General features: G+C 37.8%; 2 protein-coding genes, 1 long non-coding RNA gene and 1 other non-coding gene across 4 annotated transcripts; 3 read left to right on the top strand and 1 right to left on the bottom strand.

Annotated features, from left to right (window-relative positions):
* Positions 1 to 556: 556 nt before the first annotated feature.
* On the top strand, positions 557 to 6,761 carry LOC104246236 (uncharacterized). The gene is made up of 2 exons (XR_715914.2): positions 557 to 3,963; positions 6,497 to 6,761. It is a non-coding gene; the product is annotated as an uncharacterized lncRNA (long non-coding RNA).
* Positions 6,762 to 31,742: 24,981 nt separating this feature from the next.
* LOC104246235 (serine/threonine-protein kinase RIPK) lies at positions 31,743 to 34,747 on the top strand. Its single transcript, XM_009802004.2, has 5 exons — positions 31,743 to 32,233; positions 32,573 to 32,708; positions 33,263 to 33,399; positions 33,531 to 33,654; positions 33,777 to 34,747. The coding sequence occupies exons 1-5, from the start codon at positions 31,859 to 31,861 to the stop codon at positions 34,322 to 34,324; spliced, it is 1,320 nt and encodes a 439-aa protein (XP_009800306.1). The 5' UTR covers positions 31,743 to 31,858; the 3' UTR covers positions 34,325 to 34,747.
* Positions 34,748 to 65,757: 31,010 nt separating this feature from the next.
* TRNAS-GCU (transfer RNA serine (anticodon GCU)) lies at positions 65,758 to 65,839 on the bottom strand. The gene has a single exon. It is a non-coding gene; the product is annotated as a tRNA-Ser (tRNA).
* Positions 65,840 to 65,929: 90 nt separating this feature from the next.
* Positions 65,930 to 70,951, top strand: LOC104246233 (G-protein coupled receptor 1). The gene is made up of 9 exons (XM_009802003.2): positions 65,930 to 66,225; positions 67,769 to 67,800; positions 67,906 to 68,075; positions 68,187 to 68,290; positions 68,788 to 68,889; positions 69,011 to 69,067; positions 69,200 to 69,343; positions 69,816 to 69,886; positions 70,270 to 70,951. Exons 1-9 carry the CDS (start codon positions 66,043 to 66,045, stop codon positions 70,370 to 70,372), a joined length of 966 nt encoding a protein of 321 aa, XP_009800305.1. The 5' UTR covers positions 65,930 to 66,042; the 3' UTR covers positions 70,373 to 70,951.
* Positions 70,952 to 72,089: the final 1,138 nt, after the last annotated feature.

Genomic DNA, 72,089 nt, shown 5'->3' on the forward strand with positions numbered 1-72,089 from the left:
TCCTCCTAAGTTTGTTTTACCCATAGGAGAGGCATTTCCTCCTAAGTTTATTTTACCCATAGGAGATGCATTTCCTCCTAAGTTTCTTTTAGTTTCACCCCATAGGAGATGCATTTCCTCCTAAGTTTAGTCTTACCCATAGGAGAGGCATTTCCTCCTAAGTTTATTTTACCCATAGGAGAGGCATTTCCTCCTAAGTTGTTGTTGAAATCAGGAGTCCGCCTGGAGAAGTTTTTACCCATAGGAGATGCATTTCCTCCTAAGTTTGTTTTAGTTTTACCCATAGGAGATGCATTTCCTCCTAAGTTTAGTTTCACCCATAGGAGATGCATTTCCTCCTAAGTTTAGTTTCACCCATAGGAGAGGCATTTCCTCCTTAGTTTAGTTTCACCCATAGGAGATGCATTTCCTCCTAAATTTGTTTTTACCCATAGGAGATGCATTTTCTCCTAAGTTTATTTTAGTTTCACCCATAGGAGATGCATTTCCTCCTAAGTTTAGTTTCACCCATAGGAGAGGCATTTCCTCCTAAGTTTAGTTTTTATCCATAGAGAGGCATTTCCTCCTAAGTTTAGTTTCACCCATAGGAGATGCATTTCCTCCTAAAGTTTATTTTACCTATAGGAGAGACATTTCCTCCTAAAGTTTATTTTACCAATAGGAGATACATTTCCTCCTAAGTTTAGTTTCACCCATAGGAGAGGCATTTCCTCCTAAGTTTACTTTTACCCATAGGAGAGACATTTCCTCCTAAGTTTACTTTTACCCATAGGGGAGGCATTTCCTCTTAAGTTTACTTTTACCCCTAGGAGACGCATTTCCTCCTAAGTTGTTAAAGTCAGGAGTCCGCCTGGAGAACAGAGACATACTTTTCAAGTTTGACGTCAGGAGTCCGCCTGAAGAACGGAGACATACAGTTTAAATTTTAAAAATCAGGAGTCCGCCTGGAGAATAGAGACATTCAATTTCAAATTTAGCAATCAGGAGTCCGCCTGGAGAACAGAGACATACTTTTCAAGTTTAACGTCAGGAGTCCACCTGAAGAATGGAGACATACAGTTTAAATTTCAAAAAGTCAAGAGTCCGCCTGGAGAATAGAGACATTCAATTTTAAATTTAGCAATCAGGAGTCCGCCTGGAGAACAGAGACATACTTTTCAAGTCTGTTGTCAGGAGTCCGCCTGAAGAACGGAGACACACAGTTCAAGTATTGGTTGAAGTCAGGAGCCCCCCTGAATAACAGAATGACGATTTATTGGTTGAAATCAGGAGTCCGCCTGGAGAACAGAGTCATACTTTTCAAGTCTGATGTCAGGAGTCCGCTTGAAGAACGGAGACACACAGTTCAAGTATTGGTTGAAGTCAGGAGCCCCCCTGAATAACAGAATGTCGATTTATTGGTTGAAGTCAGGAGCCCGCCTGAAGAGAGGAATGACGTTTATTTTTAAAAGTTGTTGTTGAAGTTGGGAGCCCACCCATATAACAGAGGCATACTTTTCAGTCTTTTCGTTTCAAATGTTGAAGTTGGGAGCCCGCCCATAGAACAGAGGCATACATTTCAGTCTTTTCATTTCAAGTGTTGAAGTTGGGAGCCCGCCCATAGAACAGAGGCATACATCTCAGTCTTTTCATTTCAAGTGTTGAAGTTGGGAGCCCGCCCAGATAACAGAGGCATACATTTCAGTCTTTTTATTCCAAGTGTTGAAGTTGGGAGCCCGCCCATAGAACAGAGGCATACATTTCAGTCTTTACATTTCAAGCGTTGAAGTTGGGAGCCCGCCCATAGAACAGAGGCATACATTTCAGTCTTTTCATTTCAAGTGTTGAAGTTGGGAGCCCGCCCATAGAACAGAGGCATACATTTCAGTCTTTACATTTCAAGCATTAAAGTTGGGAGCCCGCCCAGATAACAGAGGCATACATTTCAGTCTTTTCATTTCAAGTGTTGAAGTTGGGAGCCCGCCCATAGAACAGAGGCATACATTTCAGTCTTTTCATTTCAAGTGTTGAAGTTGGGAGCCCGCCCATAGAACAGAGGCATACATTTCAGTCTTTTCATTTCAAGTGTTGAAGTTGGGAGCCCGCCCATAGAACAGAGGCATACATTTCAGTCTTTTCATTTCAAGCGTTGAAGTTGGGAGCCCGCCCATAGAACAGAGGCATACATTTCAGTTTTTACATTTCAAGCGTTGAAGTTGGGAGCCCGCCCAGATAACAGAGGCATACATTTCAGTCTTTTCATTTCAAGTGTTGAAGTTGGGAGCCCGCCCATATAACAGAGGAATACATTCAGCATTAATTTTCAAGTATTAAAGTTGGGAGCCCGCCCATACAACAGAGGCATACATTTCAAGATCAAGTCAGAGGACAATAAAATAGAGGGTTACAATAGGAATCCCCAGCAGGAAACAATAAAATTCCCCGGCACCGGGAAGCAGAAGGTTGCAACAAGAGGTCCCAGCACAAACTCAAGTGCATGTGTCAAAAAGAAGAAAAGCACCGGAAAAAATGCAAGAAGACAAGAAAGCAAGACAACAAAAGAAATTGCAGTCTAGCCTAGCTTCTTATTTTCTTTTAAGCACGGTGTAACAAGGAGATCGGTAAGCAGTGGTAATAGCATGCAACAACAGTAACATTGCAGTCCTACGGTAGTCCCAGCTACCAAAATTTCCCGAACTACATTGACCTGATTCCTGTTTAGCCCAGGATATGTAGGAAACCTTTGAAGCAAAGGTTCGGTTAAATCTTTTTCAAAAAATGCTTCACACGGAGTACTCGGATAGGCAAAAATCGCTCGCTTCATCTTTGCACGAAAACCCTTCGTATTTTCGGGCAAAGAGGGGCAGCTGTAGACGTGTGATTTTTGACCCTCCCCGAGAATTTTTGCATATTTAGCCTAAATATTTAATTTAGGTCTAATATAGCTATTTCAACTATTTTTGACTTCTTTACTTTATTTTCGTCACAAAAATGAAAAAAAATTACAAAAAAAGATATATAAATTTTAGTTCATGTATTTCTCATAAACTCTAAAAATACAAAAATAGTACTTTATATTTTTATCTTTATATAAAAACAAAAATTACAAAAAAAAAAATAAATAGTTTCATTAATGTTTTGTAGTCATTTTTATCTTGAAAAATATCCAAAAATAGTTTTGTTTTAATTATCACTCTCTGTTTAATAGTTATTTTGCTTGCGTAGGATTAATTAAATAAGGTCGTGTTTTTATTCTCGGTTACGGGGAAGGAATAATATTTGGGTTCAAACGACCTATTTTTAGGCCCAATACCTACTAACTTACCCTAAAACCTAGACTTATAAATACATCGACTCTTCAGACATTAGAAGAGTCACGACTCTTCGGACACAATAAGAGACACGGACAAGGGGACCTCTTCAGACTTTGGAGATAAAAAGAGAATACAGGAACGAAGAAGGAGCGGAGGAAAAGGCAGCAAAGCTGCGCATGAAGAAGCAAAGCTTCTTGGTTTAAAGAAGCTGAAAAAAAAGCAGCGAAAAGCTGCGCATGAATAATGAACAGAAAAAACGACCCCTATATTCTCGTTTTCTTCACGCCATCCATCATCGTCCACCTCTATTTTTCGTCGGCAAACAAAACTCCATTTCAGCCGAAGAAATACCTTCCCCTACTGTGAGAACGGAAGTCGTTTGAGGGGTCAGTAATCATCTAAAACTCGAAGGCGCCGTCGAGTTCGTTGTTGAGAAACTCCCTTCGTTTGAGGTTGTCAGAGCTCAGGTCGTGGTCCCTTTTCAGGCCAAAATTTGTTGCCGATTTCTAAGCTGTTATCCATCGGCCGAGTTCTAATTGGAAGTTTGCGTGCTATTTGAGCTGTAGAATCGCTGCTGTTGTTTGTTCCTCTCGTTGTTGTCCTGTTGATTCACCCGTTCCTCTGTTACTATTCCGTCATTTAATCTTCTACTATTGTGCTGCCATTGTAGGTGAGTCTGACGTTTCTCTATTGTCCTCTATTTAGTTGAAGAATGTTTGAGTGATAATGCTATAGACATGTGAAATCTGGTGGAATTCTAATGTTTTTGAATATCAAAATACCATGTTTTATTCCAATGGTAATTGTGAAGCATTTGTTGAATTCACTTCGGATTGGGGTTCTGTTGATTGGTTCCAATTCATGAAAGTTACAAATGTTAGAAATCATTTTGTTAGTGATATCACTGCTCCAAAGTTAAAATCACTGTCGTTGGCTGCGGAAGTTGCACTTGCTTTGCTGAGTTCTATATCATTTAACATCTATTGTATTCTGCTTCTCCTCTCATTCTTAAAGGTACTGTCCCACAAAATTTTGCTCAAAGTTTGAATATGTTAGAGATTTAATGTATGCATTTGATTTTATTGTGATGAGTAGTTGATTGTTTGGTTTAAAGTTCTGAACAAAATAATGTTTTGTTTCATATTAATCCATAAATAAATCCTTTGCTGTTTTTGGCCAATTTCCTTAAAACGATTTGGTTATCCTTAGTGGTTTAGTTCCATAGGAAATGTATTCCATGTATAGTTTAGTGTTTGGACCCATATTGAAATAAGCTTGAGTAATCTGCAATTGGAGGAGCAATTACAGTAGAAGCAAGTAGAGCAAATGAGTTGGTCTGAGAGTTTGGCTTTATTTGTAATCCAAGTAGTCTAGTCGTTCGCCATAATAATCGTTTGCGAATCTGTTTGAGGAGGTGCGACTCGGCTTTATCTTTTCTTTTTTCATAATAATCATTCGTGAATCTCTTAACTTCAGGAACAATCTCAATGGTAGTTTAGGAAAGATATAGTTTATGACCTCGAAAACTTAGTTTGAATTTCCTTTAGAATTGGAACTGAGGTGCACCGCGCCAAATAAAATCTCAAATGCGTAGCCCTCATTTAACTATTTCTTTTAAATCCGTAGAATTCGAGGCGCGCCATTTAACAAATTTCCATAGCCCTCGCAAAGTTAAAACGCGTTAGTTGCTTTAGGTCCGCTATTTAAATAATTTTACCTTCCTAAATACGGGTGCACATTTATGTGACCCAAATCCAAATCTCGACGAAGTCGAAATACGTTGATAACCACGGGTGCATTGATTGCGACGTGGTTCGAAACGCGTTTTCACGACGTCGCAATTCTTTTAAAATAAATAATGATAATAAGCGGTTTCACAAGTAAAAGGCACATAAGCTAGCATGTATTAAAATCAGATAAAATAAAATACAACGGTTAAGCGACTGTGCTAGAACCACGGAACCCGGGAATGCCTAACACCTTCTCCCGGGTTAACAGAATTCCTTACTCGGATTTATGGTACGCGGACTGTTAATAGAGTCGTAAATTTCCTCGGTTCGGGATTCAACCGGTGACTTGGGACACCATTAATCTCTCAAGTGGCGACTCTGAATATTAATAATTAAATCCCGTTCCGATTGTCCTTTAAATGGAAAAACTCATTTACGCCTCTTCCGGGTGTGTAGTAAAAAGGAGGTGTGACATGTACTATTGGGGATTATGACTTGGTCCGTCACGATTGATGATTTTACCGCGTATTTGACTAAAAACTAATTGTTATCATCATTATTTGGGTTGAATGCCATATTTGGGCCTAGTGCCAGCTATTTGAACCCTTCGGGGATTGTTGTTGATATTTCCTTACTGTTTTGATTTTATATTTGAACTCAGCCATGTTATTTTCAAAACTCAGCCAAGTTTATTTTGCTTTAACACTTGAAATGATATTTCAAATAACATTTTGGGCTGAGCATCATGTTTTACTGTTGCCTGAGTGGCTTATGTGATTTTTGACTAAGTAAGGCCGAGGGCCTGTATTGTGAGGATACTTTTGGATCGAGCTGCACGTCGCAGCAGTGAGATACTGATTTGATTAATAGGCCGAATGCATGAGATATGTACACCACGAGGTGGCTTGTTGATTGATATGAGGCCGAGGGCCTAGATTTGATGCCACGAGATGGCTTGATATTGTTCTTGGGCCGTAAAGGGCCCCTCCAGAGTCTGTACATTCCCAGTGAGCGCGGGTACCCATTGTGATGTGAGATTGAGCCCAAGGGGCTGGTATTATTCTGAGATTGAGCCCGAGGGGCTGGTAATATTTTGAGACATTGCCCGAGGGGCGGATTTGATGACATTATGCCCCAGGGGCGAACCTTATGTGCTTATCTTTTCTTATTTGCCTGCCATTTACCTATTTAAATTGTGTATTTGTGCTCGAGGGGCAGATTTATGTGCTTATCTGCACTAATTATTTTGCATTCATTTGCATAACTGTTGAAAAAGTCATTTTCAAAGAAGTTTCAAACTGAGCTAAGATGTTTTAAGAGATTTTACAGCTTCACTGCTTTTTTACTGGATTTGAACTGCTTCTATACAGTATCCTGATATGCTTTACGTGATTTCTTACCATTCAGACTTTAGTTATGATTATTACTCACTGAGTTGGAGTATTCACTTTAATCCCTACACCTTGTATGCAGATTCAGGTATTTCTGAACTCGGTAGCGGGTATTGGCTGGTCGGATGCAGAATCATCGGAATTTAGCAAGGTAGTTGCCGGCGTTCGCAGCACCACTTTTCTCTCTCTTCATTTCATTAGTTTGTATTTGTACACTTCAGACTTTCAGTTGTATTTATACCCTAGTAGATGCTCGTGACTTGTGACACCCCGATTAGGGCTGCGTTGGGTTGTATTTTTGCTATCTATTATCACTAAATCATGTTTAGACTGCTTTTATATTGTTAAACTATTTTAAAAAGTGAGTTGGGTTTAATTGGCTGGCCTTGTCTTCGCGAGAGGCGCCATCACGATCGGGTTCGGGGTTAGGGTCGTAAATAAGTTGGTATCAGAGCCTAGGTTACATAGGTCTCACGAGTCATGAGCAGGTTTAGTAGAGTCTTGCGGATCTAAGAGGTCTGCATTTATCCTCGAGAGGCTACAAAACCTTTATTAAAACTTCACATTCTTCAATTCTAATCGTGCGCCCTTGATTTAGCTTTAAAAGTAACTCTTGAATTCTTTCCACGCATTCGTATGCACGCATGAGCACTCAATATCAGATGTGCCTCGATGGCTTGTGATTCCCTGATCAAGGGGCGAGATGTGATCTCTGTAAGTTGATGTTGGGCCAGTCTGGAGGATTTGAGGCCGGAACTTTGCCTATAGCTTGAGCACCGAGGTGCTGATTGTGTGAACTAGTATTTTTGAACTCATATGTTTGGTAATGTCCCTACTAGTGGGAGTGACGGTTGGATAACTATGTGATGAGTATGCTAGTACTGCAAGATATATCCATATGATTTGGAGGAGACGAGAAGGGTCTACTAGAGGATAGAAGAACTATTAGGTGCTTGAATTCCATCTTAATTCGAGGTATAGCCCCGAGTTATGGGCGTGTGAAGGATCTTTTCATGATTCCCAGTTATGAGTGAAGTAAATTTCATGTTGCGGTATGAGTTTAGACTCAGGAAGACTAAGTGACTGCGTACAGTTTATGACGGTGGAAGGTATACATAAATGTTAGTTAGAGGCAAAGCATGTGGGTTGTCTCCTACGAAGTGTTCTGAGGTTGTGCGTTCCTTATGTGTCTGTTAGAAGATCTCATTTGCGAGTGAAAGATATGTGTTGCAATTTAATTGGGTCGCTTAGAGAATGGGTGTAACTGTTGCGAGGGTGGAATGCGAGATTTGCAGAAGAGTTAAAATTCTAGATGATCTATGTTTTCATAAGCTTATAAAAGATTTGAGTTTAATCTCACTATGGTATCATGGCATCAATAAAGTATAATCGTTATGAGTTATTGAGTGTGTGTTGATCTATGGCTTCGATCCAAGTGGGGGAGTCCGCTATTGATTAGGGGATTGCACGGTTAGGTGTTATGGTGAATCAGTTATGGCTTGTGGAAATTGTGACCGAGGATGGCTCGAGTAAAGGAAAATTTTGACAGAGGTTATATTATGCTACATAGGGTATGAGAATCATGGAATGTCTTGAGTTGTTGGTAATGGATGCTCGGTGCATAGAGCAGGAAGTGGCTTGGTTGTTCTAGGATGAGGTTACACTCAGCGGTGTTGAAGTACTATTGAGGCACGGGTGGTTCTGTTCGTTTGGTCAGGCTAATTGCAATTTGAATAGAGTGAATGACTCTCGAGAATGGTTCTAATGTGTTCAAGATTCTACATGTAAAATGGGGAATTTTAAGGTTGTATATGTGGTTAGAAACTGGGTTTTCATTGGAAAATGTCAAGACTTGTGGTATTTTCTATATTAATTATGGGATTCTATGTATCAGTATCAGGAAGGTAAAGGTAACGGATTTAGATTCGCAGGAAGTTTTCTCAGAGTAAAGTATTTTGAATGTGGTGTTTTTAGGAATATTTAAGAGAGTATTCAACTGCTTATGAGTCTTGGACGGTGTGGTTTTGTGCTTGGGTATCGCGTGGTGAGTCTGGGTTGAGGAATTGTGGCGTTGTAACAAGAAGACGTGTTACGCTAATGGTAGATCAGAGGGAAACTCGGATAGATGGGATAGCGTGGTAGTAGGCCAGATCGGTATGGTAAGGATATGATTAGTTCCTTGGATGTTTATGAGGTAATGAGTCTCTGCAGGTGTTTCGCGGCAATTCTTTTGGGTTTTAGTGACATGCGTAGCTCAGTTGAGTTAGAAGGATTCAGTCCTGATGAGTTAATGTTGTGCAAAAGGAATTCGGGGAGTTCTAGATGGTTTCCACCACAGTTAGAGAGGTATATTTTTCCTATTGGCGTGAGGAGCATGGGATGTATAGTGGTTCTCTTCTAGATGGGACCAATGGGAAGTTCTTGGCTAGTGGAATGCATAGTTGATTGTGGTTCGGAAGGGATATGAAGTCTCATGGTTATCCTAGGATGGTTCGGGTTATGCGGTATGTTGTGAAGGAGTGAGAATCGCGTGTGTAAGGTTGCGGTTAAATTCTAAAAAAAAGGTCACAAACTCTTAGGCGGCGGGCAATTTTAGACAATTAGAGGAACGAGCTTCAGATAATTAGAGAAAGGGTCTTCGGATGATTAAGGAAATGGTATTGATAATTTGGGGTGATTTGACGAGGGCATATGTTTCAGAAAGGTCAATGTAATTAAGTTGATGATACTTCGGTAGTATTGCGGTATTTTCTTGTTATCGACTGTTGATATTCGAGTTTGCTTGGTGGCGCAGAGGAATTCTAGATTATCTCTCATGGAATGATTGGGTATTTGAGGTGTGGTATGCATTTGGAAAGCGGGATTGGGACCAGATATGTTGATTCATAGACCATATGGAGTTGGAGACAGAAAGTTCTCATATTCAGGCTATGTGGTGGTTGTGAGTCGTATGTATCGGCACTGTTTAGTGACTATCGGGATTTGGAGACCCGAGCGAATCTTTTGTTGCTTGGTATGTTAGATTTTGGATGTGATATTGGGTTCAGATTGTTTGTCTCTGTGTGGTGTCATTCTGGACTATTGCGCTAAGGCGACGCTGTTGGCTATGCCGGAAATGTCACAGATTGAGTGGCGAGGTTCGACGGATTATGTCCTAGTAGAGTGGTTTTATATTTCGAAGACCCAGCAGACGGCTGGGAAGGATTATTTTTCTTAGTTGGGTTTTTCGTGATAGATGTTAGTGCAGAGGCTCCTACCATTGATTTAGTTCCGATGGTGAGGGACTTTTCGGATATGTTTCTTGTGGTCGGGCATGTCGTCGGGCAAGGTTGTTGATTTTGGTATTGATTTGATGTCGGGCACCGTATCGTATGGCACCGGCAGAGTTAAAGGAGTTAAAGAGCAACTCCAAGATTTTCGTGATAAGGAGTTCGTTGGCAGGCCAATGTGGATGCGTGTTCTAATTTGAGCCGGCTTGGTTGGCTTCGAATTGTACTATTGAGGGATATGTTGATTCGATTGTTATTGAGCTTATTAGTAATCTGGAGAGATCCATGAATTACCTTTCTGTGTAGCGAGATGTTATGATTTGTTGGCTATGGGCACATATTATGCGGTTCTATTGGGGTTTCATGGTGGAAGTCGAGCGGGAAGAGTGACTGGTGTTGCTCGGCGAATGGTGTATCGGTTATGTCCTTTCGGGTTAGTGTGGTGTATGTTATTTGCTTCACCATGGGTATGATGATTTGCTTTGGTTCCAGACATCGAATTGTGCATGGTCGTTGATTTCGAGCATAGTGACTTAAGGTGGTTCATGTGGAGCAGTGTTGGTTAGGATCGCACATCGCAACGAAGTTATATGGAGGTATGACCTTGTGGGTTAGATTCGTGTGTTCTGTTCCTATGATGTGAGACGGGTTCTCAGCCTTGTGTTGTGGTGGTACTGGTGAACCTGAGGTACAACTCTTTCATCTGAGTCATTTTCATGATTTGAGTATGTTTGGACTGTTGCGTATTGGTGCGTGTATTGTGCAAGTTGTGGCTTAGGCCTGTATGGATGTGTCATGTCACCAGAGTAATGTGTTGGATTAGAGGAGATCATTGGGGATCATTAATAAATATGAACGGATGCGATTTCAGCATGTTGGAATGATAGTATCGAGCTTCGATTCAGAAATTTGCTATGGTATTTGCCAAGGAAGAAGTGGCTTCATGAATGGTTGATCTGGGAAATGGTTATGGCTTACCGCGTGTCTTAGTGATCATTGGTAGTATATAAAAGTGTTGGTATGAGACTTTAGTTGATAAGAGTTTTTCTATCGGTATGCGGATGTTGTGTGCAACTGCTGTGGTTAGAAGTTATCACTACAAGTCTTGAGTTATGTGGTATATCATGTGATCGCACCGAAGATAGCATATATGGTTTGTTATAGCTTGTTCGTACTTATTCACAGTATAAATGTGAGATTCTGATCGTGTTGATGATTTTAGAAGTGGAAATGCGGTTCTATTGTTTATGGACTAGGATGGATTGTGAAATTTTAGTTATATTGTGTTATCAAACCTATGTGAATAGGGTGACGTGGGGTCACCCCCGGGTATGTGCATGGTGAGGTTATTTAGCAATTGGTTGGCTTTTGGAACAACTCTGGGCACATTCGAGGACGAACGTATGTTTAAGTGGGGGAGGATGTAACGACCCGACCGGTCATTCTGAGCTTTTGCATTTCGCTCGCCAGTTCTCAGGCATGACTTGCCCCGTGTAATGTAATATGACTTATGTAAATAGTTTGTTTTGGTTTTAAGGATAATCGAAATAAACTTGGAAAAATAGTTCCCAGTTTGAAGCTTGAGATTTGAAAGGATTGACCAATATTTGACTTGTTTGTATATGATCTCGGATTAGAATTTTATGATTTGGTTAGCTCCGTAGATGATTTGGGACTTAGGAGCGTGATCGAAATGCATTTTATAAGTCCGTGGAAGATTTAAGCTTGAATTGGCAAAATTGAGATTTCGGCATTTTCCGGTTGATAGGTGAGATTTTGATATAGAGGTCGGAATGGAATTTCGACAGTTGCACTAGCTTCGTTGTGTCATTTGGGATGTGTGTGTAAAATTCCAGGTCATTCGGACGTGGTTGGGTTGGGTTTTTGATCTAAAGCGTAATCTAGAAGATTTTGGGATTCTTAGGCTTGAATCCGATGCAAATTTGGCATCTTAATGTTGTTTGGTGTGTAGCGAAGGTTGGAACAAGTTTGAATGATATTATGGGATATGTTGGCATGTTTGGTTGAGGTCCCGAGGGCCTCGGGGTGATTTTGGATGATTAGCGGAGAAATTTGGAATTGTGTTGCAGCAGCTGATATTGCTACTTCTGGTATTTTTGTCGTTGGAATGGCTGCAAAAGCGGACGAGGAGGAATTTGGCAGGGACCGCAGAAGCGGTCAGGATAGCCGCATCTGCGACTGCAGATGCAGAGTTTGTATCGCAGATGCTGATTATAGTCCCTTAAGTGATTTCCGCATATGCGGAGGGTAGACTGCAAATGCGGTACCGCAGATGTGGTTAAAATGCCGCAGATGCATAAAGGCTTGGGCAGAACATATAAGTCATTTTATTTCGCGAGTTTGAGTTATTCCACCATTTTTAACTTCGTCTTGAGAGCTTTTGGACGATTTGGAAGAGGGATTTCAAGGGAACCTCTTTAAGGTAAGGATTTTGGACCTAAAACACATTTCTATGGTAGTATTTCATATATTAAGTCTGAAATTAAATGAATTAAAAGGCTAAAAATGGAGGATTAGGGCTTGAGTTAGGAGGCCTTAAATTGAGGATTTGAGGGGTCATTTGAACTCCGATTTTGGTATTCTTGATATGCATAGACTCGCGGGAAGATGAGGAATCTATTGATGTAAAAATTTCTGAGTTTCAAGAAGTGGGACCAGGGCTCGGATTTTGGTAATTTCGGGATTTGTGCCCTTTGTTGATTGTTTTCGCTTGGGCATTGTTCCCTTAGCATATTTTGACGTACTCGTTCTGATTTTAGATAGATTTGACGCGCGTTGAGGCCGATTCAAGGGGAAAAGGCATCGCGAGCTAGAGATTTAGCCAGTTCGAGGTGAGTAATGATTGTAAATGATGCTCTGAGGGTTTGAAACCCCGGATTGCACATCGTAGTGCTATATTGAGGTGAGACACACGATTGACGATGAGTGTGTGGTCGTGTACTATTGGGGATTGTGATTTGGTCCGTCCTGATTGATGATTTTACCGCGTATTTGACTGAAAACTAATTGTTATCATCATTATTTGTGCTGAATGCCATATTTGGGCCTAGTGCCAGATATTTGAACCCTTTGGGGATTGTTGTTGATATTTCCTCACTATTTTGATTTTATACTTGAACTCAGTCATGTTATTTTTCCACTGTTTTCAAAACTCAACCAAGTTTATTTTGCTTTAACACTTGAAATGATATTTCAAATAACATTTTGGGCTGAGCATCATGTTTTACTGTTGCCCGAGTGGCTTATGTGATTTTTGATTGAGTAAGGCCGAGGGCCTGTATTATAAGGATACTTTTGGATCGGGTTGTATGTCGCAGCAGTGAGATACTAATTTGATTATGAGGCCGAGGGCCTAAGATATGTACGCCACGAGGTGGCTTGTTGATTGATATGAGGCCGAGGGCCTAGATTTGATGCCACGAGATGGCTTGATATTGCGCTTGGGTCGTAAGGGGCCCCTCTGGAGTCTGTACATCCCCAGTGAGCGCGGGTACCCATTGTGATGTGAGATTGAGCCCGAGGGGCTGGTACTGTTCTGAGACATTGCCCGAGGGGCGGATTTGATGACATTGTGCCTAAGGGGCGAACCTTATGTGCTTATCTTTTCTTATTTGCCTGTCATTTACCTGTTTAAATTGTGTATTTGTGCCCGAGGGGTGAATTTCTGTGCTTATCTGCACTAATTGTTTTTCATTCATTTGCATAACTATTGAAAAAGTCATTTTCAAAGAAGTTTCAAACTGAGCTAAGATGTTTTAAGAGATTTTACAGCTTCACTGCTTTCTTACTGGATTTGAACTGCTTCTATACAGCATCCTGATATGATTTACGTGATTTCTTACCATTCAGACTTTAGTTATGATTATTACTCACTGAGTTGGAGTACTCACTTTACTACCTGCACCTTGTGTGCAGATTTAGGTATTTCTGAACCCAGTAGCGGGTATTAGCTAGTCGGATGCAGAATCATCGGAGTTTAGCAGGGTAGTTGCTGACGTTCGCAACACCACTTTTCTCTCTCTTCATTTCATTAGTCTGTATTTGTACACTTTAGACTTTCAGTTATATTTATACCCTAGTAGATGCTCGTGACTTGTGACACACCGGTTAGGGCTGTGTTGGGTTGTATTTCCGCTATCTATTATCACTAAATCATGTTTAGACTGCTTTTATATTGTTAAACTGTTTTAAAAAGTGAGTCGGGTTTAATTGGCTGGCCTTGTCTTTGCGAGAGGCGTCATCACGACCGGGTTCAGGGTTAGGGTCGTGACAAAGACTCAAGGACAAGCTCGATAGGCTGGAGAGGATTGTACGATATGGGGGTAATGGTGGCAGTATAGACGATAGTTCCTTTGACTCTGACGATATGGATGATTAGTTTTTTATTTTATGCTCTTTTTTGGTGTTTTTGTGGCGGTAGTCTATGTTTTTGTGGAAGTATTTGGAATCTGGAAGATGGCTATGTAATTTTATTTTATATTAATATAATATCTTTTTGTTTAAGTCTTTATCTGCCTTACTTTTGATAATAATTCCTCTTCAAATTCAAGAAAAAGCTTAATAATGACTAAACTTTTATGGTTAGATATGTGAAAAAATCAAACAACTCCACATATAGTATTAGAAGCTATATAACCCAATATATAATAATGGAGAGAAGTCTAAAATAGTGCAAAATTGGTATCTAGAACAAGTTAGTGGAATTAAATAATTTAAAATTTTGTTTCTTGTCTGGATGTATATATTGCGAAACCATAATGTCCCTACAAAAGATGTGCACAATTCAGATTTTTTACCCTAAGTTTGACCAATTTATTAATTGAAATAAAGTTGTAAGGATTGAATATTATAATTTTGATGGTGTGTTTTTAAGTATAATATGTTAAATTTAATAATTTTTGTCGATGCAACTTTTGTTGGAGTTCTTATTTTGCTTGTTTTCTGTAATTATGCTGGAAAAACTACTTATTAAGCCATATGGGCCAGTATATTATTATGGAGATGTGGAAAATAGTGGAAAATTTCCTCTTGAAATTCAAGAAATAACTGAATAATGACTAAACTTTTATGGTTAGATATGTGAAAAAACCACACAATCCCGCATATAGTACTGGAAACTATATAACCCAGTATATTATAATGGAGAGAAGTGTAAAATAGTGCAAAATTGGTATCTAGAACAACTTACTGGAATTAAATAATTTAAAATTTTATTTCCTATATGTTTTGCTGGAGGTATATATTGCAAAATTATAATTTCCAGTATTTTATACTGGATGTTCAGAATCCAGATTTTTAACCTAAGTTTGTTGATGCAATTATTGTTGGAGTTCTTATTTTAGTTGTTTCGTGTAAATTATGCTGGAAAATCTAGTTATTAAGCTATAGAGGCCAGTATATTATAATGGAGATGGGTAAGACAGTGGAAAATTTGTATCTACTATAATTTGCTCGAATTAAATAATTTAAAAGTTTGTTTCCTGCATATTACTTTGGAGGTATATCGTTTGAAAGTATTATCTCTCGTATTTTCTACTGAATGTGTACAATGCAGTTTTTTTAGCAGCAAATCAAGAAACAAAAAAAATAGACAGTAATAATATTTTGAAAAACAAGAATACCGAATAAATTATTCGGGGTTACAATCACTTTTTCACATGAGCCAATGCAACCTTATTGTATATAATCAATCATTTTTTTCCTGTATTTTCTTGCATAAGGATGAACTACAGTAGAATTTGTGCAAATTTGTTTTGTTATGCCCATATTTTTTGCAACGACCACATCTTGGCTCCTTCTTGAATTTTGTACCGGAAACATGTCGATTCTTCTGTCTTCTTCCTAGCATTACTTTTGCATCTGGAAGCTTAGTGATTTCTGATTTAACATTGTCTGGTATAACCCATGTTGTTGAATCACCTACAGAATTTACTTGTCCTTCATATGTTTTCAACCAAAAGTCCTTTGAATAATAGGCCAAGCAAAAGGTCGATTTCTTTTGATATATACTTTCAATTGCAGCAATTGCATGTTCACAAGGTATCACATCTAGCTGAAATTCAGAACAATCTCATGTTCTTTTGTCTATATCAACAATAAACTCCATACCCCCTTCTTTGACATTGAATTTGAGTCGATCAATGGGTAATACTCTAAATGTAAAGGCTGGTTTAATTTTTTCTTCCAATGTTGCTTCTGCCCAATTTGATATCTCACGGAATATTCCTTCTACAGTTGTCCTTCTTTCATAGAACCAGCTTTGCAATTTTTCTTGTATGAAATCCATCATTGTTAAAAGTGGCAATTCTCTTGCACGTCTCAAAACATTATTCATTGACTCAACAATATTTGTTGTTAACGTATCATATCGTCATCTTGGACAATGTGAACGAGCCCATCTTCCTGGTGGTTCCTCCATCAAATAATTGAATGTTTTCTTATCAACAGCAGCTATTTGGGACATGAAGTCATCAAATTCTAATTGAAGGTATACTCTTGCAGCACTTTGAAAGAGGTTTATTACAGTGTTTCTCACTCTTCTTTGCTTTAGATTCTTTTCTAAATGATATATATAAATGGTAGCACTCAGGGAAAACTTTTGCAATTCCATTTGCAATGGCCTTGTGTCGATCTGACAAAAACATTAAATCTTTACGAATCCCAATTGCTTTTCTTAATTCTCTAAAATACCATTCATATGATTCGTTATTTTCTGAATCCGCTACACCAAATGCTATAGGGAAAATCTGGTTATTTGCATCTATTGTAACAGCCACTAACATAACACCTCTATATTTATTTTTTAGAAATGTTCCATCAACAGCAATAAGTGGTCTACAATACTTCCACCCAGAAATTGACGCCCCATACATAAAAAACATGTAAACAAACCTGTTAGATTCAAAAGTAAATAACATTCAATTATACCATATGACAAGCTGAATACTAATAACATAGTGGACAACAAGCTTAAAGACGACAGATTTCCATTAAAATATACTGAAATCAAATAACACTCAAGTATTATATACTGCATTAAAGATCATAATAAAAAAATAAGACAAATAATCACTCAAAAAAAAGTAATGACAAATAAAACAAAGTTCTAGGTTAAACAGAAATCATCCAGAATAATATGCTGGAGAGAAAGCTTACACATGGCAGACGTCCCGTAAAATATACTGGAATCAAACAAAACTCAACTATGTTAAAATATTCATCCAGTATAACATACTGGAGGACCTACATTTACACGAGATTTCAGTATAATATACTGGAAAAAATTTATTATTAAATTCAATAAACAAAAAACATTAGCATAAACCATACTCAAAAGACAGATTTCCCGTAAAAAATATTACACCATATTTATATATGAAGGCCACTATATTACAATCAAACATAAGAAATTTACCTGTTTTCTGAATCTCTCTGAATATTAGTATATGATCCTGGATTTTTTTGTTCGATCATATACAAATATGATGGCAGCTGCTCATAATTCTGTTCAGTTGTTCCTCTTAATAAAGATAACCCTTTTTGAATAGCATGTCATGCTTTTCCATAACCAACATCTATTCCATGTGCTCTTTTCATTTCTGAAAGGACAAACTTAGGCTTTACTTCAATAGCTATGTCCCTTAAGTTGTCAATCATGTAATCTCTAATCACATTTGAAGTTGCTTGTCTTTTATGTGACTTTCTAATATCAACTGAGCACTCATGTGTTCTCTGAAATTTAACTATTTTAAAAAGTGTTGATTCCTTAATTCTTTAACCTTGAACAGTCCAACCACACTTTTCATCAGTACATACCAAAGAGTATCTCGTGTTACTTGACCTGTCAACATAGAACTCAAAGTGCTTCTTTATAGGTGCTAAGCAAAAACATCTAATCATAGCATTTTTGTCTTGAAAAACAGATCCGAGTTTTACATCATCCAATGATGCATTTTCCTTTAGTATTATTGATGGGGATTCTTTTGCCTTTCCTTTTGCTTTCCTTTTTCTTCCTTCAATAGTGTCTAGTGATTCAATGTGTTGATCTTCCATAGGAATTACAATTTCATTTTCCATTGTAATATCATAAATTGGCATCTCCTGCTCTTCTGCTATTTGAGATATAAGCATCACTTGCTCTTCCGGAACATATATGGTTCTGTGCAATAATTGTTGATTGTTAATTTCCATTATTGCATTACCTTCTAGTTGTTGATTTTGCATTTTTGATATAATTTGGAACCTTTATAGTATGGATCGTTTTCTAAAAGCATCATACACAAGGTGAGATCTTCATCTTTTGTCACGTGTATTCCCTTAGCAGTACTTAGGTTGATATTAAGCTATACTTTTGCTTCAAACTTGTTGTTGTCGAACTCTATAACTTGAAAATTTTACTCATGAATTCTTCAAATGAAGTCCCATCATTTATAAGGAGAAGCTTCGTTTTATGATCTAAGTACTTGTAATCTACTGTCCATTTGCCATCGAATGCGATAAGCAAGAAATTTGTATGCATCCTGTATTTAATGAACCCAAATAATTAGATATTTTGAAGTATATTGGTTAAAAATATAACGCCAATATAATAAGCAGGAATTATTTGAGATATTCATATTAATTAAGCAAATTCCAGCTTATTATACTATGTTACTAGAGTCACACATACTTCCAGTATAATATGCTGGAAGTGTCTAAGTTTTACATATTAAATTAACAAATGTCCAGTATTCTATACTGGTGTTTTGTTCTATACCATTTTATTTATAATTTTTATAGTAGTTTGTATGAAAGATACTTCCAGTGTAATACATTGGAGTTTTTTGAGTTTTGCAGATTAATACAAAAAGCTCCGGCGTATTATACTTCCGTTTTGTTCATTTTTGGAATCAAGCACTGTAAAAACATTTTATGAGATATTTTCAGTTTAATAAGCTGGAAGTATCTCAGCTTTAGATATGTCATGACCCGGATTTTCCACCCTCGGGAGTCGTGATGGCGTCTATTAATGGGAGCTAGGCAAGACAAACCTTAACTACTTGCTATACTTTCATTTTTTTTTGCTTATGTTTAACAAACACAAGGCGACAACATAATAAAAGCGGAAGTCAACAATTATATAACTTATGGCTACATCTATTTCAACTTTTAAAACCTCAATACCCCAAAATATGGTGTCACAGTGTCACAGACTGTCTAAGAGTTACTACATACAAGGTCTGAAGAAATTTAATACACTATTTCTGAACAAAAGGAAATGAAACAGGAAATAGAGATAGAGGGAAACGTCAGGGCCTGCGGACACCTGCAGGTCTACCTTGGGTCTCCGAGTGGATTGAAGGAAGCCCTCCAACTACTATCCGAAAGCTGCTCCTGGATCTGCACACAGTGTAGAGTGTAGTATCAGCACAACAGACCTCGTGTGCTGGTAATTGTCCAGCCTAACCTCGGCGAAGTAGTGACGAGGCTAGGACCAGACTACCAAATAAACCTGTGCAGTTCATATATATATATATATATATATATAAAAGAAATACAGAAATAACCAGTCAATGTGGGAGGGGGAAACATGCTGTGGGGAAGATAATAGTTCCAAATAGAAAGGCATCAAGTAATGAGAGAAACGACATAACTAGAATATCAACAAGGAAGCAGAAATCAACAATTGCACGGCATCACCCTTCGTGCTTTTACTCTCAGCCTCACTAAAGCAGTTATATAATAAAATGTGCACGACATCATCCTTCGTGCTTTTATCTCGTCCTCACCAAAACAATCATATAATCAAAATGTGCACGGCACACCCTTCGTGCTTTTACTCTCTTTCCTCACCATATAATCAATAGAATCGGCACGGAATGGTACATTGTGCGGCACGGCATCACCCTTCGTGCTTTATACTCTTTCCTCACAATAAAAAACAATGCACGACATCATTCTTCGTGCTTTAACACTCTTCTTCACCCAAACAACAATCACAAGCAAAGGGCCAACGAAATAAACAAAATAGTAATAGAGATCCCGGTAAGGGAACAACAGTTAAACAATTAAATCCCGGCAAGAGAACAACAAATAAATCAACAATAGCCCGGCAAGGGTGTCAACATAATGATCTCTTATCTTTCTCAATTTTACTTCACAACTCGAGCCAATGCTCTAGAGGTTCGATTATCATTTATACTTTCACAACTCGAGCCAATGCTCTAAAATTTTAATTATCACTTATACTTTCACAATTTCGCTATACAACTTCAGTCAACGCTCCTCAATGTTCATAGATCACAATTCTTTCCACAAACTTTATACAACAATTAAAAATCTTCACCAAGGCATGGATAATACCACGAAATCATGTAAATCATAATATAAGACCCACGGTCATGCTTGACACCAACGTATAGATACTCGTCACCATGCCTATACATCGTACTCGACAAGAAGCAAATAGCAAATAGGACACAACTCCTAATCCCTCAAGCTAAGGTTAGACCAAACACTTACCTCGATGCCTCGAACACAACTCAAGTTTTAATTATAGCTTTACCCCTAAATTCCACCGCCAATTCGCTCGTATCTAGTCACAAGTTACTTAATTACATCAATAAATGCTAAATGAATCAATTTGAATGCATGAAAATGAGTTTTCTAAAGTTTTACCCAAAAAGTCAAAAATTGCCCCCGGGCCCACAAGGTCAAAACCCAAGGTTTAAACCAAAACCCGATTACCCATTCCCTCACGAGCTCAAATACGTAATTTGTTTTGAAATCGGACCTCAAATCGAGGTCCAAATCCCCAATTTTTGAAAAATCTAGGTTCTACCCAAAACACCCAATTCCCCCATGAAAATAATTGACTTACATGTTAAAAGATGTTAATGATTGAAGAAAACAAGTTAAAAATGACTTACAATTGATTTGAAGAAGAAATGTTGTTTGAAAAATCGACTCTTATGTTTTAGGGTTTTTGAAAAGTGGAAAATAACTGAAAGGTCCGTTTAAATATACTCCTCTCAGACCCTCTCCACGGACCGCAAGAAATCGAGCGCGGTCACGAAGGCTTGGCCTTGCTCACCACGGACTTCACGAATCCCACCGCGATCGCGGAATCCCCACCGCGGCCGCGAAGTTTCCACCGTGGACCGCAAAGTCCCCACCACGGCTGCGAAGTTTCCACCGTAGACCGCGAGACCTGGCTTCAAAAACCTGCAACTTCTCTGAATCTGCAACATTTTCCTAAGTTCAAAACTTTCCGAAACACACTCGAGCCCTTGGGGCTCCTAACCAAACATACGTACTAACTCAACAACATCATACTTATCTGTGCGATCAAATCGCCGAAATAACCTCAATAATAATGAATCAAACCTCAAAATCAAGAACTTTTTCTCAAACTTCATCAAGTATCAAATTTAGTAATTTAGGTCCGAATCATGTCAAACGGCGTCCGTTTTCAACCAAACTTTATAGAAATGACTTAAACCATATATAAGACCTGTACCGGGCACCGAAACCAAAATACGGGCCCGATACCATTGCTTTCTAATCAGACTTCATTTCAAATTTCCTTAAAAAATTTCAGAAAACAATTTCCTTTAAAAATTTATTTCTCAGGCTCGGGACCTTGGAATTCGATTCTGGGCATACGTCCAAGTCCCATATTTTCCTACGGACCCTCCGGGACCATCAAATTGCGGATCCGGGTCCGTTTACCCAAAATATTGACTGAAGTAAAATTTATTCATTTTACAGTCAAAACTTATCATTTTTCACAAAATTTCATATTTAAGCTTTCCGACTACGCACCTAGACTGCCCACGCAAATCGAAAGTGACTGTAAATGAGGTTTTCAAGGCCTCGGAGACACATAATTCAATTAAAAGAAAGTGATGACATTTTGGGTCATCATAAGATATTAATTTAGAAAGGTCCAGGAAATTATACTGGCGTTATGTTCTGCGAGATTTTATATTATTTTTTGTGGTTTTGAATAATGTAGATTTTATTAGTTACGTTCTAAATTACAGAAAATGTGACACCCGACCAGTCGTCTCATGAGTTACCGCTCCGTTTCTCCCTTTTCAACTTCTTTATGCTTCGTTATCCGTGTTTTATGGTATCGGGTTGGTTGGATCGAATCCGGAATGATTTTGGTAAAGTTTGAGACACTTAGTCTCTTTTAAGGGAGTTTGAGTTAGAAAAGTCAACCGGTTGTTGACTTATGTGTTAGAGGACTCGGATGTGAGTTCCGATGGTTCGGTTAGCTTCGGGACGTGATTCGTGACTTAGGAGTGTGATCAGAACAGGTTTTGGAGGTTCGGAGTAGAATTAGGCTTGAATTGGCGAAGTTGATATTTTGGCGATTTTCGGTTGATAGGCAAGATTTTGATATAGGGGTCGGAATGGAATTCGGAGAGTTGTAGTAGCTTCGTTGTGTCATTTGAGATGTGTGTATAAAATTTCAGGTCATTCATACGTGGTTTGGTTGGGTTTTAGATCAAAAGAGTATTTCGGAAGATTTTAGAAACTTAGGCTTGAATCCGATGTGATTTGGTAGATTTGATGTTGTTTGATGCGTTTTGATAATTGAAACAAGTTTGAATAAGGTATTGGGTTATGTTTTGCTTTTGGTTGAGGTCCTGGGGGCCTCGGGATGATTTTGGGTGGTTAACGGAGAAGTTGAGATGTCATTGCAGCTGCTGAAGTTTTGCTGCTTCTGGTGTTTTCGCACCTACGGTTTGGGGACCGTAGGTGCGGTGCTGCACGTGTGGAAGGAGAGCCGCAAAAGCGGATTCTAGAGGAAATTCTGGAACCGCAGATGCGATAGTTGGACCGCACCTGCGTAGTCGTAGATGCGGAGAGTGGAACGCAGAGGCAGAATTGGCCTTTAAGTGATTTCCGCAGAAGCGGTGGATAGACCGCATATGCGGTATCGCAGAAGCGGCAAAAGTTTCCGCAGATATGGAACAACTGGGCAGATGAATTAAAAGAGTCCTTCGCGAATATTTGGGTTATTTCACCATTTTTGGCTTCGGCTGGAGAGCTTTTGGACGATTTGGAAGAGGGATTTCAGGGGAACTTTGTTAAGGTAAAGATTTTGGATCTAAAACACATTTCAATGGTAGTATTTCATGGATTAAGGTTGTAATTAAAGGAATTAAAGGGCTAAAAATGGGGGATTAGGGCTTGAGTTTAAGAGGCCTTAAAATGAGGATTTGAGGGGTCATTTGAACTCCGATTTTGGTATTCTTGATATGCATAGACTCGTGGGGAGATGAGGAATATATTAATGTAAAAATTTCTGATTTTCGAGACGTGGGCCCAGGGGTCGGGTTTTGGTAATTTCGGGATTGTGCTCTTTGTTGATTGTTTTCGCTTGGGTTTTGTTCCCTTAGCATATGTTAACGTACTTGTTCTGATTTTGGATAGATTCGACGCGCGTGGAGGCCAATTTGAGGGGCAAAGGCATCACGAGCTAGAGATTTAGCCAGTTCAAGGTGAGTAATGATTGTAAATGATGTTCTGAGGGTTTGAAACCCCATATTTGCACATCGTAGTGCTATATTGAGGTGAGGCATACGCTTGATGACGAGCGTGGGGTCATGTACTATTGGGGATTGTGACTTAGTCCGTCCCGAATGACTATTTTACCGCGTATTTGACTGAAATCTATTTGCTATCATCATGATTTGGGTTGAATGTCATATTTAGGCCTAGTGCCAACTATTTAAACCCTCTGGGGCTTTTTATTGATATTTCCTCACAGTTTTGACTTACTTGAACTTAGTCATGTTATTTTTCATACTCATCCATGTTTTACTCAGTTTTAAGACTTAAATGATGTTTGTGCTGAGAAACACTGTTTTACTATTGCCCGAAGGGCTTGTGAGTATTTTTTTAACTGAGTAAGGCCGAGGGCCTAGTTGTGAGGAAACACTGATACTGATTTGAGGCCGGGGGCCTAAGATATATACGCCATGAGGTGTCTTGATTGATATGAGGCCGAGGGCCTAGATTTGATGCCACGAGATGGCTTGTTATTGCGCTTGGGCCGTAAGGGGCCCCTCCAGGAGTCTACATACCTCCAGTGAGCGTGGGTACCCATTGTGATGCGAGATTGAGCTCGAGGGCTGATATTGTTCTGAGATATTGCCCGAGGGGCGGATTTGCTGATACAGTGCCCGAGGGGCAAACTTCTATTCGTTTACTTTACCTTAATTACCTGTCAATTACTTGTTTGCTTGTTGAAAGAAGTTTTACTTGATTTTTCACTGGTTTACTGCTTTTAAATGATTTTTATTGCTTCATTATAGAATGTTGTGTGCCTTACGTGTTTTCTTACTTTCGATCGTTATTTACATTTGTTACTCACTGAGTTGGAGTACTCAATTTACTCCCTGCACCCCGTGTGCAGATTCAGGCGTAGCTGGTCCCGCTCTCAAGTGCTGATTCATTCCAGCTTCAGGCGGATCTTCGAGGAGTCTTTAAGTAGTTATTGTGGTTCACAGCCTAGAGCTCTTCCCTATCTCTTTCCTTTATGTCCTTATTTCAGTATTTAAACTCTGTAGTTATGTCACGACCCCAACCCTCGGTCGTGATGGCGCCCAACACACTGTAGGCAAGCCTGACCAATAAACAACCTTAACCCATTTCTCATGCAGTTCATTACTAGCCATCACAGTTAGTTTACAAAATCATCATATTAGAAGTCTGAAGTAAGAGTTAAACATGCGGAATTTCAAATAATAATCCTACTACATAGCCCATATAGATCTGGTGTCACAAGTCTGAGCCTCAATACAAGTTTACCAATCTAATACATATCAATCTAGGGAATGCGGATAAAACAAAAGGATAAAAGGGAGAGATCAGAGCTACGGACGTCATGCAGCTACCTCGATGCTCCCGGATATACGCTGCTCAACTGAAGAATCCTCACTCAGCCTCAGATGCACCTGGATCTGCACGCAAGGTACAGGGAGTAATGTGAGTACTCTGACCCAGTGAGTAATAAACATAAATAATAGCTGAGAATAAGAAATCATGGAAGAACACAAAGTAATCTATAATCCGGTAGTTTAAAACAAGTAATATGAAAGCGATAGACCAATGTAATCGAAATATGAAAGATACTACAACAAATAAGCAGATAAGTGATAGTCAAATAAAGAAATGCAACACATAGTACGGTACCCTACAGTACCCGCTGCGGCGCACAGCCTGATCCATTTATTTATCATCGACGGCGCTCACTGGAGGTGTGCAGACTCCGGGAGGGTCCCCTTACGGCCCAAGCGCAATATCAAGTCATCTCGTAGCATCAAATCTAGGCCCTCGGTCTCATATCAATATCAGTATAACACTGCTGCGGCGCGCAGCCCGATCCCATGGTATCCTCACATCTGGCCCTTGGCCGTACTCAGTCCAGAAATCATATAATCCCCTCGGGCATTAGTAAAACATTAGTTCTCAACCCAAAACATCATTTAATATATCATTTTAGTTTCAAAACCGAGTAAAAAGTGGCTGATTTGTAAAATAGCGGAAAAACGATACGATTGAGTTCAAGTAGTAAGTCAAAAACAGTGAGGAAATAATGATAAAACTCCCCAGAGGGTTCAAATAGTTGGCACGAAGCCCAAATACGGCAATCAGTCCAAATAATGATGATAACAAATAAGCTTCAATCAAATACGCGGTAAAAGCATCACTCGGGACGGACCAAGTCACAATCCCCAATAATAAACGACCCCATGCTCATCATTAAGCTCGTGTCTCACCTCAATAAAGCACTACGATGTGCAAATCCGGGGTTCCAAACCCTCAGGACATCATTTACATTCATTACTCACCTCGAACCGGCAAAAACTCTAGCTCGCGACACCTTTGCCTCTCAAATCGGCCTCCTCGCGCGTCGAACTGACCAAAACCAGAACGAATACGTCACAATATGCTAAGGGAATATAACCCAAGCGAAAACAATCGAAAAATATCAAAAATCTTGAAATTAGCAAAACCCGAGCCCCGGGCCCACTTCTCAAAACTTAGAAATTTTCACATCATTAGACTCCTTATCTCCCCACGAGTTCATACATATCAAAATCACAAGAATCGGAGTTCAATTGGCCCTTCAAATCCTTAATTTATGCTCTCTTAAGTTCAAGCCTTAAACCACCATTTTTTGTCCGTTAATTCCTTAAATTTTCAGTCCTAATTCATGAAGTAACACCATAGAATCGTGTTTGAGGTCCAAGAATCCTTCCCTTATCGAAGCTCCTTGAAATCCCTCTTTAAAATCGCCCACAATTCTCCAAGTCCGAAGTGAAAATGACGAACCCTTCAAAAATTCGCGAAGAAGAACTTAAATACCTTCTGCCCAGACATAATCGCTTCCGTGGTACCGCTTCTGCGGTCAAAACTCCATATCCGTGAAATTTACTTAGCCTCCCTGGAATCGCTTCTGCGGTCGAAATCCCGCATCTGCGGAAACAGCTGACCAGGACAACCCTCACTTCTGCGGCCTCCTCTTCGCATGGGCGACACCGCTTCTGCAGTCCCAATTCCGCAGAAGCGGAAATACCAGAAGCAGCAGCAAATTTTGAGTTGCACAAGTCCAAAACTTCCCGTTAGCCATCCGAAATCACCCCGAGGCCCCCGGAACCTCAACCAAAAATACCAACACATGCTAAAACACCATCCAAACTTGTTCCAATCATCAAAACACCTCAAACAACACCAAAACCATAAAATTACATCGAATTCAAGCCTAAGTTCTTCTAAAACTTCCGAAACACGCATTCGATCAAAAATCCAATCAAATCACCTCCGAATGGCCTGAAATTTTACACACACATCCCAAATCACATAACGAAACTATAGCAACTCTCGGAATTCCATTCTGACCCTCGGATCAAAATCTCACCTATCAATCGGAATTCGCCAAAATACTAACTTCGCCAATTCAAGCCTATTTCTACACCGGACCTCCAAAACCACTTCCGATCACACTCCTAAGTCACAAATCATCCCCCGAAGCTAACCGAACCACCGAAAATCACATCTGAGCCCTCTAACTCATAAGTCAATATCCGGTTGACTTTTCCAATTTAAGCCTTCTTAAAAGAGACTAAGTGTCTCATTTCTTACCAAAACCACGCCAAACGCAAATCAACCAACTCGACCACATAAAACACGGATAACGAAGCATAAAGAAGCAGAAATGGGGAAAACAGAGTGGTAACTCATGAGACGACTGGTCGGGTCGTCACAAGTTACATTTGAGGACTTAGTGTTGTTAGATGCTCGTGACTTGTGACACCCCGGTTTGGGCTATGTTGGGTTGTACTTCCGCATTTTATTGATATTATCTGCTACTTCGTATTATTAATCATGGTTTAGGCTATTTTATTGTTGATTAACTGTTTAACGTCGAATTGAGAATAGTTGGTTGGCCTTGTCTTCACGAGAGGCGCCATCACGACCGGGTCCGGGTTAGGGTCGTGACAGAAAAGAAGATATATAATACAATTAAGCACAGATTAACGCACTGAGAAAATTAGACATTAACACAGATTAAAGCATTAAAAACAAACCAGAAAATTTGAAGAATCAAAAAATTTACTGATACTTTGAATTTTCTGGTTTGAATTACAAAGAGAAGAATCATACATTATCACAATTAAATATGTGATTGTAGAAGAAATTCAAACTAGTTAAATTCAAATAATCAAACAAATAATTGAGAGAGCTTACTTCGATTTGCAGATTGACGCCGCAAGATTGTGCTAAAGAAGAATATGAGGTCAAGTCGCGTAAATTTAATAAACATAGTAGGGGTATTTTAGTCAATAAATTATTAGCATGCTAACTTCGCGGCTAAATATCGTTGACCTTTGATTTTGTGGCTAAATTTGATTGACCAAGCGTAAAACTGGCCATTTATAAATTTTTCGCAAAAAATTGCCAACTCCTGTTATGTGTTGTTTTAGTAAGTGTGTCCTAAATTTCAGTTCTTCAGTTTAATTTTTCAGGACACAAAGTCCTGAAATTAAGATTTTTAGTTCAATTTTTCAGGACAAAATAAGTATTAGTTAATCCCTAAATAGCAGCCCTAAAAATAGTTATTTGTGTACTTCCCCTTTATAATGACGGGAGATTTGCAAAAATGGGATCATTTTACACTGCGATTTAACTTTTTCTTCTCATTTAAGTATACTAGCATGAACTTTGATTTGAACTCGTACTCCTTGAACCTTGATTTGTTTTTCGTTCTTGAGCTTGAGCTTGATTGCTTGAACTTGAACTTGATTTGTTCTTCATTCTTGAGCTTGAACTTGATTTCTTGAACTTGATTGCTTGAAGCTTGAAGCTTGAAACTTGTAGAGAAATTTGCGGTGTTTGATTAAGTATATTTAATAAGAGTTGGTTAGGGGCATAACTTACTCGAAGTTATGCAGTAGAGAAGCATAACTTGTTCAAAATTGTGGTTTTATTTTTATTTTTTAGTGCACTTTGTCTAGGATAGAGGGGATATCAATTATCAATTAACAAATGACAAATTTACAATGGGAAGTTGATCGACAAATTTGTCTTCTTTGATTTTGATCGAATTAAATATTTCTATGGCCATAACTCATGGTGTCAATATTAAAATGATCTTCATGAGTTCCTCTATACGTAAGAGAGGAACGTGTGAGATTTGTTGGTTATATTGTAACGGTGCCTACTTTGTTATATTCAAATGAAGCCCCTATTGCTTAATTTACTAGATTCAAAATACCTTAGCCGACAAATTAATTAATTAGGGTGAATGCTAGAAATTTTGTTTAGAGAGCTTCAAGGATTTCCCTTGGAGTTTTTGATAATGACATTTAAACTTTATAACTTAATTAATATTTTAATCAGTCTGGGAACTTCCTTCTACTTCTAAAATATTATTGATATTTTCATAATTTATAAGAGTAAAAAACGACTAGTTTTCAACAAATAGGAAAAAGAGATGAGGAAAAAAAACAAATAGAAAATAGAGAAGAACTTTGCTGTTTTTCATTTCCTTACTCAACATATTTAAATTGATTGAAAAGTGTTATTTTCTCTTTCCCTTCTCTTACTTGTCTTTGTTATTTAGAAGAACAACTTTTATGATCTTACCCTTTACCTTCTTTTTTTATATTTACTGAGTAACAACATAAAATACCTTTGGTTTCACTAATTAAAGAAGATCTTGCAGTGTAAAGAAAAATTTCAAAATCACGTGTTTATTTGTCATTCTTTTCGTGTATTTACTTTTTATATATTGATACCCCTTAGTCAAAATTCTACCTCTATGTATGACGACTGCAAAATAATTATCTATTTATTAATTTCTGTCAAATTTCTCAAACTCCATCCCCACAGGAAAAGCTTTCTACAACAAAACAATCAGTCATTTTCTATTCTTTTGTGAAAGCAACAAGTTGTATAAATCAGTATTTGGTGAATTTGCATGTGGGGAAACAAGGTGGTTGTGAAGATTATAGCTGTTTACCTCTTAATTTTTGACAATTTGGCACTTGTTAGCTGGTCACTTTAATTTACTTGTTTAATTTTTGACAACTTGGTCCTAAATTTCACCATAGTTTAAAGTTGACATGTGTAAACAATGAACTAGTATTTCAAGATTAGACTATCGTTTCGCCATAAATAATTGTAATTACTGAAGTTAAATATTTGAAATTATTAATTTGACTGTGTTTGCAAATACCAAAATTTCAATATTTTGATTTTCTTTTGAATTATTTATAGTGGTTTTCATCTCCGATGAAATGAGATCTCATGGTTATTTTCCCACTGCATTTCAATATTCAGAATATGAAAAAACCAGTTCGAGAGGTATTTCAAGTGAAATAGTAATTTTTACATATTTCAAGTGAAATGGTAATTTTTACATACTTTTTGACTTTTTTCAAGTGAAGTTCCTCACATCCAAATATGACTGAACTTCCACAAATTTTTTCACAATTCAAATACCTTTATTTAATATGCAACTAATTATTGTTCAATGATCTAACGACAATGCAAAACCTGCATTTTGCAAATTCAAACAAATTGAAAATTGCGCAAAAATTCCAAATTAACACAATGACATGCACAAAACAAGAATGGCACAAATAAGGGAATGAAAAAAAGAGAAAAATATAATAGAAAAATAAGAAGGCGGAAAGTTCCTATGAATTGCCCTATCATTAGATTTGCAGCCTAAGGATAGAGATTTGTTTTGTGCACATTTTCTTATTTTGGTTAATGCATCTAGAATTTAATTGGTAGCATGCAGAGCTTTTGGAGGCATCATTAATCTAATGATTAGAAGCAATCAGAAATTGTAGTACCATAATAGAGTTGACATTTAACTAAAAAAACATTTTTAAGAAGCAACCAAAAGATTTGGTAAGGTGATTTTGATATTTTGGTAGGGGTTTTATTCTTCAATTACAACTAAGAAAGGTAGCTTTTAGGTTTTTAGTTCAGCCAACAAATGGGGTCAGGTTCTAGAAGTACTAATTTCCTATCATTTTTATTTTCTAAATACGTTATTAACATACATCTTTGAAAACTAGTACAAAGTTATATCATATGTCAAAGAATGTTGTTATCAGCGTGAGGTAAGATATATTTTTTTTTAATCTACTTTTTTCTCTTCCTTCTAAGGGATTTTTCAAAAATAGTTAAAGATTGCCAACAAAGTCTTAAATGAAAAGACAAAAATGGGAAATAAACAAAATAGAAAGATTAGAATAATATATTAGGAGCCTGCTCTTAGAAGCAAGAAAAACACTTGTCAAAATGGTAAAGATTAAAAATTGTATCTTAATGTTCATATGGTATATTTGTTTGAAAGTTTTTTTTTTCCATGCAAGTAAAACACCTGTGAGGGCTCTCTTCAAGTCTTCGTATTTGCCATCTTTTTCCCATTTGGTCATTAATAAAGATCCAAATCCATTTTCGGAATTCAAGGTAATTCCTAAAATCAAATGATTAATGTGCCAAGCATGAGAAGAGTTAAATTTTAATTGCTCCAATTGCCAGAAGAACTTCATGTAACCTATGCCTCTGTTTGAAAAGCCTCGGTTAACTTACGCAAAAATGTAAATTTACCATGCTGTTTGAATGAAAAAGGACAGTCCGGTGCACAAAACATCTCACGTTCATGCATGATATGGGGAAGGGTCGCACTCCAAGAAGTGTGATGTAGGCAATCCACCATGATGCAAGCACCAGTGACTGATTCTACGGCTCGAACCCGTAACATATAGGTCGTACTGAAACAACTTTACTGTTGCTCTAAGGCTCCCCTTCGCTGTCTGAACGAATGAACATAAAATATACAATAACATAAAATAGCCATAATGCATGGAGAGATTGCAAGAATAACCAAACCCAAGAATCGTAAGTATATCTTAATTTCAAGTTTCGAAATGCATGCGTTCGCTTATTAATTACTCCTACATGTACATTTTATGTCAAACTCGTACAATTTCCCTTTTAGGAATATCAAATGTTTAAGTTCGCTTTATATTAATTTTTCGAAAAGCGGAAAACGAGAGAAATATTATTATAGAAAAAAGAAGGGGCAGTTGAGAGGACAAAATCTGCCTTTGGAAGATATCCAGGAGATTTAGAAAATAAAATAATTCAAGTAAGCACCTTGACAGCAAAGTATGAAGAAATTTTGGAACGTAAAGCAAAAACTGTAGCCTTCCAAATGTATTTACAAGAAAAAAGAAAGAAAAAAAAAACCCCATAACAAATTATTCTTAATTATGCCATCAAAGTCAAATAGGTGGACAAGTCAGTTCCTGTTGTTAACTAATACAGAGACTAAAAACTCTTTTTAAGTCTTAGAATCTCTGAAATGTTTCCAAGTACATTTGATTTGGTGTATATTTTAATAAAAATTTATTTATTACACGTTTACATGGGAATAATTCAAGAAAATGGTAGGCAATAAGGCATCAGTCTATATCAAAATTCTCTCTATATATAAATAAGTAGTAGGTGATTGATAAATTAGTTATAAGCCTCAAGAACTCTTCCACAAGAAAATTAAGGTCTCATTCCTTCAGTTGTTGATCTTCTGTACTTTTTGTTGTTTGTTTTTTTTCAAAGTATTTGGTGCAGAAATGGTTTTAACTTGGAAATCAATGATTCCATGTTGTTACAAAGTAGATGATGAGTTAGTAAGATCAAAGAAAAATGTCAAAAAACAAAGTTCATTTCAGAGATTGACTCTATTAGATTTTGATGATCCAAGTTCACCATTATCTGCTGATGGACTTTCCAATTCATTCATTGGATCAAACCTTATCAACTTCACATTTACTGAACTTAGAGAAGTTACACACCATTTTTCATCTGCTAATTTTCTTGGTGAAGGAGGATTTGGACCGGTTTACAAAGGATTCGTCGACGATAAGCTTAGGCCAGGGCTAAAACCTCAGGTTGTTGCTGTTAAGGTGTTGGATACAGATGGTTTGCAAGGCCACAAGGAATGGCTGGTGAGTTATTTTCCATTATTTTTTGTGTGACGATTCATATAGCAGACCCCAACTTGCATTGGGTTGAGGTATAATTGTTGTATGCTAAGTGAAGGGGAGCCTTGGCATAACTAGTTGCTACTATGTGACCAGGAGGTCACGGGTTCGAGCCGGGAAACAGCCTCTTGCAAAAATGCAAGGTAAGGCTGCGTACAATAAACCTTTATGGTCCAGCCCTTCTCCGGACCCCGCACATAATGAGAGCTTAGTGCAGCGAATTGCCCTTTATTGTTGTATGCTAATAAAGTTGAAATGTTAAAGATGTTGAAAGTGATTTTTATTTATTTTTTATTTATGTAGACAGAGATAATATTCCTGGGGCAACTAAGGCATCCACATCTGGTAAAATTGATTGGATACTGCTGGGAAGATAATAATAGACTCCTAGTCTATGAATTCTTGCCAAGGGGAAGCTTGGAAAATCAACTCTTTGGTAGTAAGTTTCCAAATTTTTTCTCTCAATATGAATTCAGAATAGGGATGTTGTAACAGCCCAGCCCAGCTCGCTAGTGATATTGTTCGTTTGACTTTAAAATGCGTCACTAGGGTCTAAGGCATGTCTATTTTTATACCCAACATCTCTTCCGTGTTTTGTCGATGTGAGATTCGCCAGGGTGTCACATACACCCCCTTAGGGACTCAGCGTCCTTGTCGAGGTTTGCCCCACCACCGTTCAAGGTTGCATGCGGAGTGGCTCTGATACCATATGTAACATAGCAGCCCACTAGTGATATTATCCGCTTTTGGCTTAAACCCGCACGGTTTTAAAACGTGTCACTAGGGTCTAAGGCCTATCTATTTATATACCCAACATTTCTCCCGTGTTTTGTCGATATGGGATTCGCCTAGGGTGTCACAGATGTACTGAAATTAGACATAAATGTTAGAAATAGCTTACTATAATATGGTTTTTAGAACTCAGAGATCCTGAAACCAAGGTATGCGTTGATTTATAGTTCTCAAATGTTTGTATTTATGGCAATTATGCAGAGTTTTCGATTACATTATCGTGGTCAACAAGGATGAAGATAGCACTAGGAGCAGCAAAAGGTCTCGCGTTCCTCCATGAAGGCGAAAAACCAGTCATATACAGAGACTTTAAGGCATCAAACATCTTAATAAATTCAGTAAGCTACTCCTCCTTCCATCTGTCTTCCTTTCTGTTCATCATTTTCGATCAAATATTGTTTGTAAAAAAATGAAAAGCAAACAAAGACAGAGAGATAACGACTCTTGAACATGATGATCTCTCTTGTAGGATTACACTGCTAAACTTTCTGATTTCGGACTAGCAAAGGATGGACCAGCAGGGGACGATACGCATGTATCCACACGAATAATGGGTACACACGGCTATGCAGCCCCTGAATATATCATGACAGGTAGACTTAACTCTTTTTCTTGGAAGCTAAGGCATTCTAGAATTGGACAAAAAAATGTTTACTTGGACTTTTCTAGTCCAACTTGTGATTAGCTAATACATTGTCAATGCCATGATTTCCAGGTCATTTGACAACAATGAGTGATGTATATAGTTTTGGAGTAGTTCTGTTGGAAATGCTGACTGGTAAAAGATCATTGGATAAAAAAAGACGAGAAGGAGAAACGAATTTGGTTGAATGGTTAAGGCCTTATTTAAGAGATCCAAAGAAAATTGCTCGTGTGATGGACCGAAGACTTGAAGGTGAATACCCGATTAAAGGGGCACAAACTGCAGCATTAGTAGCATACAAATGCTTAAGTCATTATCCTAAGCCTAGGCCTACAATGGATGATGTTGTCAAGATTCTTGAGACACTTCAGGAGGAAAGCAATAACACTGACACTGCAATAAGTGATCCAATGATAACGATGACATCGAACAGTGATTTCAGCAGTGAGAGTGAGAAAAATGGCGAAAAAGAGGATGCTGCAACACCGGAACGAAATGGGAGAAGCAGAAAGGAGAAGTACTTGAATGGGAAAAATCAAGGTTATGGATGGAGACAGAGAATCAATAGACAGAGAATGGTGGCGTCTTACTCGGATACAGCTCTTTATAGAAGACATTGAGATATGGCAAATATAGCCACCTCAAGCATTTGCAGTGAAGAATCTAAGTAATAAAACTTCACTAGCTATAGAACTTTTGCACTGCAGCAAAAAATGATAATAATTAGGAAAATACTATTTGTGTATAAAGAAGGGCAACCCAGTGCACAAAGCATCTCGGGGTCACACAGGGCCCAGGAAGGATTCTTTTGAGAAATACATAGTAATAGTAAATATTAATGCAGTAAGCTGTAGTATATAGAAGGTGTAAGCAGCATACTGCTTCTAGTTTACTGCTAAAAACCTGATTTCAGGTATAGGATTGTAACTTTTCTACTTTTTTTGTGAACTCTTCAGTTGTAAGATATGGAATGGCAAAAGTAAACAAGACTAAGCCAATTCTATTGTAACATTTGCTTTTGATATGCTACAATATTTGGATAATGATGGTGTTCGAGTCTGTGTGAGTACACTTCAATTATTTCATTAAATACCTGCTACTTTTCACCAATACACGCACGAAGAAAATAGATGCATTTCATACATGGAATTAATTGTGGTGGGAAGTAACAGGCTAGCAGGTACGTGTAATAATTGAGGTGCGTGCGAGTTGGCTAAAACCTTGCTGTTATTAAAAAAATATTGTGGGTATTTAATAAATGGAGAAGGCTTTCTTTGGTTAAATGGAGTTGGTCAGAATTTCAGCACCTAAAAGAAATGAAGCAACAACGTGATTGCATCAATCTGAAAAATAGAACATTCAGCTTCAAATAATTTATAGTAGCATAGATAATATAAAGTGTTGTTAGAAACTTCCATTTGTACACTAATAAGATATAAATTCTACCTGCTAAAACAGAGTTAGTTAGGAAACTTGACCTTTTCTCTTGATTGAAAGGAACGCTACTCCTTCCTCACAGTTCCCATCTACCCCTCTTCCCCTCACTCTCGAGTCCGAAACTGAAATAATGGATTTTTGGACTCAAAATATGTTTATACAGTTAAAAAAAAAATTACATTTTTAATTAAAACGCAATATTATACTGCGTTTTAGTTTAAAGAAAAGTTAGTCGTTAAAGTAAGACGCATTATAATACTACGTTTTACTAAAAAGTTAATCTTTTTTATAGGAAAACACAGTATAGTACTACGTTTTAGGAAAACGTAGTATTATACTGCATTTTCCTATAATAAAATATAAGCCTGTCTTCTTCCCCACGACAGAACCACTGGTTCTATTTTAAACCCCCCTTTTGTTCCCCCCCCCCTCCTCCGATTAAAAAAAAATTTCTTGGGCCCCACCCGTCACACAAAAGTGAAGAGCGTAGGTCCCGCATACAACCCAAGCCTTCGATTGTTGTGGATTCCTTCTTTCGGGCTCAAAATTTTAAATTTCCGACATTTCAAAAAACATAAATCGAGGTATTCCGATTTAGATTATGTCAAAACTCGTAGAGCATATGCATATTTGTTTTCTTGAATGTGTTTCCACGTTGATTTGTATTATGTTTGCGATTAAATTTGTATGTTATTTTTATCCGGATTAAATTATTAGTGTTTTAAAAAAATAGTTAAAAGTTGAGAAATAATTTTTATTGTTAATAAAATTGTTCATAAATATCTTTTACTGTTTTATATGTAATTTCGTGAATGTTATGTTCATATGTTTGTGGTTTTTATTTAGTTTAGATTATTTATTTGCTTAAAGAATAGTGGTCTTTTAGCATAGTAAAATATAGAGTCTTTTAGCATAGTAAAATATAGAGTCTTTTAGCGTAGTAAAATATAGAGCCTTATAGCGTAGTAAAATATAGAGTCTTTTAGCGTAGTAAAATATAGAGCCTTTTAGCGTAGAGTCTCTGTAGTTTAAGTATCTACTAACTACAAATTTATCCAATTACACTTTACAAAATTAATTATTTAATTTATAAAACAAACTTACAGAACTAACAAATTAATATGTGTTGTCAAATTAAATATCAAGTATGGAACTCATAGTTATATACCCTGTCCAATTAAAAATTAATTATTTAATTTATAAAACTAACAAAATTTTAAAAATATTAAAAGTGACATACATAAGAATTCAGGATAACTTGGTGCTACTGGGTCTCAAATATCGAGCCTGGAACCCATAGATATTTACTCTGTCCAATTAAATAATTAATTATTTGATTTTTTAAACTAACAAATTCTAAATTTTTTGAAATTGACACACATAAGAATTCAGGATAGGTTGGTGCTACTGGGCCTCAAATATCGAGCCTGAAACCCATAGATATTTTTCTGTCCAATTAAATAATTAATTATTTGATTTATTAAACTAACAAAATTCTAAATTTTTTGAAATTGACACAGATAAGAATTCAAGATAGCTTGGTGCTACTAGGCCTCAAATATCGAGCGTGCAATCCATAGATATTTACTCTGTCAAATTAACTAATTAATTATTTAATTTATTAAACTAACAAAATTCTAAAAATTTTGAAATTGACACACATAATAATTAAGGATAGCTTGGTACTACCGGGCCTCAAATATCGAGCCTGGAACCTATAGTTATATATTTTGTCCAATTAAAAATTAATTATTTAATTTATTAAACTAACAAAAATTTAAAAATATTGAAATTGTCACACACAAACACACAATTAATATTATTTAATTTACAGTAGACGACATGGACTTGCCGCATGTGCATCCTGGACCAGCCTCGGATCAGATATTAGTATTACAGGGAGACCATAGGTCCACCACGTATGGGAGGGACATCTATTGGATCAGAGTCTCCGCGCCAGGAAACCGGACGACTTGTGGGACTTTTTGAGGCAGAGAGATTTACATCCCCGCGTAGTCCATCGCATGCGTGCTACGAGCTTCCTTAGGATTTTTGAGATTGGGCGGCTACAGCTCGACTGGTCTTTCATCATGGCGTTGATAGAGCGGTTGTGACCTGAGACGCACACTTTTCACCTGCCCTAGAGAGGCCACCATCACACTTCAGGATGTTCAGGTTTTATATGGGCTGCGTGTTGATAGATTGGCCGTTGCACTGCCCCAGTATATGAGAGTTATGACGCGTGCCCAGTATTTGGATTTGCTGGGGCAGTATACTAGTTTCAGGCCACAGGGTGAGGCTACAGTTAGAGAGCGCAGTCGCATTTCTGTGACAGCTATCAGAGAGCATATGGAGGTATTGCACCCCGACATTACCGGTGAGACAGGGGATCTCCATATTTACCGGTACACGAGGTTGGCGTTGTTTCTTCTTTTGGGGGGGTGTCTTGTTCCCGAATACTTCGGGAAATCTAGTGAGTATGCGCTTTCTACATCATCTCTAGTAGCTAGATGAGTTATCCCAATACAGCTGGGGTGCTGCTATTCTCGCCTACCTGTACAGGAATATGTGCCAGGCTAGCATGGGCTCCTACGTGGACATATGTGATTTTCTGCCGCTTCTACAGGTGACAACATATTCGAATACTCTGTTCATTATTTTGAATTCTATATAGTCAAAATGACTCTTAAATTTTATGTCAACCTTTTATCTTAGGTTTGGGCCTGGTAGCGGATCCTGTCGTTGCAGCCACCTCTACCACCATTAGAGTCAGGTGTAGCACCTCTGTTTCTCCCTCTAGCTAGGAAGTGGGTTCTACGGCATGGGAACTACCGAGGCACTAATGCTCATCATAATCTCCCCCTTATCAGGGATGTCTTGGATATGCTGGAGGCCGGATAGGTAAATACGTACCTAAACTTACTTGTTATAAATTCACTTGTGTTACGCATACTCACTTTTATGTTATTATTTTATAGTTCATCTGGACGCCATACAGCGACGAGTTGCTAGCTGATCTGCCCGATTATTGCTCGGTCGACCGACTGCTTTGGAGCACTTCCGTCCCAATGATGTGCCTCGATGTTGTGGAGCATCATGCCACAGAGCGTGTACTTCGCCAGTTTGATCGTCCCCAGACTATATCGAGGGAACCTGCATGGGTGGTTAATAAAGGATGTCTTGATTTTATAGGTTTTTTTTAATTTTTAGATGGTCTTCTTTAATAACACCAATAAGTTGAATATTTGAACCACCATATCAGCATCCTAATTCAAAAGGCCATGTTAAAAAATAAGATGTAACAAGATTGTGGAACATAATTTTATTTGATAGATATTGCAACATACAAAAGTACAGAAACGTATTACAAAAAACAATACGAAAACAAAAGACAAGGTATATCCTTGATAGTTGGGAATATTCGACGAACTTGCACCAAGAGCTGGATTACCACCGCCACGCACACCACCTGAAGGACATTTACTACGGTTGTGTCCTGTTTGCGAGCATATGCCACATTTACGCGCATAAACGGTGTCACCAGCATCCATTTGGTTCCATATACGCGTTCTCTTTTACACTTGCAGCTTGTGCAAATAGTCCTTGTTACACACCATTTTAAAAGGTTCCGACGGCCAATAATGCTCAGCACCCAATGGCTGCAACTGCCCACTATACGTGTCTACGTATGCAGCAATATTGTATTGCCTATCAATATAGTTGGTTGCCCCTAAACCAACTTGTTGAAAGCATTTCAAGGCATGTGCGTAGGGCATGTGGTAGATGGTCCATTTCCTACAAGAACACATCATGCTGGCTTCATTCACCGTCTGTAGATTATTCCTCCAGTGTCCGCGGATAGCAGTCTTAACTTCAAAAACACCCTGGTCGTGATCGTACTATAAAAATGAATACCAATGTGCTCGCCTCATGTAATTTTCAAATCTTCTCATCGATATTGGCATAAATTGAATACTCATGTCCATCAATACCGATGTAGCTCTATGCCTTTCAACAAACCTCTCCGCAATCTGTTTGAATGTCATCTGGACCATGGCAATGACAGGCAATCCACAGGCAGACTTCAACAAGCCGTTGAATGACTCTGACACATTTGTAGTCAGGGCTCCCCACCGTCTGCCACCATCAGCATGCAATGTACACATGTGAAGCTCATGTCCCATCAGCCAAGTATAGGCTCGTGGATCTAACTACCGGATCGCTTTCATGCGCCTCATAAATTTGCACTACTGGTGCTCAGTTGCAGCCATCCATATTAAATCATGTAAGGCCTTGTCGTGATATTTTTTCTGGAAATTGGCCTTCAGGTGCCTCACACAGTAATGGTGGTATGCATAGGGTTCCTGCCATTCAGGCAAATGCCGTACATAACATATAATACTACCATGTCAATCAGATATTAGGCAAATACCTGAACGTTGTTTGACAATGTGCTGCTTCAAGTGGTTAAAAAAAAACGTCCACGTCTCTTCGCTTTCGTTGGCAGAAATGGAAAAAGCTAGTGGAAAGATTTGTCCAATGGCATCTACTGCAACTGCAATCAAAAGCTTAATATCATACTTTCCATAGACATGAGTACCTTCTATGGAAATTACAGGACGACAATGCACAAAACCATCAATTGTTGGTTTAAATGACCAGAACACATAGTTGAAAATATATTCCGGTCTGTCCGGACTCCGCTCATGCCTCCATTCAACAATAGTCCCGGGGTTAAAGTGTTACAGTGCGGCCATGTACATGGGCAGAGATGAAAAAGACTTATCCCAATCACCATAAATAAGTTCAAAGGCACGTTTGCGCCCGACATATGCCTTTCTTTTGATTATAGTACAACCATACTCCTGGTGGACGGCTGTAATATACTCTTTAATCTTAAATCTAATGGACACTTCCAAATATGGAATCAAGACAAGAGAAATCAAGTCTACATCTAGGTTGAAGTGATTCTCATTGAATGTGTTCATTTCACATTTGTGGGTGCTAATATATTTACCCACTTTCCACAACCCTGATTTCTTCTTGCTGGCACGCAACATCAAGTGACAACCCATAAAGTCTCTACGGCATACAACCTTGTACACCTCCGTAGTTGAATCTCTTATCGTCATCTCACTGCACTCTCTTACGCTGTAGATTTTTACAGCCATGATTAGGCGAGCTTTATCGGGGAAATACATGCCCTTTGTCAGCACCGCTGGTCTTGACTCATCCCATATTGCTGACCGAATTTCTTCATCATCCCTTGTTAGGGCATCCACGTCCGGCATACTTGGAAAATTATCAAAGTAGGGAATGTGAGCACGTGATTTTTCCCTCATGAAAACTACTCCAAAATAAATCAAAAAATAAAATAAATTTCTTTTAGTATGCAATTTTTGAGTTTGCGTGGTGTGTGTTAAATATTTGTGTCATATCCGTAAATGTTTACTTCGTCATAACAAAATGAAAATAAAAATAAAAATATATGTTTCATGCATATCTAGGATTTAATTATGCATTTAATAATTGATTCAAAATAAAATCACAAAATGCGCATTTGTTCTATTTTAAATATTTCACTGTGTGATTAATGTTTGGTTTGTGTGTTAAATAATTGTTAAAAGGTAATTAATATCTTTGGAAGGGTAATTTTTGTTTTTATAATTTTAATTAAGATTTTAATGATTAATAATAATATTAGAAAATAAAAATATAAGTTGTAAAATGAAAATCGGACCTGGATTAAAATCCAGGCCCAAAACCAAGTTACCCCCCCCTCAGCCCAATCCAGGCAACCCAGGACCGGTCCAATTCAAGGCCAAGACCAAACGACGACGTTTGGTCACATTTTATCAAGGACCGTTGGATCAAAGCTAACCAACGGCTGAGATCCTACGAACCTAACCCATAATCTTTACACGACCCTTTGACCCGATCCAGCCTGACCCCGAATTTCAACCAAACGACAACGTTTGGTTAAGTGGATTGATCTCAACCGTGCATCTTAATTGATCCGACGGATGAGATCAATCCACCCCACCCCTATATAAGGCCCAAACCCTTACCCCGGCCCCTAACTGAACACCCCCCTCCTCTCTACTGTTCATCATCCCTTCCGAAACCAAACCCCTAACCCTAGCCGCCCTTATTCCCCACCGCCTGAAACCCGGCGGCATCAACGCCGCCGGTCACCACCTTAACACCCCAGAACCCCCTGAACACCCTCTATCCGAATATGTTATCCGCTTGGCTCGAATCTCCCTGAAGGTTCTCGAATCTTCATTTGAAGATTCGAGCCAAACTCAGATCCAAACCAAACAACCCCTAGTTAACACCAAATCACCCCTAGACTTCCCTCACCCTTGTGTCGTCTTTGTTTCCCTTCGAATCTACCCGAAAATGTTCGTATTTAAAATCCAAGATCCGAAACCCTAAATTTCCAATCTTGGAATCTTTTTCAATACAAATGAAGGATTGAGGTTTAATCGACCTTAGTCAAAGTATTTTCAGTTGAAAATACTTCGACTAAGGTCTGTTTGATTTCAAAAAAAAGTCAAGTGGAATTCTAGTCTGAATAAATTTGAAGGATTCAGAGGTATTTTTCTATTTCTTTTGTGTATTCTACGTGTATTTTTGTTTGTTTTAATAACCTGTTAATTTTTCATATTTTTGTTTGATTAATTATGTCATTTTTGTCTCATACCCGTATGTCTGATCAAATAAATGAATTGTTTCTGTTGGTTATGTTTGTTCACAATGTGTGTAATCGACTCGATTAATTCGTCAATTAGTTACATTATGAATTCCCGTTTGTGATAATACTGATTGAAATAATCTGTTTCTATAGACTGTTTGTTGACAATTGTTGAAGATAATCAGTTTGATTAATACTCATCAGATTAAATCATCCTCGATTATATTTCAATAAGTCTGTCAAAAGAATGCTGCGTGTATGTTGAATTTTAAACCAGTTGGTTCCAGGGCATTGTCAGTATATTGACAATGCTCCTGTATTTGTTTGCTTTTTAGTTCAGTTTTGAATTTCAGTTGAAATAATCCTGCATGTTCTGTGTAATGTTAGTGTGTTTTATTCAGGTTCAGTATTCAATTGAGAATCCTCTGTTTAAATTCAATTCTTGTGAATAAATGTGATATACTGTCTCAAATCATAGGATTGGTTATAGCTGTGAGAACAGATTGTAGAATCTGTTCTGATTTTTTCGTATAAAGACAGTAAAAAACAGTAGGTCAGGGGCATTTCTGGGAATGAAACAGTAAAAACAGTGTGTTAGTGCTAGTGTATTATAATGAAATGTTAGTGGCTATAGTTTAAGATAATAATGGGGAACAAGGGATAATGGGGCTGCTTAAAATCAGGATAAGATCATTTAAAGTATTCAAAAACAGTTTTTAATGGAACTTTCTGATTTTAAAAGAAGAAGGGGGTCCAAGAAGCACTAAAAGGAAATAGGACAGACCTGTATAAGTACAGGGACTGGAAATTTGAAAAGAGATCAGATTTTAAGAGGGAATTTGGAGAGAGAGAAATCAGTTTTCAGACAGAGATTTTAGAGATCAGTTTTCAGAGAGATTTAAGGAGATTTAGATCAGATTTTGAGAGAGATTTTAAGAAAAAATACACCTAGAGTGAGATAAAAAGAAAGAGAATCAAGCAGAAAATCAGAAATGAAAATCTGAAGAGGAAGAAGAAATATAAAAGAAACCAAAAGAGAACATTCACACACACACACACAATCTGACACAGATACAACAGCAGAAACAGAAAAATCAGAAATAGGAATTTGAAACAGAAAAGAAACTGAAATCTGAAATATTGTTCTTTCGTTGAATCTGTTCGGATTTATTTGATTCCATTGTTCAGTTAAAATCTGAAGTTTTTTTAAAAATACTGTTACTGTGCATCTTGGTTCCTCGGGTCTTATTATTGCTCAAATCTGTGGAAGTACAGATATTCTGCCAGTATTTTGTTACTGCTGCAACTGCTGAAATTTACTTCTTCTACCTTCATTTCCAGGTACTTATCTTTTAAATTCTATGTTGGAAAGAGATTCAGCATGACAAATCAATGAAGCTTGAATTGCAATTCTATTTTTCCATTTATCTAAGTTTGTTATTATAAATTTCAGTTTTGTTTCATGTTGTTTAATATAGTAGTATGCTTGACATGTTAATTATCAGCTGATCATTCTCTTTTGAAATTCATATAAGTGTTGTAATAATATTATCTATTCCAGAATTTCATTAAAGTATAGTTATGATTGAATTGTCAAGATAGGAAATATGGCATGAAGTTGGCTATTAATTAAGTTTTACGACATTGTTAGGAGGTATAAAGTATTCTGGGAATATCAAGAAAATGCGTGGTTAGTGTATTTCGATTATTTGGTTGTGGATTAAGGCTAGATGATGATTGGTTGCATTTTATCCATATATGGCGTAATAGTGATTATGGTTAACATCAATAGTCGAAAGTGGCATTAGTATATTCCGCTATGTTTGCAAACGTCAAAATATGACGAATAATGTTGTATGCAATATCATCTTATTAAGTCAATTATGTGGATTTGTTCTCTCTCTTAATAACAAATGGTCTGGGAATTTTACAATGCGAATGTTAGTGTTTAGCAATGATTCACATAAATTGAGAATCAAATCGGTTAGATTATATATATACCTTACGTTCAACCATAAGCAGAATTAACAAAATAATTAGGCCTATTAGATTAAAAGCAAGTATATGAGAATAAGATGAGATGTACAAGCACAAATTGCAACACTTTATATCAATGGTAATTAGAAATAGAATTTGCACTAAATAAATAATGAAAAATTGTTCAAAAATACTTCTTCCCTTCATAAATCATTTTTGTTAGTTTCATATACAATTCATTCTTTGGCATATATATATGTTGTATTTGCTAAAAATCATATTTTTATTCTTTTCTTTGAATTTGAATAGTTGGGATGAATATAATTTATACTCGAAAATTATAATCGACGGGCAACATTTAATAAATTGTGAATTCTTTTAAAAGAATTTAAAGGCATCCCTTAAATGTGAATTTCTCAGGAATTTCTTATAAAATGTGTAGATATAATAAACAATTCGTGGAAAACCCATAATACCATTAAGAATATTTGGCGTAATTAGGGATACGTTCGCGTAACCTGATTATATTGATAAAAGCAATTCGAATTATGCGTACGCGCAATTTCGAGCGAATATTTAATAAAAGGGATTTCTTCGAGGATGTAAAAATAATTTCATATAACCCGGGATGTGCAGTTCACTGTTTAAATATAAGGGTGGTGACGTTCTTAATTCTATTTTAAATCACGAACATATGAATTTGTAATAAAGGATATAATATGATCAATTATATTGTGTACACGTATGCGTGACATGATCCCCGTAATTATGAAAGGTATATAATACGAATATACGTACGCGTAATTCGTTTATATAATTGTAAACAATAAGTAAAAGCGGTAGTAAAATCATGCAATAAAAACGTATTTAGTAAAAATCAAGATAATTAAGCCAATAATAAAAACAGTTGAGCGACCGTGCTAGAACCACGGAATTCGGAAATGCCTAACACCTTCTTCCGGATTAACAGAATTCCTTACTCAGGATTTCTGGTTCGCAGAATAATAAACAGAGTCATATTCTCCTCGATTCAGGGATTAAAACCGGTGACTTGGGACGCCTTAAAATTCCCAGGTGGCGACTCTGAAATAATTAAATAAATCCCGTTTCGACTGTCCTTCAATTGGAGAAAACTCCCTACGCGCCTCGCGGGCGCGGAAAAAGGAGGTGCGACAGCTCTGGCGACTCTGCTGGGGACGTAAAACCCAGAATCTCTGGTTCAGGGTTTAAAGAATTCAAGCTTAAAATAATTGTTATAGTTGGCTTTATTTATTATCTGATTTTTTTACATGATATATGCCCAATGTGCTAAATGACACTTTTACCGCTTTAATATTATTTGAATTATGAATATATACAACTGCTACGAAACCCCCTTCTTTCTGAGTCTTCTAAATTTATGGTGCACACGTGCGCGTGGCCCACCTTTCTGTTAAAGTCATACCAAATAAGACGAAGTTGGGACAAGTAACTAGGCCGGGTAGACTTTCGTGCTCCCGGTACGTTGCCCCCGCTTCGGCTCAAACTGTCCGTTTGGGTAAGCCAGGTTTAGAACAATCAACCTCAGGTTTTTCACCTAGAATAACTCAGCCATGTACAGGATCCCTAGTAGGAACGTTTATTTGCATCATGTACATTTGGCCTTGGAGACTTAACACAGGGGTTGGGTCTGTCTAGGACAGGTGAACCCGAAACAAAAAGACCATCATGATGCATCCTACTTGCTACTTGTGCATTCATTTGCCTTGAACATGCTTGTTGACCAGCTTAAATGAAATCATGGTGAGAACCAAGGAATAAAATGGGTTGTTTTAAAAATTTCCAAAAAATAGTTTTAAATCTTGAAATAAAGGTTTTAATAAATAAAAAATTTTGAAAATGATTTTTTAGTGTATATTTTCAAAATGAGTCTTGACTTTATTAAATTAAATTTCAGATACAAAATGAGCACCACGCAAAACCCCCCATCCACGAATACAGAAGAGTTTCTATTTCAGCTTCAAATGTGGTGGTATGATTTAGGCGAAGATGGTCAAAAATGGGTCGTCAAGCATTTGGGAAATCTCACGGATATTATGAAAGTTAAACCCCGTGATGATCTGATTGCGGCGTTAGTAACTTTTTGGGACCCTGTTCACAATGTCTTTCGTTTCTCTGACTTCGAGCTTACTCCTACATTAGAGGAGATAGCTGGATATGCTGGTTTTGACGGAAGTCTAAGAAATCAAAGCTTGATATTCACAAAGGCTCCTTCGGTACATCGATTCTTCGGTCTTCTGAACATCAGCAGTCAAATCAGGAAAAGCAATGTCATCAATGGATGTTGTTCCTTCAACTTTTTGTATTCAAGGTTCGGAAAGTCAGATGGGTTCGAAATTCATGAGAAAGGCCTTACTAACAAGCAAAACAAAGACACTTGGCAGATTCACCGTCGCTTTGCCTTCATGGTGGCTTTTCTAGGAATCATGATCTTCCCAAACAAAGAGCGAACAATTGATATTCGCACCGCGAAAGTTGTGCAAATCCTCACCACCAAAGAAAATCACACCCTTGTCCCCATCATTCTCTCAGACATTTATCGGGCTTTGACTTTATGTAAATCAGGAGCAAAAGTCTTCGAAGGATGCAAAATTTTGTTGCAAATGTGGGTGATTGAACATCTCCAACAACAGCCCAAGATCATACAGTATGGGTCAAACAATGATAATTGCATCGAGAATTATGAGGAAAGAATAAAAAATTATCAGGCTCCAGAAGGGATAGAAGCATGGGTATCTCATCTAAAGGCTTTAACGGCAAATCAGATTGAATGGACTTTGGGATGGCTCCCGATGAGGGAAGTGATACACATGTCAACCTCAAATAGTTATCTGCTACTATTGGGATTGAGAAGCATCCAGTCGTATGCGCCACTAAGAGTCCTAAGACAACTAGGGAGATATCAAGTAGTTCCTGATGATGAAGATTTGAGTATGCAAGTAATCGAATTACACCCAGAAGCCACTATTCCCGAGGCTCTACTTCAGCAGATGTGGAATGGATGTCGATACTTGAAAAGTGATACTCAAGTCCCAGACACTACAAAGGGTGAGATAAATCCTGGATATGCAAGGTGGTTTGAAAAACGGTCTCGCGTGGATGATGTACCAGAGCCTGAGCTAAGAAGGCCAACAAAAAGACCCCATGTTCAAAACTTCAATGATAAAATCCAAGAGCGGTTGATCTGGGGAGAAAAGGAAAAAGGGTACAAAGCAACTATCCATGCCCTAAAAGAAAATCTGAGAAGCCTCAGTTTGGAGAAAGATTTGCAAGCACAAGAAGCCGAAGGCGAGAAGAAGAGTCTAGCTTGTGAGAATGAAAATCTTCATGCTCGATTCCAAAAAATGAAAAGAGTTTCTGAGACACCAAAGAGGAGCTGGAAGGATCAAAAAACCATCGCCAATCTTTTTGAAAGAATGCAAGATTATGATTCCATTCTTGCGGAAAACGAAAGGGCGTTGAGCAAAGCAAAAGAAAGGATCCAACAATTAAATGAAGAGGCCAGATCTAATAAGGAACGCCAAGTAAGGCAATCCGAAGAAGACAGGGCACAATTCAAGAAGGAAAAAGACCATTGGATACGATCAGAAGATCAGCTTCGTGCACAACTAGAAGAGGCAAGAAGATGCAACAGAGAACATCAACAAGCAGACATCGACAGGGAAAGAGCGCATGCAAGATTAGAGCAGGCCAGACTCCGAGCTCTATTAGAGTCAGCTCTAGATCGTGAAAACCGTGTCAGAGATATAGCCACCACTCGCCAGTAGCAATTGCAGGACCAAGACCAACGTCTCCAATATTTCAGGACACAAATCCACGACCTGGCGGTCTACACCTCTCAAAGTTACGTAAACTGCCAAGGAATGGATTATGAAAGGTTTACAGAGCATGCACCCATTTTTGCCCGTCATCTAGCAATGGAGTTGGAAAGGATGTATCGTACGCTGGGAGGTCATCCAGGTCAAGCCCCACATTGAGCAAATAATCTATTAATTTACAACACAAGTGGAAAGTGGGGCACGTTGTGAGATGTTAAGAATTGTATCTTTTATTTTGATTTAAGTGTGTGTGTTTCAAGCCATTTTCTTACAAAGTTTTCAAATGTAATGTCTGTTCATCTTTGTATAATGAATAAAAGTGTTTGCCTCATGTCCGAACTACGCAAGGTCTGATTCATACGGGGACATGATACGATTCGACCACCACAATAAGGAATATAATAAATAAAGTAAAAGTGAGTAACAATAAAAATTTCAAGAAAGCTGGGACGACACAAGTAGCCGAGCAAATGCATAATAGAAATGGGTTATTTGTCTAGGAGCATTGCATCTCAACGTGTAATTATATATGTGTTAAACTCTCAAAACTAACAAGTTTGCTCATTTCCAGAATTCAAGCAGTTAGTTTCTCTAAAGAGTATACTGGCATATTATCATTATCACACGAGATCAAAAGGACCAATACCCGAAAGTATGTCTATCCCAGATGTTGACACAGGTATTGAGCTAGAGGAGATGGATGTCGGGAAAATGAAAGAAGAGATGTTTAAACTCAAGCAGCAAATGGCTGAGATGTACCAAGCCTGGTCTACAGGACAGTTACCCCCATCTTACCCAAATAACCCTGCTCCATCAATGACCCAAACTCAGGATAATATTACCACTGAATTATCCCCAAATTTCCCCATTTACCAGCACTACCGAGGCACCACCTCTCAGACACCGCAGTCTCCACCTCCGAAACCAGTTCCATATTTTCCTCCACCTATGACTCCTGTTTTCGTAGCACCTCCCCCTGCTACATTCCACAAATCTCCTAGTGAGCCTACATTCCAGGCCCAGGACAACCAATATTACCCCCCGGAGCCCACCCTCAAAGCCTCCGAAATCCATTCAACTGCTCCTCGTTTTGATCTCCCAACCGAAATTGACAAGCCAGCCAAAAATGCTGAACAAGAAGAGATGTTCAGGAAGGTCAAGAGTCTAGAACAATCGTTCAGAGACATGCGAGGATTAGGTGGGCAAGTCAGTGTAGCATACAAAGATTTGTGCTTATTCCCCAATGTACAATTACCAGTTGGCTTCAAGATGCCCAAATTTGACCTATACAACGGGCACGGCGACCCAGTAGCCCACTTAAGGGGTTTCTGTAGCAAGATGCGAGGAGCTGGGGGAAAGGATGAATTATTGATGGCTTACTTCAGTCAAAGTTTAAGCGGATCAGCTTTGGAATGGTATACACGCCAGGACCATGGGAGATGGTACACCTGGGATGACCTGGCACAGGCATTCGCATACCATTTCCAATACAATCTGGAAATCATCCCAGATCGACTATCTTTGACAAAGTTTGAGAAGAAACACAATGAAAGTTTCAGAGAGTATGGCTTTTCCGGTGGAGAGAACAGGCAGCAAGAGTGGATCCTCCTATGAAGGAGAGTGAAATGGTAGACTACTTCCTCCAAGCCTTGGAACCAACTTACTATGCCCATTTGGTTTCAGCGGTTGGGAAATCATTCAACGAAGTAGTAAAGATGGGAGGTATGGTGGAAGAAGGCCTCAAGACAAATAAAATCATGAGCTATTCAGCGATTAAGGCGACTACTCAAGCTATTCAAGGCGGGGTAGGAGGAATCGGAAGAAAGAAGAGGGAAGAGGCAGCAGTAGTTGATTCAGGAATTTGGTCAGGACCAAGAGGTTCACCGCCTTACTATAATCAACATCGACCTCACCAATCAACTCACCACCACAATTCATCTCAACACTACTATCACCCTTTGGAGCCTCATTTTTCCATTAACCATGCTCAAACATACAATCAGCCACTTGTTCACGCCAATTGGCGTGCTCCTGCCATACCAAGTACTTACCCACGAGCCTACCCCGGACCAGGTTTCAGGCCTAGGCCAGCATTCAGGGGAGAAAGGGAACAGAAAAAGAAAACTTACACCCCATTGGGAGAGTCATACACCAGTCTGTTCCACAGGCTGAGACAGCTAGACATGCTAAGACCAATACAATCCAAGCTACCCAATCCTCCTCCAAAGAATCTGGATTACACCATTAGCTGTGAGTATTGCTCCGGTACACCAGGCCATGATACGGAGAAATGCTGGCATTTGAAAAATGCAATACAAGATCTGATTGATACTAATAAAATCGAGGTTCAAACCCCCGAAGCTCCCAATATCAATAGAAATCCAATGCCAACCCATCAAGAGGCCAATATGATAGAAATCATACAAGCTGATGGGGAGACAAAGAAGCCGTCACAAACTGTCATGATGATCAAGTCTCATGAAGCCAAGTCAGATAAGCAGTTAACAGAGGAGAAGCCGGTACCTAAGCAGAGCAGAAATGGTGATGAACCATCTCTGATAGACAAGAAGGGGTCTTCGAGCAAGGTTGCCACAAAGCAAGAAAGGTTGAAAGTGATAGTACCAGGGGTGGTCAGTAAACCCATTGTAGTCGTGGAAGGAGTCCGTGTAGATCGGGTTATTATCACACCTGTAACCCAGCTACCAGTGATCAACAACAAGGCCATTCCATGGAACTATGAACGGGTGACTGTAATGTACAAGGGAAAAGAAGTCAAGGAAGAAGTGTGTGAGGTGCAAGGCTTGACTCGTTCGGGAAGATGTTTTACTCCCGAAGAGTTAAGAAAAACTAAAAATAATCCAACACCAACAAAGAAAGCTGTGATGGAAGAAGAAGCGGAAGAGTTTTTAAGAAAAATGAAGCTCCATGATTATTCTGTTGTGGATCAACTAAAAAAGACGCCCGCTCAAATTTCATTATTGTCATTACTGATCCATTCAGAGGAGCACCGTCTGGCTTTGATGAAAATCCTGAATGAAGCTCATGTTCTTGAGAAAATCTCTGTAAATCATTTGGGAAGAATAGCCAACAGAATCTTTGAGGCAAACAGAATTACATTTTCTGATGATGAATTGCCTATGGAAGGTACTGAGCACAACAGAGCTCTTTACCTCACCGTGAAATGTGAAAACTCCGTAGTAACCCGGGTATTGGTTGACAACGGGTCAAGTGCAAACATCTGCCCTCTCTCCACTTTAAGCAAATTAAAAATTAAAGAGGAGAGGATCCAGAAGAATAGCATCTGCGTAAGGGGGTTTGACGGTGGAAGCAGAGATTCATTTGGTGACATAGTGTTGGAACTAACAATAGGGCCAGTTGAATTCACAATGGAATTTCAAGTGTTAGACATAACTGTTTCTTACAACTTGTTGTTGGGTCGACCATGGATCCATGCTGCTAAAGCAGTCCCGTCAACACTACATCAGGCTGTCAAGTTTGAATGGGATCATCAAGAAATAGTTGTGCATGGGGAAGAAAGTTTAAATGCTCGCAGCAGTGCCATTGTACCGGTCGAGGGAATAGAAAATGACCAGGGACCATGGGTATACCAAGTGTCCGATACAGTGTCGGTAGAGAAAATTCCAGAAGGGAAGTACCTTCCGAATCCAAAGATAACCTCTGCTTCAGTCATGGTAGCTTATGAAATGTTAAAAAATGGTTTTATACCCGGCAAAGGTCTGGGCTCATCTTTGCAAGGAATTATACAACCAGTATCTCTCCCCGAGAACTGGGGAACATTTGGTTTGGGATTTATACCCACTATCACCGATGTGAAAAAGGCCAGAAAGCTGAAACACAAGGCATGGGATCTTCCAAAACCAGTCCCACCTCTATCAAAGTCTTTTGTCAAGACCGGTGCTAAAAATCGCCCGACAACAACAATTCCTAAATCCCGGGTCAATCCTGAGGAGGAATTGATTGAAAGATTCGAGAAATTGTTTGATGATGTGAATATGTTGGAAAGCGGAGAAGGGTGTAGCAACGCAGAAGTTCAATTCATTGGGCCAGAAACAAAGCTTAATAATTGGAAAGCCACTCCTCTCCCCATTCGAAAGGAGTCTTGGTAGTTTATTTTGATTTTCTTTCAGTTTGTTTGGGTTACCTCAGGGTTGTAATCCCAATGCTTATCTTACAGTTTGTTTGAAGTGTGCAAACCTTGTTATCTTTCATCATCCAATAAAATACAGTTTCCTTTTTCATTATCATTCCTGATAGTTTTCTTTTCCTTTTCTTCTTTTTCTGTACAGTTCTTTTTACGCTGGCTCTAGTGATATGGCATGCATGAGGAATCCTCAGCCCAGTCTTAAAAATCAATCTGGTTCCGAAATAATAATTCAAGAAATATATTGTGATTATGAATCAGAATATGATGAAGATGAGGTTTTTGAAGAGATTAGTAAAGAGTTAATTCACTTTGAGGAAAAAATCAAACCTAACTTGAGTGATACCGAAGACATCAATATAGGGGACACGAGTAATATCCGGGAAACTAAAATAAGTGTCCATCTCGAACCAAAGATCCGAGAAGAGTTAATTAAAGCACTCATAGAATTCAAAGATGTTTTTGCATGGTCATATGACGACATGCCGGGCCTGAGCACTGATTTAGTGGTTCACAAATTGCCCACCGATCCAACGGTGCCTCCTGTCAAGCAGAGGCTGAGAAAATTCAAGCCTGATATGAGTATGAGAATTAAGGAAGAAATTACCAAACAGTTGGAAGCGAAGGTCATTCGAGTCACTCGATATCCTGTTTGGTTAGCTAATATCGTTCCTGTACCAAAGAAAGACGGCAAAATTAGAGTATGCGTCGATTACCGCAATCTCAACAAAGCAAGTCCGAAGGATAATTTCCCATTACCCAATATCCATATTTTGATCGATAATTGTGCCAATCATGATATAGGATCTTTCGTGGATTGTTATGCTAGGTATCATCAAATTCTAATGGATGAAGAAGACGCAGAAAAGACGGCATTCATCACACCATGGGGAACTTATTGCTACCGGGTAATGCCATTCGGTTTGAAGAACGCCGGAGCAACCTACATGAGAGCGATGACCACAGTGTTTCATGATATGATACACAAGGAGATTGAGGTATACGTGGACGATGTGATCATAAAATCAAAGCATCAGGCCGACCACGTTGGGGATTTGAGGAAGTTCTTCTTAAGACTTCGCAGGTACAACCTCAAGCTTAACCCTGCCAAATGCGCATTTGGAGTTCCATCTGGAAAGTTGCTGGGATTCATAGTCAGTCGGCGAGGCATCGAGCTAGACCCATCAAAAATCAAAGCCATCCAAGAATTGCCACCTCCAAGGAACAAAACTGAAGTAATGAGTTTGTTGGGAAGGTTAAATTACATCAGCAGGTTTATTGCTCAGCTCACAACAACCTGTGAGCCAATTTTCAAATTGTTGAAAAAGGATGCTGCGGTCAAATGGACTGATGAGTGTCAAGAAGCGTTCGATAAGATAAAAGGGTACTTGTCGAACCCACCCGTGTTGGTCCCGCCAGAGCCATGAAGACCTTTGATTCTTTACTTGACGGTCTTGGAAAATTCATTTGGTTGTGTATTGGGGCAACATGACCTCACTGGCAGAAAAGAACAGGCCATCTACTACCTTAGCAAGAAGTTCACAGCTTATGAGGTCAAGTATACTCATCTGGAAAAGACATGTTGCGCCCTAACATGGGTGGCTCAGAAGTTGAAACACTATTTGTCGTCCTACACTACTTACCTCATTTCGCGTTTGGATCCATTGAAATATATTTTTCAAAAGCCTATGCCAACGGGAAGACTTGAAAAGTGGCAGATTTTGCTCACAGAGTTTGACATCATCTATGTGACTCGGACTGCAATGAAAGCCCAAGCACTGGCCGATCATTTAGCCGAAAACCCGGTCGATGAGGAATACGAGCCGTTGAAAACCTATTTTCCTGATGAAGAAATAATGCATATCGACGAGGTGGAGCGAATTGAAAAACCTGGCTGGAAACTTTTCTTTGATGGAGCCGCTAACATGAAAGGAGTCGGGATAGGAGCTGTAATCATCTCTGAAACAGGGCATCACTATCCTGTTACGGCTCAACTGCGATTTTATTGCACCAATAATATGGCTGAATATGAAGCTTGTATTATGGGTTTAAGGCTAGCCGCAGACATGGGTATCCAAGAAATCTTAGTCATGGGAGATTCGGATCTTCTGGTACATCAAATTCAAGGAGAATGGGAAACCCGAGACTTAAAGCTCATACCATACCGACAATGTCTACATGATCTTTGTCAGCGGTTTCAATCAGTGGAATTCCGGCATATTCCAAGGATTCATAATGAGGTTGCCGATGCATTGGCTACCCTGGCATCAATGTTGCACCATCCGGACAAAGCTTATGTAGATCCAATACATATTCAAGTCCACGATCAGCACGCTTATTGCAATATGGTTGAAGAAGAATTTGATGGTGAACCATGGTTCCACGACATCAAGGAGTATATCAGAATGGGGATATATCCCGCACAAGCCACAGGAGATCAAAAGAGGACCATTAGGCGATTGGCAAATGGATTCTTCTTAAGCGGAGGAGTTTTGTATAAAAGAACACCAGATCTTGGATTATTAAGATGCATAGATGCCAGACAAGCTACAGCTGTCATGTCTGAAGTACATTCGGGAGTTTGCGGACCCCACATGAGTGGATATGTGTTGGCAAAGAAAATCCTCCGAGCTGGTTACTATTGGCTTACCATGGAGCGAGATTGTATCAGTTTTGTGCGCAAGTGTCATCAATGCCAGATACACGGAGATTTGATTCATTCTCCACCATCCGAGTTGCACACAATGTCGGCACCATGGCCCTTCGTTGCCTGGGGCATGGATGTGATTGGACCAATTGAGCCGGCAGCATCCAATGGGCACAGGTTCATTCTGGTAGCCATTGATTATTTTACCAAATGGGTTGAGGCCAAGACATTCAAATCGGTGACCAAGAAAGCTGTGGTCGATTTTGTCCACTCAAATATCATATGTCGATTCGGAATCCCAAAGGTGATCATCACAGATAACGGTGCTAATCTTAACAGCAACTTAATGAAGGAAGTATGTCAACAGTTTAAGATTACACATCGCAACTCTACCCCATATCGGCCCAAGGCGAATGGAGCAGTCGAGGCAGCCAACAAAAACATAAAGAAGATACTTCGGAAAATGGTAGAAGGTTCAAGACAATGGCATGAAAAATTACCATTTGCATTATTGGGATACCGCACTACTGTTCGCACTTCAGTAGGAGCAACTCCTTATTTGTTGGTATATGGCACTGAAGCAGTAATTCCTGCAGAAGTTGAGATTCCTTCCCTTCGGATCATCGCCGAAGCAAAGATTGATGATGATGAATGGGTCAAAACCCGTCTAGAACAGTTAAACTTGATTGATGAAAAACGATTGACCGCAGTATGCCATGGTCAATTATATCAAAGAAGAATAGCAAGAGCATACAATAAAAAGGTGCGTCCACGGAAGTTTGAAGTGGGTCAACATGTGCTGAAACGTATTCTTCCACATCAGGTTGAGGCAAAAGGCAAATTTGCCCCGAATTGGCAAGGACCATTCATTGTGACCAGAGTATTATCGAATGGTGCACTATGCTTAACAGATATTGAAGGCAAATGCATAGACATGGCGATCAATTCTGACGCGGTAAAGAGATATTATGCATAATTCTTTGAATGTTTGTATTTAGCATTATTTCGAAGATTGGAATGACAAAGACAATTTATTCTGCTATCCAAACACTATACCCTTTGCTTTCCCTTTTTGAGCCATATTTGTTTCTTTCCTACCCTCTCTTGGAATCAATGAAAATCAAATATGAAATAATATTAATAAAAAAAATCATCACTATTATTTGGTGAACTACGTTTGACCTGATTCCTCAAAGAAGGATACGTAGGCGCCTCACGGCTCGGTCATAGGGTGCACAATATGCATAATGTGCACAAAAAGAAACATCAAGAGACCCCAAATCAAGAATCTGGGGCAAAGAATTGTATTGGAAATAAGAAAAAGATTCCAAGAATTGTAATTTTAAACCCATACCAAAGCTATTTAGCTTTTAATACCTTTTCCATTTCTAACCACATACCAAAAAGACCTTTCGATCAATCTTAGAAAAATGCTGAGTCAAGCAAATGAAGATGGTTCATAACACTCTGGTACAAACAAGAAAAGAAAGTAAAAATGAGAGAGTCTTATAGGTGAAAACCCACACGGGCACCATAAGGCGACGGAAGTTGAGAGAAAAGTAAAATGAGAGAGTCTTATTGGTGAAAACCTTCGTAGGCACCATAAGGCGAAAAAGAAGTAAGAAATGAACAAATGAGGAAGGTTTATCGGTGAAAACTCTTTGAGATATTGCAAGTCCAACAGGTCTGTAAAATGAAAAATGAAGTTGGATTACGGAAATTTTGGGGAAAACAAAAATGAGACAATTGAAAGGAGATTGATTAAAAGACTGGGTTGATTAATCCGAAATGCATACCCTGATCATTGGCGCCAGTAACTCCAATCAGATAAGTTTTTATTCTTTCTCCAACAGTCATCCAAACTTGGATTTTTCTTTTCATTCTATAATTGTCGAAATCAGCGCGTTTCGTCACTAATAATCTTACTTTTCTAAAGCTTTGAGATAAGTTTTATTCCAAACAAATAAGAAGGAATGTCAGGGTATACTACCAAGATTCAGGATTACATGAAGCAAAAAAAAAACGGCCATGAAAAGAGGGAGATAAAAATAATAAGATATGGGAGGAAGAAAAGTGAAATCAAAAGTGGATCAGCAATGTCAGGAGAGACATATGATTACGGTTAAAAGGGTTTGAAGGAAAACATACAGAGGGGAATCCTATAGTCAAGGATCAATTACAAGGACAAAACAGTCTTTTTCAACCATTCCAAGGCAATAAAACAAGACGAAGAAGAAGCCCCACCATCGGCAAGAATACCCCAGTTAACCACCATGCTTTAAACTAACGAAGTTTTCTTTGATTTAAAACAGGGGCAAAAACAACATTTGTATCAGGAAACACTTGGTAGAGGATGAAGAATTGAAGAAGTCAGGCGTCCACCTGGAGAATGAGGATGAGAATTAAAGAAGTCAGGCGTCCACCTGGAGAATGAGGATAAGAATTGAAGAAATCAGGCGTCCACCTGGAGAATAAGGATGAAGAAGTTAAGAAGAAATCAGGCGTCCACCTGGAGAATGAGGATGAAAAGAATTAAAGAAGAAATCAGGCGTCCACCTGGAGAATGAGGACAAAGAATTGAAGAAATCAGGCGTCCACCTGGAGAACGAGGATGAGAATTAAAGAAGGAATCAGGAGTCCGCCTGGAGAACGAGGATGAGAATTGAAGAAATCAGGCGTCCACCTGGAGAACGAGGATGAGAATTAAAGAAGGAATCAGGCGTCCACCTGGAGAACGAGGATGAGAATTAAAGAAGGAATCAGGTGTCCACCTGGAGAACGAGGATGAGAATTAAAGAAGTCAGGCGTCCACCTGGAGAACGAGGATAAAGAATTAAAGAATGAATCAGGCGTCCACCTGGAGAACGAGGATGAGAATTAAAGAAGTCAGGCGTCCACCTGGAGAATGAGGATGAGAATTAAAGAAGTCAGGCGTCCACCTGGAGAATGAGGATGAGAATTAAAGAAGTCAGGTGTCCACCTGGAGAATGAGGATGAGAATTAAAGAAATCAAGCGTCCACCTGGAGAATGAGGATGAGAAAAGAAGAAGTCAGGCGTCCACCTGGAGAACGAGGATGAAGAATTAAAGAAGGAATCAGGCTTCCACCTGGAGAACGAGGATCAGAATTAGAGAAGTCAAGCGTCCACCTGGAGAATGAGGATGAGAATTAAAGAAGTCAGGCGTCCACCTGGAGAATGAGGATGAGAATTAAAGAAGTCAGGCGTCCACCTGGAGAATGAGGATAAGAATTGAAGAAATCAGGCGTCCACCTGGAGAATGAGGATGAAGAATTAAAGAAGAAATCAGGCGTCCAACTAGAGAATGAGGATGAGAAAAGAAGCAGTCAGGCGCCCACCTGGAGAACAAGAGAATACAATTAAAGCAGACAGAAGTCAGGCACCCACCTGGAGAACAAGGGAATACAATTGAAGTATTGAAATCAAAAGCCCGCTCATATGAGAAAGGATCACATTTAGAGTCAATAAAGCAGAGGAGTCCAACAAAGTCCCCAGCAGGAAACGACAAGAGTCCCAAAAGATGAAGAAAATACGGGACACAATGAAAAGGAATACGGAATAAGCCAAATGCCCAAGAGTCACCAAGACATCAAGACAACAAGGAACGCAGGGCATGATCTAGATAAGATTTTATAATTCATGTACCATAGTCTAGTTTAGTTTTTCTTTGTATTACCTTTGAAGCATGGTGTAATAAGGAGGTCAGCAAGCAGTAAAAGCAGCACAAAACAGCAGTAACATCACAGTCCCACGGTAGTCCCAGCTACCCAAAACTTCCCGAACTACATTGACCTGATTCCTTTATAGCCAAGGATATGTAGGAAACCTTTGAAGCAGGGGTTCAGTCAAATCTTTCAAAAAATGCTTCCCACGGAGTATTTGAACGGGCAAAAATCGCTCGTATCCGCTCACTTTATCTTTGCACGAAAACTCTTCGAGTTTCCGCACAAAGAGGGCAGCTGTGAGCACGTGATTTTTGCCTCACGAAAACTACTCCAAAATAAATCAAAAAATAAAATAAATTTCTTTTAGTATGCAATTTTTGAGTTTGCGTGGTGTTTGTTAAATATTTGTGTCATATCCGTAAATGTTTACTTCGTCATAACAAAATGAAAATAAAAATAAAAATATATGTTTCATGCATATCTAGGATTTAATTATGCATTTAATAATTGATTCAAAATAAAATCACAAAATGCGCATTTGTTCTATTTTAAATATTTCACTGTGTGATTAATGTTTGGTTTGTGTGTTAAATAATTGTTAAAAGGTAATTAATATCTTTGGAAGGGTAATTTTTGTTTTTATAATTTTAATTAAGATTTTAATGATTAATAATAAAATTAGAAAATAAAAATATAAGTTGTAAAATGAAAATCGGACCTGGATTAAAATCCAGGCCCAAAACCAAGTTACCCCCCCCAGCCCAATCCAGGCAACCCAGGACCGGTCCAATTCAAGGCCAAGACCAAACGACGACGTTTGGTCACATTTTATCAAGGACCGTTGGATCAAATCCAACCAACGGCTGAGATCCTACGAACCTAACCCATAATCTTTACCCGACCCTTTGACCCGATCCAGCCTGACCCCGAATTTCAACCAAACGACAACGTTTGGTTAAGTGGATTGATCTCAACCGTGCATCTTAATTGATCCAACGGATGAGATCAATCCACCCCACCCCTATATAAGGCCCAAACCCCTACCCCGGCCCCTAACTGAACACCCCCTCCTCTCTACTGTTCATCATCCCTTCCGAAACCAAACCCCTAACCCTAGCCGCCCTTATTCCCCACTGCCTGAAACCCGGCGGCATCAACGCCGCCGGTCACCACCTTAACACCCCAGAACCCCCTGAACACCCTCTATCCGAATATGTTATCCGTTTGGCTCGAATCTCCCTGAAGGTTCTCGAATCTTCATTTGAAGATTCGAGCCAAACTCAGATCCAAACCAAACAACCCCTAGTTAACACCAAATCACCCCTAGACTTCCCTCACCCTTGTGTCGTCTTTGTTTCCCTTCGAATCTACCCGAAAATGTTCGTATTTAAAATCCAAGATCCGAAACCCTAAATTTCCAATCTTGGAATCTTTTTCAATACAAATGAAGGATTGAGGTTTAATCGACCTTAGTCAAAGTATTTTCAGTTGAAAATACTTCGACTAAGGTCTGTTTGATTTCAAAAAAAAGTCAAGTGGAATTCTAGTCTGAATAAATTTGAAGGATTCAGAGGTATTTTTCTATTTCTTTTGTGTATTCTACGTGTATTTTTGTTTGTTTTAATAACCTGTTAATTTTTCATATTTTTGTTTGATTAATTATGTCATTTTTGTCTCATACCCGTATGTCTGATCAAATAAATGAATTGTTTCTGTTGGTTATGTTTGTTCACAATGTGTGTAATCGACTCGATTAATTCGTCAATTAGTTACATTATGAATTCCCGTTTGTGATAATACTGATTGAAATAATCTGTTTCTATAGACTGTTTGTTGACAATTGTTGAAGATAATCAGTTTGATTAATACTCATCAGATTAAATCATCCTCGATTATATTTCAATAAGTCTGTCAAAAGAATGCTGCATGTATGTTGAATTTTAAACCAGTTGGTTCCAGGGCATTGTCAGTATATTGACAATGCTCCTGTATTTGTTTGCTTTTTAGTTCAGTTTTGAATTTCAGTTGAAATAATCCTGCATGTTCTGTGTAATGTTAGTGTGTTTTATTCAGGTTCAGTATTCAATTGAGAATCCTCTGTTTAAATTCAATTCTTGTGAATAAATGTGATATACTGTCTCAAATCATAGGATTGGTTATAGCTGTGAGAACAGATTGTAGAATCTGTTCTGATTTTTTCGTATAAAGACAGTAAAAAACAGTAGGTCAGGGGCATTTCTGGGAATGAAACAGTAAAAACAGTGTGTTAGTGCTAGTGTATTATAATGAAATGTTAGTGGCTATAGTTTAAGATAATAATGGGGAACAAGGGATAATGGGGCTGCTTAAAATCAGGATAAGATCATTTAAAGTATTCAAAAGCAGTTTTTAATGGAACTTTCTGATTTTAAAAGAAGAAGGGGGTCCAAGAAGCACTAAAAGGAAATAGGATAGACTTGTATAAGTACAGGGACTGGAAATTTGAAAAGGGATCAGATTTTAAGAGGGAATTTGGAGAGAGAGAAATCAGTTTTCAGATAGAGATTTTAGAGATCAGTTTTCAGAGAGATTTAAGGAGATTTAGATCAGATTTTGAGAGAGATTTTAAGAAAAAATACACCTAGAGTGAGATAAAAAGAAAGAGAATCAAGCAGAAAATCAGAAATGAAAATCTGAAGAGGAAGAAGAAACAGAAAAGAAACCAAAAGAGAACATTCACACACACACACACAATCTGACACAGATACAACAGCAGAAACAGAAAAATCAGAAATAGGAATTTGAAACAGAAAAGAAACTGAAATTTGAAATATTGTTCTTTTGTTGAATCTGTTCGGATTTATTTGATTCCATTGTTCAGTTAAAATCTGAAGTTTCTTTAAAAATACTGTTACTGTGCATCTTGGTTCCTCGGGTCTTATTATTGCTCAAATCTGTGGAAGTACTGATATTCTGCCAGTATTTTGTTACTGTTGCAACTGCTGAAATTTACTTTTTCTACCTTCATTTCCAGGTACTTATCTTTTAAATTCTATGTTGGAAAGAGATTCAGCATGACAAATCAATGAAGCTTGAATTGCAATTCTATTTTTCCATTTATCTAAGTTTGTTATTATAAATTTCAGTTTTGTTTCATGTTGTTTAATATAGTAGTATGCTTGACATGTTAATTATCAGCTGATCATTCTCTTTTGAAATATAAGTGTTGTAATAATATTATCTATTCCAGAATTTCATTAAAGTATAGTTATGATTGAATTGTCAAGATAGGAAATATGGCATGAAGTTGGCTATTAATTAAGTTTTACGACATTGTTAGGAGGTATAAAGTATTCTGGGAATATCAAGAAAATGTGTGGTTAGTGTATTTCGATTATTTGGTTGTGGATTAAGGCTAGATGATGATTAGTTGCATTTTATCCATATATGGCGTAATAGTGATTATGGTTAACATCAATAGTCGAAAGTGGCATTAGTATATTCCGCTATGTTTGCAAACGTCAAAATATGACGAATAATGTTATATGCAATATCATCTTATTAAGTCAATTATGTGGATTTGTTCTCTCTCTTAATAACAAATGGCCTGGGAATTTTACAATGCGAATGTTAGTGTTTAGCAATGATTCACATAAATTGAGAATCACATAATACCATTAAGAATATTTGGCGTAATTAGGGATACGTTCGCGTAACCTGATTATATTGATAAAAGCAATTCGAATTATGCGTACGCGCAATTTCGAGCGAATATTTAATAAAAGGGATTTCTTCGAGGATGTAAAAATAATTTCATATAACCTGGGATGTGCAGTTCACGGTTTAAATATAAGGGTGGTGACGTTCTTAATTCTATTTTAAATCACGAACATATGAATTTGTAATAAAGGATATAATATGATCAATTATATTGTGTACACGTATGCGTGACATGATCCCCGTAATTATGAAAGGTATATAATACGAATATACGTACGCGTAATTCGTTTATATAATTGTAAACAATAAGTAAAAGTGGTAGTAAAATCATGCAATAAAAACGTATTTAGTAAAAATCAAGATAATTAAGCCAATAATAAAAACAGTTGAGCGACCGTGCTAGAACCACGGAATTCGGAAATGCCTAACACCTTCTTCCGGATTAACAGAATTCCTTACTCAAGATTTCTGGTTCGTAGAATAATAAACAGAGTCATATTCTCCTCGATTCAGGGATTAAAACCGGTGACTTGGGACGCCTTAAAATTCCCAGGTGGCGACTCTGAAATAATTAAAATCTCGTTTCGACTGTTCTTCAATTGGAGAAAACTCCCTACGCGCCTCGCGGGCGCGGAAAAAGGAGGTGCGACAGGGAATATTCCGCTCATAAAACGGCACGTGGGACTCGTACACTCTTGGTCTAATGGGAAGTGGAGGAGCATGCTCCCTCGTCATCTCAGGTTCGACATACACTTCCTCCTCGTCATCACCCTCATCAGGGAAGGGTGTGTCATCTCCAGACTCATCGGCATTTGTTGTCATAATCACTATCATCTTCCTGATTCAGCGCATCTGCCAAATCACGAGTCAATATGTCATCTATGGGCAACTGTGTGAGGTCAGGAACATCAAGTTGCTCGTTTTCACTGCACAAAAAGAATAAAATGATAAGCTACTCAACTAGATAAATAATTTACATATAGCTATATCACTTTACTTACAAGTCATACTGTGTTGACGTTCTATGATGGACATTTTCTTGTTGGTGATGACTCCCGGATAGACCACCGTGGTCCAACATGCCAGAACTACGCATAATCCAACTAGGAGCGGGGTCATAACTTGTAAAATTTATATCCGGACGGTACCCCTATGAAAAATATGAGTGTTAATACAAATCCAATTCAAAAGACTTAAAATAAACATCACTAAAGCGTAAAAAAAATGAAGTTTACCAGTCGTCTTGTGAATTATATAAAGTCAAAAAATTATTGTGTGTCTGCTCATTCGCCGATGGTGACAAGTTTAAATCAAGGCAAGCTCTTTCATCAGGAAGCTGTCCGGTAAAAACTGCTCCAGAATAATCACCCGATGATGGGGGTTATCCCTACTATGCACACCCTCATTATCGGGAACGTCTTCAACCTTGACGTACATTTCCAACAATTTTATTACAATAAATTCCCTGTATTCATCCGGAATCCGCAAAAAATCTCTAAGAGTTTCATCATCTTTGATGTTAAACTCAGAATAATAAGCAAACTCCTGCGGAGTCACAGAATACGGAAATCTACCGGTTACTTTAAGGTTCACCGAACGTTTCTTCACACTCATTTTTTACGTAACAACGATACCAATTTATCGTACTCCATTGTAAGCGGCAATTTAACATGACATTGTGGAGGTGAACTGTACCTCACAGAGTTATTCTCCATTACAACCTCACCCCCCTCCATATAATGAAACCCTTATTTTTGGCTTTTCACACATTATAAAAAAAAATGGTTGATAAGAAGAAGAGAAGTATGAACGAAGGAAAGTTTTGAATGGATTTTCATAAAATGCTAACGCCTTTAAATAAGGTAAGTCCTAGGTTGGGGTGCAGAATTTTTTTTATATAAAATGCATTATAATACCACGTTTTATGTATTTGGATCATTGTTATGTCAGTTATCCGCAGAACACTTATTGGTGGGCCCAAAAATTAGTGTAAAATGCAGTATAATACTACGTTTTACACTAAAAAATAATTATTTATGTCAGTCCTGCAGAACACTTCTTATTGGTAGGCCCAAATTGAAGTAAAATGTAGTACAATACTATGTTTTCCTAAAACGTAGTACTATACTGCGTTTTCCTATAAAAAAAATAATTTTTTAGTAAAATACAGTATTATAATGCGTTTTACTTTAACGGCTAACTTTCTGTTAAACTAAAACGCAGTATAATACTGCGTTTTAGTTAGAAACGTAACTTTTAACGTATTTTGAGTCCAAAAAATCATTATTTCAGTTTCGGACTCCAAAAAGAGAACGTTATACTTTTTGAAGTTAAACCTTGTTTCACTTGTTAGCAAGATGCCGAAAAATTACACTATATATATAAGATAAATTCTAATTTTTATCTTTAAATATTATGTTTTGAATCCCCTTCAAATAGCCCAAAAGCATAGCTTAGTGGTCGAGGGGGTTCAAAATCTTTGTAAGGTTTCAATTCCCACTAGCTACAATTTTGCTTAACTTTTTTTTAACTCCCTTAACGGAATTTCTGCCTCTGCCACTACTTGTTAGATTAGCCCCTCGTATTGTCTTAATTGCAATTCTTTTTGATCTTCAAGTTTGTATTTGACTCCAACATCCTCGAAAACATATATCACAACATTGCAAGAAATCAAGCTAACACTATGTTTGGATCATTGCTACTCATCGTTTTATAATGTATTATATTGTACTATACTGTATTATATTGTATCATTTTATGAATACAACGTTTGAATAGATTGTATCGTTTGCTGTTGTTAAATAATATTTTTGTTGTTTGGTTTAACTGTATCGTATTGTACTGTAACTGATAAGTTCACTAAAATACCCCCGATTATTTTAATAAAATTTATCAAGAATTACGTATAAAATAATTTAAGACAACCTCTTTCTACTAATTTATCGTTAATAACGTAGCTTGAAAACAAGAGCAAAAACCTGGAAAAGAAAAGGTTAACTAATATTAACAACAACAAAATGATAGAAAGAGACAAAGAATCGAACAGAGACTTGGATAAAAAGAACGAGTGAAACTAACTCTAGAAAAGATGGGAGAAGACAAAGTAGGTCAATAGGTTAGAGATTTGGAGTTAAAATAAAATTTAAAAAATAGAATTATAGAGTAATAAGTAAGGGCATAATTGAAAAAGGAAATAGAAAACGATTCCACCACATTAAATTCGTTGTTTCATAAATGGGGCTTTTGGTTGTTCTGAAACAATGGATTTAACAATACGATACGATTTAATTTTAAATAAATAATCAAAATAAGCATTATTTTGGGATAACAATACAATACGATGCAATGGGTAACAGCCATCCAAACAAGCTGTAAGTATTTTCTCACCTCCCATCACATAAACAATTAATTTGGGCCATGCAAAACATAGAATTAATCCAGTTAAAACTTAGTGAAGAATTAAAAGTATGTTTGATGTCCAATCAAATACCGTCATATAACATGAAGGGGATGAAATAATATATATTTAGTTGTGGATTATAACTCGGGTAATGAAATGGATGAAATAGTATGTATTTGTTTGTGGTTTTGTGGATTATAACTCGTTTAGACAAGTCAAAACCACTAAATTTGATAATTTTTTTTGTTACAATTAGGTCAACAAGTTTCTCTCTCTATCCATTTCTCTTGTTCTTTGTTTCTAGTTTTAGCCCAAAATATAAGGTTGAGAATAAACCCAAGAGTTGCACTACTTTAGTCCAGAATTTTGATGGGTCAATTTGTTCATATTTACAACTTATGAGCTACTAATAAATTATTAAAATGATATCATAATCATAAAAAGGGAAATGCTAAAACCAAAACAAATAACCCAGAAAAGGAAAAATGAAGGACGTCGCCTGAGAGATTCGAACTCTCGCGGGGAAACCCCATGTACTTAGCAGGCACACGCCTTAACCACTCGGCCAAAGCGACGCTTACTGACATGTAAAGCATATGATTTTATATAATCGTAGCAGTCGTTGAATTGGCATATTCCAGGAAAAGCCCTTGGACTTCATATTGCTTTCCAGCAGAAAACTTCCTTTTGCATTCTTCGATCCCAAGCTTTTACCGATCAACACAACGAATCATAACGCGATATTTGTGGTTTCAAAGTATAATCAGAAGCTTGAAAAATGGCGACAGTTAAAGCAGTGATGGGGAATTTGACGGTGGCAGAACGACAAGTACTGACGGCAGTGAACAGCGGAGCATCAAGTCTATCATTGGTCGGTTCCGGATTCATAGTGCTCTGTTATTTGCTATTCAAAGAGCTCCGCAAGTTCTCCTTCAAGCTTGTCTTCTACCTCGCTTTATCCGTCAGTAAATTTGCTTTCACCTTTTGTCTACTCTCTCTTCTTTCTCAATTCTTAGGGTTAGTTTAATTTTTGATAAATTTACCGAGAGCTAGTCAATTATTGTAAAATTGCATTTTACATTTTTCTTCCTCAAAATGTGGCTATATTTGAAGTAATTTAGTTTACGTTTTTTTTTCATTGAATCGAGTAAAATGTGTAGATGTAGTAGATCAGGAGTTTGATTCAGTGAGCTTGGAGGTTTGGAATGGAAATGCAATTGAATAGTCAAAATACTTCTTCATTTTTAAATAAAGTACCTAATGACGCAAGCTATGGAAAATTTTCTTATCGCGGGTGGGCTTAAATACAAAAGAATAAAACAATGAAACAAAGTACTTGAAAGTACATATAAAAGAAAGAAGGTAAAAAGAAGAGAGAAAGAAGAAAGAACATGAAAGAAGTTGATATCTTTAGTCGAGGTGCACGCAAGCTGCACGGAACACCATGGTTATAAAAAAATAGAAAAAGAAGAAGTTGCTATCCATGTTGGTTCTCTACAATTAGTATTGTGACTGTTCCAATATTGGTACATCTCTCACTGTCCCACCGTGGGTAATTCAATTGTTGGATCAAATGTATGTAGCTCAATTGGATGAGAACTTGCATAGATGAGCTAGTAGCTCTAATGTAAATGCTGTTGACTGTATCTTTTACAAATAGATTGTAACTCCATACAAGTAGTTGTCCCATCTGCTTGGGCTTCTCAAAGCTTTGATACAAGGGATCATTTTATTTGGCAAGTAATGCGGAAGTTTCTTGTAAATGAAAAAGAAAAAAAGATGACGCTTCGCAAAGTTAAAAGAAAATGAAAAAACAAGAAAAAAGTTTATATGCATATTGGTTATTTTGGATTAGTTATTGTGATTTGTGACTGCACTGTTCCCAGAATCTCGTGGTCTCTCTCCCACTGTAGCTACACTGAAATTAATCTGAATTCAATTTAGATCGTTGATCAAATTGATGTAGCTGCAGCGGGGATTAGAATTTTAGTTACTGAGCTAGTAGTTCTAATGGAAATGAAGTTGACTTTGTGTCTTGAAATTGTAGCTTAAACAGCTTAAAATCAATCAAGCTGTTATCTCATATCCCTGGATAATATTATATCTCTGAGCAATTTATTTCGGTAGGAGTCCAGATTAGAGGTTGCTGAATTTACTCTGTTTTAAGTTTAGTTTTTATTTCTTGGTTAATATATTAAAAGGAGATTGTTGCTGTGTTTACTCAAACCGAAGGGCTAATGCGAAGTATTCCAATCAATAGAAGGGAAGAATAGGAAGAAAAAATGCATCTACTATAAGAGCATAAGTGGTAATCATGTGTATGATTTTAGATAATGTATTATTAACTAATGGTGTGTGCCTATCAAGAAGATTGAATACTCAAATGTTCCTTTTTTTATTATGGCTTGCAATCTGTCATACGTAGTCGTTGCTTTAGTGATTTCTGCTCTATATGGTTTAAGTTTCTCTCATTTGAAGACTTCTTTTAATTCATTTGAGTGCAGGACATGTGCTGCAGTTTCTTCAGCATAATTGGGTATGGCCACCTCTCTTCTATAAGTTACTTGTAGCAGGCCACAGGGAATTGTCATTCTAAATGGTTCTTCTTCACTGTTAACTGTGAGTTCTTTTGGTCATGTAGGGATCCTTCCAAGGGGTTCTTCTGTTATGCTCAAGGCTATACAACACATTTCTTCTGCCTAGCCTCTTTCTTGTGGACTACAACAATTGCCTTTACTCTTCACCGAACAGTTGTTAGGCATAAGACAGATGTTGAAGATTTGGAGCCTATGTTTCATTTATTCGTTTGGGGTATCTTTTTTATCAGAGACAACAAATTGGCTTCTATAATTGGTTACTATGGTTCCTTTCTCTGTTTCTGAATGCATAAACCATCTTGTTTAATACTGATGCTTCTCCCAGGAACTTCAGGAGTAATGACAGTTATACGATCAATTGCCAATAATCATGAGCATATAAGTCGGTTAGGCACTTGGTGTTGGGCACAAACAGGACATGCAGGAAAGGCAAGTATTTAGTGGTCATAATCTCTAGGTATCTGCTTTGCATTTTTCATGGTAATGTCTATTGAATTTTATTTGAATGTCATTTCCGTAGTTTATGAGCTTCAAAAATTGTGATAGTTTTGAAATACTGAAAACTTTATGGGATGGATTTCTATTACTTTCATGAATAAAGTTGACATCATAAAGAAATGCACGATGTAATTGATTGTTGATTGGCAAAGGAGTTCTCACATTTAATCACTTATTTTAATTCATTTTCCTTTTAAAGGAATCACAAGATAGGGGTAAAGTCTTCCCGTCTTCGTACATATTACCCTCCACTTGTGGGAACACACTGGGTATGTTGTTGTTGTTGTTCCTTTTTAAGGAAAAAAGACTTCTGATTTTGGTAAAACAGTACAGATAGATGGTCGTATTTCAGTTGTTTGGGCTATTATATTCTCTTTTAGCTTGAAAGAGCTTTTATCAAATTAACTTTGCCATGTTCTTTACTGCAGGTTACCCACTTCATCACATTTTATGCACCTCTTTGGGGTGCCATTCTTTTTAATGGTGTCACCTATTTTCAAGTAATACGGATGCTAAACAACGCAACTCGTGTATGTTACTCGTTGTCTTTGCCCTTAATAATTTATGATTCCTTGTATCGTTCATGAAAAATTGGGTTCTGAAGATAGTTGTTTCATTTCAAGTATGCTGATTCTTCTTCTAATATTCCAGATGGCAGTGGGCATGTCAGAGAGGTCATACCAACCAGATCCTCGGTCAGATAAGAAGGTACACAGAGCTTCCTCTGCTAAGTGAAAGTAAATCAAAATAATATCTTTGAGTATGGGGCAGAGCCGTCTCATTTACTTTTCTTGTTATATGCTCTGTTTATCAACTGTTACGCTGTTGGACATCTTGCAGGCACTAAATCGTTGGGGTTACTATCCCCTCATTCTTATAGGATCATGGTTTTTCGGCACAATCAACCGTATACATGATTTTATTGAACCAGGTCATAAGATATTTTGGCTTTCTGTTCTTGACGTTGTAATGGCTCAGCTCATGGTAAACCCTACTATCTCTTGATGAATTCTCTCTTTTCTCTTCTCTCTCATGTGGTTGTGGAAGCTGTACAGAGGGAACTGTTACACTCCTCAAATGAGTATTTTATGTCCTTATTGTACATCAGATAGATTGCAGGCAGTCATATACCTCTTTGTAAACTAGTACTAACAAGAAAATTCTCTCTGGAAAGAATGCTTTAGATCCTCCACTTCCACAATAAACAGAATTTCAAGAGTAATGCCACTAAGTATTTGCTACAACTAGATGGTGAATTTTAAACTGATTATTTTGTTAACCGAAAGCTGATTAGTTTGGTCTGAGTGCCAATGTTTATGAGTTAGGATTCTTGGTGGATATGAAGTTATCTCTGATTTTATGCTGATGTTTAGTTTTGTTCCACTCTTCCTTATAACAAGTTGGACTCGAAGTATTGACATGTTCTTTCTTGACAAATCTTCTATGCTTTGTTTAGGGTCTCTTTAACTCAATAGCATATGGTCTTAACAGCTCAGTCCGTAGAGCAATTTATGAGAGATTGGATCTGTAAGTCCTCCAGTTCTTTCTGTATTATACTATTCGTTTTGCGTTCAGTTTTTTGCAACATTAAATGGTATAGACCCTATTTGCCCCCATACATCTTTGCTTCCCTTTTTTCTTTTTCTCTCTCTTGGGTATTACTGTGTGATGGGGGAACCGAAATGGCAGTACCAAAGCCAGTATGCACTTTTATCTCTTAGTAACATTTGGTTTCAAGAGATTATAACTTGTCAAGATCGTTTGTGTTTTCTGCTCAATATTTTGATAGAGTTTTCCTTGTCTGAAGATGAATATCTACAGTAGTATCTAACTGTATGTTTATTTGCTCAAATCACCTTCATGTGTTTACTCATAGGTTTGTGGTTCAATATGTGTGTGACCTTTTCCAGATTACCAGAATGTTTTCAAAGATGGATTCCAAAGAGCTCGAGGTCAAGAGGCCAACAGCAGGATAGTGAATTAGTCTCACTAAAGATTCAAGATCAGCAATAAGCAATTAGTAGAATTTTGTGCTTGTACATTCATCCCAGTGCTTCTGCCACCACTTCCCTCATTGGACCAGCTTGACAATTGACAATTGCATTGTGACAGCTCCATTGCTCGAACCCAGGTTTTAGGCTCAGAACCTTCCACCAAATCTGCTTGCTCCATTTGCTTAATGCTTGGTCGCTTCTCCCTGATTTCTGAGTCTACATTAGTGCCAAAGTTGTTTTGTTGATAAGTTGGGGAGTATGTATCATTCTTTTAACCTTAATGCTGTCTTCTGATTGTTGCATCAGTAATATACTCCAGGAAATTGACCCAAGCGATTTCAGTATGATCAGCAGAAGACACATGACATATGATTTGCGTATGAAGCCTTCAATTTTAGACAAGGCTGAATATTTGTTTCTGATGTACCCTGAAAGAAAAAGAACTAGTGCTTTGTTATTTACTGCCAATGCTTGTTTTGAAATTACTAATTTCATTTATGAATCTCTTGATGATGTGAACGATGTAGGTCGTGGTTGAGGAATATTAGCAACTTGCCTGACTTGTTGCAATCAAATTCTCAAAGAATTTTTGCATAAAGCCTTTCTTTTTATTCTTCAGCATATAAGTATCGTGTCACTGCAGCCAATCGTCAAAAAAAGAATGTCTTTTCAGACTGAAATTTCTAAAAGATATTGGACTTCAATTAGTACAAGATTACTCATTCTAAAAACAATATGGAGACTGGGAAAGCGAGAGCAATTTGTTTTGATCTGCGGGTAAATATTTATTTCTTAAAATTATACTGTAAATGAACTCTTCTTATTTAGTAACAAAACTAAAAAAATTATAAATTTCTGGTATTTTAAATTTTGAAAACTCGTAATAAAAAACATAATAATAATAATGTGTTGGAGGATTACAACTAACATTTCTTTCTCGTCCAATCTTGAAATATAAAACTGAACCTGTTAGTCATTACTGTTTTCTTCTTATTGGAAAATTATATTCTTTTTATGGGAATTATTCTACTCATATTATAGCCCCACCCCACTCGCCAAGTGGGGTAATATACCCAGAAAAATCACACATCAAAAGTTTGTCCATGCGGTAATTACTAATTACTAACGGGGAAAAGTATTATTTGCAGTTCTGTCATGCTTCTCATTTTTGTCCATCCAAATAAAAATCACTCTACAATTTTTCCATTCAGATCACTTCGCATTGGTGTTAAAAAAAATTCCAGAAGCCAAACAACAGTTGGTTGGTTTGTCATTATTGCTGTTTTTAATATGTATAATGATTGGTTGTATCTCTTTCTCAGTAAATGCACAGAAAATTCAACTGTTATGGCATTATCAAGTAAAATAGCAAAAACAGATTTTACTTATATAGTAACAGAACCTTCAATTCCTATTGAAGCCAGCTAGCGGTGGAGTTTGCCTCAAAATTTTCAAGAATATTTTTAGCAAATATTTTCAAATTTTTTTAGAAACTGTTTTAATAAAAATATTTTTAAATAGTGTTTCGATTTATGCAAAAAGATAAAAACTTTTCTTTCTTAGTAGCTGGTTGAAAACATTTTGCTAAAATTAAAAAAAAAAAAATCAAAATTTTAAAGCAACCACCCCTAAATGAGACAAAAATTTGGGACAACAATAATAATGAAAATGGAGAAATGTAAATTTATAGTATTCAGATCCAGAAATACACAACAACAGAAGGAAATGAAAAAGAT

This window comes from Nicotiana sylvestris, chromosome 8, assembly GCF_000393655.2.
Source record: "Nicotiana sylvestris chromosome 8, ASM39365v2, whole genome shotgun sequence".
Lineage (NCBI taxonomy): Eukaryota > Viridiplantae > Streptophyta > Magnoliopsida > Solanales > Solanaceae > Nicotiana > Nicotiana sylvestris.

Coding starts and splice junctions, on each gene's coding strand:
- LOC104246235 (XM_009802004.2), top strand. CDS start 31,859: ATGGTTTTAACTTGGAAATCAATGATTCCATGTTGTTACAAAGTAGAT. Junction 32,709..33,262: donor GGAAAATCAACTCTTTGGTA/GTAAGTTTCCAA, acceptor GCAATTATGCAG/AGTTTTCGATTACATTATCG. Junction 33,400..33,530: donor CAAACATCTTAATAAATTCA/GTAAGCTACTCC, acceptor TCTCTCTTGTAG/GATTACACTGCTAAACTTTC.
- LOC104246233 (XM_009802003.2), top strand. CDS start 66,043: ATGGCGACAGTTAAAGCAGTGATGGGGAATTTGACGGTGGCAGAACGA. Junction 66,226..67,768: donor TCTTCTACCTCGCTTTATCC/GTCAGTAAATTT, acceptor ATTTGAGTGCAG/GACATGTGCTGCAGTTTCTT. Junction 68,890..69,010: donor TGCTAAACAACGCAACTCGT/GTATGTTACTCG, acceptor CTAATATTCCAG/ATGGCAGTGGGCATGTCAGA.